This window comes from Gopherus flavomarginatus, chromosome 8 (assembly GCF_025201925.1).
Source record: "Gopherus flavomarginatus isolate rGopFla2 chromosome 8, rGopFla2.mat.asm, whole genome shotgun sequence".
Lineage (NCBI taxonomy): Eukaryota > Metazoa > Chordata > Testudines > Testudinidae > Gopherus > Gopherus flavomarginatus.
Genome location: NC_066624.1, coordinates 59,252,921 through 59,309,748, shown reverse-complemented (window position 1 = coordinate 59,309,748; position 56,828 = coordinate 59,252,921). Strand labels below are relative to the sequence as shown.

General features: G+C 45.3%; 2 protein-coding genes across 10 annotated transcripts; one reads left to right on the top strand and one right to left on the bottom strand.

The window, feature by feature from the left end:
- Positions 1–4,804: 4,804 nt before the first annotated feature.
- PIGX (phosphatidylinositol glycan anchor biosynthesis class X) lies at positions 4,805–17,909 on the bottom strand. The gene is given in 8 exon segments (XM_050965649.1): positions 4,805–6,258; positions 11,569–11,669; positions 13,053–13,266; positions 14,843–14,984; positions 15,532–15,595; positions 16,307–16,409; positions 17,771–17,879; positions 17,881–17,909. Coding segments are annotated over 8 exon segments (906 nt in total). The 5' UTR covers positions 17,895–17,909; the 3' UTR covers positions 4,805–6,099.
- A 48-nt stretch (positions 17,910–17,957) lies between these two features.
- On the top strand, positions 17,958–32,125 carry CEP19 (centrosomal protein 19). 9 transcript variants are annotated; one of them, XM_050965727.1, is made up of 6 exons: positions 17,958–18,022; positions 18,700–18,830; positions 26,273–26,367; positions 28,312–28,465; positions 30,354–30,552; positions 30,902–32,124. In XM_050965727.1, exons 5-6 carry the CDS (start codon positions 30,423–30,425, stop codon positions 31,261–31,263), a joined length of 492 nt encoding a protein of 163 aa, XP_050821684.1. In that variant the 5' UTR covers positions 17,958–18,022; positions 18,700–18,830; positions 26,273–26,367; positions 28,312–28,465; positions 30,354–30,422; the 3' UTR covers positions 31,264–32,124. The 9 variants fall into 9 exon arrangements, with proteins under 9 accessions (XP_050821684.1, XP_050821686.1, XP_050821685.1 ...); XM_050965728.1 differs by lacking the exon at positions 17,958–18,022 and adding an exon at positions 29,773–29,819 and having other exon boundaries at positions 18,579–18,830; positions 30,902–32,125; XM_050965725.1 differs by lacking the exon at positions 17,958–18,022 and adding an exon at positions 18,961–19,102 and having other exon boundaries at positions 18,580–18,830.
- Positions 32,126–56,828: the final 24,703 nt, after the last annotated feature.

Sequence of the window (56,828 nt, the reverse complement as noted above, 5' to 3'; positions counted from 1 at the left end):
GCATGGAGCAAACAGGAGACACTGGATCAGATTGCTGTATGGAGAGAAGAATCTGTGCTTCCCTCCTCTTCCACCCCACCCCACCCGGGCTACCTTATCAGTTATCTCCCTTTTTTTTAAATTAATAAAGAAAGAATGCATGGTTTCAAAACAATAGTGATTTTATTTATAGAGGAGAGGTAGCTCAGTGGTTTGAGCATTAGCCTGCTAAACCCAGGGTTGTAAGTTCAATCCTTGAGGGGCCACTTAGGGATCTGGGGCAAAATCAGTACTTGGTCCTGCTAATGAAGGCAGGGGGCTGGCCTCAATGACCTTTCAGGGTCCTTTCCAGCTCTATGAGATATATCTGTCTCCATATTTTTATTTATTTATTTCCTTTGCCAGCTGTGATCAAAGGTTGGCTTACAGGGAATTAAAATCAACAAAGGGGGCGGGGTTGCGTCAAGGAGAAACACACACAACTGTCACACCATAGCCTAGCCAGTCATGAAACTTGTTTTCAAAGCCTCTCTGACGTGCAGCACACCTACCTGTGCTTTTCTAATCACCCTAGTCTCTGGCTGTTATTGGCAGCCAGGCGATTTGCCTCAACCTCCCACCCCGCCATAAACTTCTCCCTCTTATTCTCATAGATATTATGGAGCACACAGCAAGCAGTAATAACAATGGGAATATTGGTTGCACTGAGGTCTAACCTAGTCAGAAAACAGTGCCAGTGAGCTTTTAAACATCCAAAGGCACATTCTACCACCATTCTGCACTTGCTCAGCCTATAGTTGAACTGCTCCTTACTCCTGTCCAGGGTGCCTGTGTATAGCTTCATGAGCCATGGGAGCAAGGGATAGGTTGGGTCTCTAAGGATAACTATTGGCATTTCAACATCCCCAACAGTAATTTTCTGGTCTGAGAAGTAAGTCCCTTCTTGCAGTTGCTCAAACAGCCCGGAGTTCCTAAATATGTGAGCGTCATGCACCTTTCCCAGCCAACCCAAGTTGATGTCGGTGAAATGGCCCTTGTGATCCACCAGTGTTTGCAGCACCATTGAGAAGTACCCCTTGTGGTTTATGTACTGTTTGACAAGGTGGTCCGGTGCCAAGATACGGATATGTGTTCCGTCTATCACCCCACCACAGTTAGGGAAACCCATTGCAGCAAAGCCATCCACTATGACCTGCACATTTCCCAGAGTCACTATCCTTGATAGCAGAATGTCAGGGATTGCACTGACTACTTGAATCACAGCAGTCCCCACAGTAGATTTGCCCACTCCAAATTGATTCTCGATTCAGGTAGCAGTCAGGAGTTGCAGGCTTCCAGAGGGCTATTGCCACTCGCTTCTCAACTGTCAGGGCAGCTCTCATCTTGATATTTCCGCACTTCAGGGCAGGAGAAAGCAACTCACAAGAGTTCCAGGAAAGTGGCCTTACGCACGTGAAAGTTTCACAGCCACTGGGAATCATCCCATGCCTGCAACACTATGCGGTCTCACCAGTGTGTGCTTGTTTGCCGGGCCCCGAATCGCCGTTCCACTCTATCAACCAGCCCCACTGCTGCCATGATGTCCCAACTGCCATATCACGTGCTTTCAGGAACGTCTGTGTCCATGTCCTCCTCACAATCGTCCTTGTGCTACCATCTCTTAGCCAAGATCTGCACATACTGCAGTATAATGCGCAAGATGTTTACAATGCTCGCAAGAGCAGCGGTGAGCTGAGCAGGCTCCATGCTTGCCATGCTATGGTGTCTGCATGGGTCACCCAGGAAAAAAGGCACGAAATGATTGTGTGCATCTACTTTCATGGAGAGAGGGAGGGGAGACTGATGACATGTACCCAAAACCACCTGCAACAATGTTTTTGCCCCACCAGGCATTGGGAGCTTAACCCAGAATTCCAATGGGCAGCGGAGACTGCAGGAACTGTGGGATAGCTTCCCACCGTGCACCGCTCCGTGAGTCAATGCTAGCCATGGTAGTGAGGACACACACTGCTGACTTAATTCACTTTGTGTATGTCCCCACTATCAACTGTATAAAATCGATTTCTAAAAATCGACATATAAAATTGACCTAATTTCGTAGTGTAGACATACAATGGAGTCACAGACTGTCCTCTTAGGGTAAGACTGGTATAGTGATCCAGGAGTTCACAGGCTTGGTGAAATCTAATTATAGAACATACCACCAGTTTGGGGTATCTGCCTATAATTTCTAACACTCTGCCCTGAGGTATGCACTCGCAGTTGGTGGGCCACTCCAGACAGTGCGATACCCTTCGTGATCTCTTCAGTGAGCAGCCTTGAAACAGAGATTTTAGGAACAGAAGACAAACCAGAAGAAACCCCCAGGGCTGCTGAGCTTCACCCCTTACAATTACAAACAACCCCACCATACAATCTCACTCAAATTTGTCAGGCTCTGTCTTAAAACTAATTAAGTTGTTTGCCCTCACAACTCTTATTGGGAGGCTATTCCAGACCGTCACCCCTCTGATGGTTAGAAATCTTCTAATTTCCAGCCTGATTTTGTTCACGACCAGTTTATACCCCTTTGATCATGTGCCATCATTGTCCTGTAGTTTCAATAGCTTTTCACCCTCCCTGCTGTATTCAGAGAGAGCAACTGTACTCTTAGCCTTCTTTTTGCTAAGTTCTTCCAGTCTCCTCTCATTAAATAAGCCCTTCATTCACCTGATCATCCTAGGAGCTCTTTTCTTCACCTTTTCCAGTTTGCATTAATCTTTTTTTGAACATGAGTGACCACAATTGTACACAATATTCCAAATGAGGTCTTACCAGTGCTTTGTACAATGGCATAATACTTCTCTATCTTTACTGGAAATGCCTTGCCTGATGCATTCTAGAATCACATTTGCCTTTTTTCACAGCTGCATCACACTGGTGACTCAGTCATCCTGTGACTGACCCACACACCCAGGTCTCTCTCCTCCTCTGTCACTTCCAGCTGATAAGCCCCAATTTATAGCAGAAATTCTTGTGTTTAGACCCTAACTGAATGACCTTGCACTTTGTACTATTGAATTTCATCCCATTTCTGTTACTCCAGTCTTCAAGATCATGCAGATCTTCCACGATAATATTCCGATCCTCCTCTGTATTTACAATGCCTCTCAGCTTTGCATCAAATTTCATTAGTATGCTCCTACTTGTGCCAAAGTCAATAATAAAAATATTAATAACAGTTCCAAGACGAATCCACTAGTAACCTCCCTCCAGTCTGCCTTTCAACACAAGCCACTGCTTTCTTCCGTTAGCCAGTTTCTTACTCACATTGTAATTATTATTATACTAATCTCCAACTTCTCTACTTTAACTACTAATTTTCCATGTGGTACTATGTCAAGTCAAATGCTTTACCAAGGTCCAAGAGTGTTAAATCTGTTTCGTTTACCTTATCTAAAAATTAGTTAGCTTCTCAAAAAAGGAAATCAGGTTAGTCTGGCACAATCTACCTCTGGTAAACTCATGTTGCATTACATCCCATTCTTCAATTACCTGCATTAATTGAATTATTCTTTCCTTCACAAGAATTCTCCTCACTTTACACATCCTTATCTTTAATTCAGAAATCAATGCTGCCCCACTGCCTCTCCATATTCACCACTGAGCCCAAGATATGACCGATACCTAGATATCACAGTGACTGGCACGTTAGACCTTTATGATGGCAGACACTGCATTCAGCAACAACAGGCAAGAACATTAGTGTGTCTGCAAAGGGAAAAAAAGGGAACATTTAACTTGGAGTCCAACTGCCACCATTATTAGTGTTGTCTTGGCCATTAAACTCAGTTAAAGCTTCTAAAGATTAAGCCTACTAGTCCCAAATTGCTAATTCTGTATTCACATTACTACTTCTATCAGAAATTCAGGAATAGATACCATTGCAATTTATCAGAGCAGATTTTTTCTCTCAAATTAACTTGAAATAATTAACATAAACATTAATGAAGATAAGTAAAATGCTAATTAATTTATCCTACCCTGTTCCACATTTGCACTACAATGACCAGGCACAAACAAAACTAATCTAGTACACTGATGCTATCCTCACTAGGACGCACCTAATTTTTAAAGCAAATTATTTGATTAGGAACAACAGCATGCTTGGTTCTGTGCAATTCATAAAGATACAGACCATTTCTCCTACTCCAATTTACCACAGTGGACTTTGTTTTCCATTTTTACAGTCACATCTGCACATTTCTCAGCCACTCACTCATTAAGTTTCACCACTAGCAGTATTTTCCTAATTTGTCCCATGGAAATTAAATTTTCTTTCTCTAGGCAATGATATCTGGTGGCCTAATCACTTTAAATACTTCACACTAAACTTTATCTAATTGTCCTCAACATTAATATAATCGTGAACAAGGGGAGGAACTTCAAAAGAGAACTATCTGCCAGAGCTGGGGGACATTTGTGATGGCACAGTACCAAGGGTCAGCCTGCAGTATAAAGCACGTGCTTGGACATAAGACAGCGAAAAAACAAACAAAACACACTTAAATTTGGAAATTAAAACAAACAAACAAAAAAACCCATCCAAGGACAAGTTAAACAACAGCTGTTCACAGCTGATCTCATCATGGCACAGCTGCTCAGACGTGTTAAATAAGTAACAAATAAAGTCTATCAGCAATTTTTTTAACCTCTCCCTTCCCCCAAACAGATGCAGAGGAGTCAGAAACTGAAGTAATGGATGAAGTACTGGTGCAGCCATCATCATTCAGCACTTGACAAGGGAAAACAAGAGACTAGAGTCAAATCACTTTCCAACCTGTGGTAGAAGTCACAAGACAAGCTCTTTACTGAGTTTCAGAAGGAGATGAACGATGCCCAGGAATTCCAGAAGGTACAGCTGTGGAGGAAGAGGAAAGGCCAATTCTGCTGACAGAGGAAGGACTAGGCTGCGCAACTACAGGCCACACAAGAAGGGTATAGGAATAGAATTTGAAAGACAGGACTTTTGCTTTTTATTGCATCTGTAATTTCATAAACAGAATCACCTATATTTAAAATCCTCTAGGTATATGGGAAATAAAAGTCTTCTGCACAAATCTGCCTTATGAGTTATCTTAAACTCATAATGCCCTCTACTGACAAACAACAGAAACACAAGATGCATTTGGATCAGCTCAATTTTTCCATTAATGAAGCAATTTCCTCTCTGTTTCCTTGTGTTTCTTAATAGCTCTGATTATCTCCAGTCTTCCAAGTATTCAATTCCAGCTTAGCATCATTTCATAGATTCCAAGGCCAGAAGGGACCACTGTGGTCATCTAGTCCGTCGTCCTGCATAACACATACTATACAGCTTCCTCAAAATAATTCCTGTTTGGATGAGGCTCTATTATTTCATAGGCTCTATTATCTTCTGAAAAATCAGAGTTATTAGTACAGCTTCTGATTTACTCAGTAAACACCTGAAAATTTCTTCCAAATTCTTAAGGCCTCTTTAAAGTCACATAAATCTGTATGCATCCTGCAGGTCAATGTTAATAAAACTGGGATCATTGTGTCTTTCCAATGTTTGGAAATACTTTCCAGATAAATATACAAAACAAATTAAAATACAACAAAGCTGAATTATGTAACAGTTTAAAATTCAAACATTTAATGACCAGGGAACTTGTTTCTCTGATAATAATCAAGCTACCAAGTCAGTTTGTTTAAAATCTTGGAAGATGAATATGTAACGAGGCATTGTGGTCCAGCACATAGGGCACACTAGATCAGGAGACCCAGCTCTGCCACAGAATTGGTGCTTGACCTTGGGAAGTCATCTCATCTCTCTGTCTCTTTGTTCTCCCTCCCATCCTCTGTCTGCTTTGTCTATTTAGAATGCACGTTCTTCAGTGCAGGGATGGTCTCTTACTAGGTGTTTGTACAGTGCCTGGCACAAGAGGGTCATGATCTCAGATGGGTCCTCTAGGCATTATCATAATACAGGTGATAGATAATAAACTGCATTCCATTTATGGAACCCTAAATGGAACAGACTAAGTTTGCATTCAGTTAAATTTAATGCATGGTACTCATTTTTTCATACTGACGCCAGCTATAAAGTCTTGCTCAGTTTCATTCTGAGCAGTGCACCAAGGAGAAGTGTCCATATTTACATACAGCTGCAAGAACCAAACTGGAGCACAGGACTGTGGTAAGAAGAGTCACTGCACATACCAAGGTACCATGTTGTTTGAGCCCCACTGGAACCTTCAGTATCACTTCCTTATTTACCTATGAGGAGAGAGTTGGATGTTAAACCTGAGTAAAAACATACTCTTGAGCTATTATTCCATATTCAATAGCTTTTGTTTCTCTTTTAGATACAGTAATTAAGCAAGATTCACACCACAATCTATTTAATGTTAGTGAACAGCCCTCAACATCATTTAACTGCTCTAGTTGTTCAGGCGCTCGCTATTCATTTACAAGATTTATCCTTTCATGCAGTATTGGAATTCAAAAGTCAAAGCTGAGGGAGAGACATTTCCATTTAGTCTGCCTGCCCATCTTGAGAGCTGGCTTCTTCTTGAACTTCTGGGGCATTTATCTGGTACACAATACCTGAGGCACTGTACTGTGCATTTATTTTCTCTACAGCTTTGCTCTTATATTAGCCTTGACATTAGAAACATTATGCAACTCCTGCACACTGGAGGAATAAGCTTATGGAATGAATGCTTGGATAAATAACTCTCACATAACAGTGACCTGCAAAGACAAAAAAAGGGCTTGTGTCTTTTTATGCTCCTTATCGTTCCTGAAGTCCTGAAAGATTTTTGTCACGATCAATAAACAAGAAGTCCTCCAGCAAAAGCAGGTGACCAGACATAATATTCTGGATATTTCCATGGGGGGGGGGGAGGGGAAGCAAAAAGACACACACACACACACACATATATATATATATATATATATATTTTTAAAAACCTGACCAAAAGCTTCCATGCCTTCTTTATATATAAACAAAAAAGGACACAAAAACCACCTTCTTTAAATACTTTGTAGGTCACCTTTAATGTTCTGTAGCCTCCAAAGATTTCCTAGAGGCAGGGTTGCTCAAATTACAGTGCCAGATCACTCTTATTTCAGATTCTCTGCACTACTGCAGCACTGTTGAGTTTCAAAGCCAAGTGCTGACTGTATCAAGGACTTGCATCAAAAACCAGCATAAATGAAATAAAAACACTTCATCGGAGACATAAGCCATAGGTTAAGCATTCAGACTGGCATGAAAGGCCTTTCCCCATATCATTCTTTACACTTTTCTCTGAAAATCATCCAACACAAAATGCATAAACCCAAGAACATTCACCTTCCTCTTTTTGTTCTTCAAATCAGGAGTAAAATCTTTATGCATAGGCTTGGAAGGATTAGATTTTTATTGTTAAATGTCAGTAAGCGCCTATTTCACTGTACACACACTGGATGAAAAAATATTTCCATCAGTGATAATAAAAATTTACAGACAAGCAAAGTAAGAAAAATGCTGCTTAAGAACTTATTAGAATAAGGATATTTACTTTGTATATTCTGACATGTGAGGTTGACAATTTATATTTCAGTGGTTATAATTGTTTAACTTTTTGAATCTCAACATCTACTATAATTAAATAATTATTGTCTGACCCTCAATTTCCCACAGCTGTGAAAATTTAAATGGGTAAAAACTGAAAAAATGCCAAGCCTAGTTATGAAGACCAATGCATAACATCAGTTATACCTCAGGGCTCCAGGTAAACCACTACAGGATGGGGAAAGGTCCAGAGACAGCACCAGTCATCAAGGAAAGGGACAGCACAGAATGAGCCATGAGCATAAGGGTACAGAAGGAGCAAAAGTGGAAACTAGGTCAAATTATGAAGGATGAATATTAAAAAACAACACATGGAGGAACAAAATTAGAAAGGCCAAGGCACAAAATGAGATTCAACTAGCTATGGACATAAAGGGTAACAAGACAACATTTTACAAATGCTTTAGAAGCAAGAGAAAGACCAAGGACAAGGTAAGTCCATTACTCAAGGAAGAGGGAAAGACAATAACAGAAAACGCAGCAATGGCAGAAGTGTCAAATGACTTTTTTGTTTCAGTTTTCATCAAAAAAAGTTAGCAGTTATTAGACAATGAACATAATAACATCAGTGCAAATGGGGTAAGATATGAGGCTCATATAGGAAAATAAGTTAAGAATAGACAAGTTAGATGTCTGGAAGTCGGCAAGGCCTGATAAAATACATTCTAGAATACTCAGGGAACTGGCTGAAGACACCTCTGAGCCATTAGCGATTATCTTTGAGAACTCATGGAACACAGGAGAGATCCCAGAGAACTGGAAAAGGGCAAATATAGTACCTGTGTATGAAAAGGGCAATAAGGACAACCCAGGGAATTATAGACCAGTCAGTTCTCGTAGGGGGGTATGCAAGAAAAATCCTTTAATGGAAGTAGAGCATGAGTTGCGTTCCACCATTTTTCCCACTCCCCACTGACCCCAGAACCAAATATGCTAGACATTGTTAGGAGTAGTTATGGGCAGATAAAATTAAAGAATAATCAAGTAACTATGTCTCATTTAAGCTGGGGGCTCATCAGTTGAAAACACAGAGGAGGAGAAAGACCTAGGTGCATTAGCTGACCACAGGGTGACTTAGTCACCTACATGATGTGGCCATAAAAAAAGGCAAATGCAATCCTAGGACGTATCAGGCAAGATATTTCAAGTAGACACTGGGAAGCATTAATGCTATTGTCCAAGGTACTGGTCAGACCTCACTGGGAATATGATGTACTGTTCTGGTCACCCATGTTCAAGAAACATGGATTCAAACTCAAACAGGAGCAGAAATGATTGGGGAATGTAAAGCCTATCTTACAAGAGGAGACTAAAAAAGCTTGGCTTATATAGCTCCGCAAAACAAAGTCTGACAGGGAATATGACTGCTCTCTATGAATACAACAGGTGGGTAAACACCAGGGAGGGAGAAGAGCTATATAAAGAAAAGGATAACATTGGCAAAAGAACAAATGGGGACAAACTGGTCAGGAACAAGTTTAGGCTGGAAATTAGAAGGTTTCTAACCATCAGAGGCATGAGGTTCTGGAACAGCCTCCCAATGTGGGGGGGAGGGGGAGACAACCTAACTAGTTTTTAAATGGAGCTTGACTCCATAATAGAGACTAAATTTAAATGCCAAAATTGTCACTATGGCTAAACACAAGGTAAAAGCAGCAGTGAGAGGGAAAGAGGCATCCTTTAAAAAGTAGAAGTTAAATTCTAGTGAGAAAAACAGAAAGAAGCATTAACTCTGGCAAATAAAGTGTAAAAATATAATTAGGAAGGCCAAAAAAGAATTTGAAGAACAGCTAGCCAAAGACTCAAAAAGTAATAGCAAAAAAATTTTGCCAAAAAGTACATCAGAAGCAGGAAGCCTGCTAAATAACCAGTGAGGCTAATGGACGATCAAGATGCTAAAGGAGCGCTCAAGGACGATAAGGCTATTGTGGAGAAACTAAATGAATTCTTTGCATTGGTCTTCACGGGTGAGGAAGTGAGAGAGATTCCCAAACTTGAGCCATTCTTTTTAGGTGACAAATTTGAGGAACTGTCCCAGATTGAGGAGACATTAAAGGTGGTTTTGGAACAAACTGATAAATTAAACAATAATAAGTCCCCAGGACCAGATGATATTCACCCAAGAGTTCTGAAGGAACTCAAATGTGAAATTGCAGAACTATTAACTGTGGTTTCAAGTATCAGAGGGGTAGCCGTGTTAGTCTGGATTTGTAAAAGCAGCAAAGAGTCCTGTGGCACCTTATAGACTAACAGATGTATTGGAGCATGAGCTTTCATGGGTGAATACCCACTTCGTCGGATGCATGACGGAAGATGCATGACGAAGGATGCAAACTGTGGTTTGTAATCTATCATTTAAAGCAGCTTCTGTACCAAATGACTGGAGGATAGCTAATGTGACACCAACTTTTAAAAAGGGCTCCAGAGGTGATCTCGGCAATTACAGACCAGCCTGACTTCAATACCAGGCAAACTGGTTGAAACTATAGTAAAGAACATAACTATCAGACACATAGATGAACATACTTTGTTGGGAAAGAGTCAACATGTTTTTTGTAAAGGGAAATCATGCCTCATCAATCTACTAGAATTCTTTGAGAGGGTTGGCAAGCATGTGGACAAGGGGGATCCAGTGTATTTAGATTTTCAAAAAGCAAGATCCCTCACCAAAGGCTCTTGGGCAAAGTGGGCTGTCATGGGATAGGAGGGAAGGTCCTCTCATGGATTGGTAACTGGTTAAAAGATCGGAAACAAAGGGTAGGAATAATAGTCAGTTTTCAGAACGGAGGGAGGTAAACAGTGGTGTCCCCCAGGGGTCTATACTGGGACCAGTCCTATTCAACATTTTCATAAATGATCTCAAAAACGGGGTAAAAAGTGCAGTGGCAAAATTTGCAGATGATGCAAAACTACTCAAGATAGTTGGATCCAGGGCAGACTGTGAGGAGCTGCAGAGGGATCTCATGGAACTGGGTGACTGGGCGGCAAGGTGGCAGATGAAATTCAATGTTGATAAATGCAGAATAATAGACATTGGAAAGAATGAGCCAAACTATACATATAAAATGATGGGATCTAAATTAGCTGTTAACACTCAAGAAAGAGATCTTGGAGTCCTTGTGGATAGTTCTCTGAAAACATCCACTCAATGTGCAAGGGCAGTCAAGGAAGGGAGCGGGATAGACAGTAGGACAGAAAGTGTCATATTGCCTCTATATAGATTCATGGTATGCCCACATCTTGAATACTGCGTACAGATGTGGTCGCCCCATCTCAAAAACGATATATTGGAAAAGGTTCAGAAAAGGGCAACAAATATGATTAGGGGAATAAAACAGCTTCCATATGAGGACAGATTAATGAGACTGGGACTTTTCAGCTTGGAAAAGAGATGACTAAGGAAGGATATGATAGGGTCTATAAAATCATAACTGGTGTGGAGAAAGTAAATAAGGAAGTGTTATTTACTCCTTCTCATAATACATGAGCTAGGATTCACCCAATGAAATTAATAAGCAACAGGTTTAAAACAAAGAAAAAGAAGTATTTCCTCACACAACGAAGTCAACCTGTGGAAATCCTTGCCACAGGATGTTGTGAAGGCCAAGACTACAACATGATTCAAAAAAGAACTAGATAAATTCATGGAGAATAGGTCCATCAATAGCTATTTGCCAGGATGGACAGGGATGGTGTCTCTAGCCACTGTTCGCCAGAAGCTGGGCATGGGAGACAGGGGATGGATCACTCAATGATTACCTGTTCTGTTCATTCCCTCTTGGGCACCTGGCATTGGCCACTGTCGGAAGACAGGATATTTGGCTAGTTGGACCTTTTGTCTAACCCTTATAGCTGTTCTTATGTTCTTACAAGTTTATGAATGGGATTTAATGACAGGGCTGTCTGTGATAGCAAGGGACTAGATTAAATGATCTAGGAGGCCCCTTCAGTCTGAAATAGGAACTTACACGTTTGTACTTCACATTGTTCCAATGACAGGTATGCCTGTTTCTCACTGAACATGGAGCTTCCACTTCAGAATACTTCCAACATTCAACTGATGGGAAACCTAGGAAAAGCAGAAATATGTTACATCAAGAATCAGACCAGGATGAGGCAATATATGGAATTCAAAATCCTTTCAAAGGGGATATCTGTCTATCATGCAGCTTAGCAGTTTCTACTCACTAAAAGCTAAGGAGTGAAATAACATCAACACTGGCAGAACTTTGCTGGGAAACCTGCACATTCAAACTAGCGCCACCAGTCCCTTTCATAAATCCTTAAACAACAAATTTTTGGATATATAAGAAAGTCTACACCAATAGTGAAATCCTAGCCCCACTGAATAGCAAATAGGGCTGAAATACAATTCAAATGGCACAAGGATTTCACTGTTGGTCTTTGGGCTGTCTCCAATTTCCAGCCTTGCTGCTCTGGCTCCTGCCTCCACCATACCCCATAATAAACTATTTTAACATTTTTCCTTATGGACTCCTGTTGTATCTCTGCAATGCTATTTTTTAAATTTAGTCTATTACTAAGAAATGTGGATCCCTACCATTAAAGTTTACTACAGGTGGCAGGGAGACAGGGGAAGGCAAAAATCCCATTATCAAAGTATATAGAACCCCCCTATAGTCCCAAAGATGTAAGAGTGAAAATAATCCATCAAATAATGCCTGAGTAAAAAGACATAAAGTGAGAAATGTATTCACATATCTGGTTTGGCGGTGAGCTAGGGAGAGTCTGTCTCTTGAAAAGAAACACTTTTGTAGTAGGAGTGGGGACTTGATTGTTTATAAGATTTTAAATTATAGAGATACTGGATTTTTCTTTTTTTTTTTTTAATAAAGAGTCTCAAGCTCCTACTATTCCGTCACTCAGAAAGTCAAGAGTCCCTACAAAGATTTTCTTACTTAAACTTTGTGAGGGCTGGAAAGCACCAGAATACTTTTGAGTGATACAGTTCAGCTTTCCTTCATATAGACTAAGCCACGAACTGCATCAATTGCAAGTTAGAATGCTGTGGAAACAAGTGAGCCATGCAAATCTTCATCAGTCCAGATTCTAAGGAGCAGGCCAACTGTCAACACTCCCATCTTAAATACCCATATTAGGGGATACAATCCTCCTTCCCTGGGATGGGGTGGGGGTTACCTAGAGGATAAAAAAAGTATAACTGGGATTTCCAAGAAGTTTATAACAATTAAACCTAAATTAGCCCTTTGTCAGGATAAAGTAGCATTGATCCAAATAGATGTAAAAAAAAAGAATTATTTGCCCTTCTTTTGCAGTCACTATTTTCCCCATTTTTAAATAACTATCCACATATCTCTCTCCACCAATGATTTTCCCCAAAGTCCGGATTTCACACTCTGTATGGTAATAGTTATTTCTCTAATCCCTCCCTCTTTCATAAAACAAAGTAGGAGTTATGTGTATTTCTCACTTTTATGGCAATGAATCAATATTTCTGGACTCTTCAGAACAGTAAATGCTTCCCCATCATCCTCTGTTGGCCGGTGATACCGGCAGTGCACAGGCAACATGGCTTTAAAACAGCTAGCACGTTGAGGGTCAGGTTTTGTGTAAACAACAATGGCAAGGTCTGTGGCTAAGTATTCAGGAGATTCCACATCAACAGTATCTGGAATCATCAGAGCCTGTGGAAAACAAAGACACAGTCAATAGTCTCCCTCTGCCTGTAGAGGGAGAAGGGCCTGGCTGCAGGGAGCTAGTACTAGGGGGTTGCAAGGTGCAGCCCAGGGGTAGGCCAAGGCAGCAGGTCCAAACCCTCCTAGCTTGAGGTCTTCAAACCACAATTTGAAGACTTCAATAACTCGGACATAGGTTAGGGGTTTGTTATAGAAGTGGATGGGTAGGGTTCTGTGGCCTGCTTTGTGCAGGAGGTCAGACTAGATGATCATATGGTCCCTTCTGACCCTAAAGTCTATGATTCTAATACAGATGACTGAATGTCAGGAAAAACACACTGATAAATGTCATGAAAAACACACTGATATTGTTATACAGGGAATACAGGATTAAAATGACTAAAATAGTCAGCCTGTCAAGGTAACCTACTACAATGTCATGAGGGAGACAACAGTTTAATTCCCAGACTAGAGACCTTTTCCTCAGGATGATTAAAATAAATGAGCCATGTTCATTCTGTGTCTGTTCTAATCATATAGTGTCCATCACTGTTATGCTACTGACTTTAGTGGTGTTACAGTAGTTACATGAGGACTACATTTGGGCCAATATTTTAAATTTGTATTACAGTACTGCCTAAAGGCTTCAACAGAGTTTGGAGTCCCATTGTGTTCAGCACCATATCTACACATAGTAAGAGACAGGTCTTACAACCTAAATAGACAAGATAGACAAAGGATGGGATAAAGAGATCATCATCTCCACTTTACAGAGGAAGAACTGAGGCATATAGATTAAGGGACTTGTCTGAGGTCACACAGATTGTTTGTGGCAGAGTCAGGAACCCGAAACAAGTCTCAGTATAGCACCTTAAACACAACACCTTCCTCACAAAATGACTTTCATTCCCAAGGATCCCAAAGTGCTCTAACAACTACTTCTCATGCATTTGCTGAAATTTCTTGTTTCCCAGCAGGTCTTGCATGAAGAACCTGGAGTATTTTGAAGAAATGCTTTAGCAGAGCCCCATAAACTTTTTCTAAACTAAATGGATAAATTTAGCTTCCAGGTCTCTTTTCTACAGTTCCCCAGGTCACTGGTGTCAGCATAAACCATAATACCACCATCCTCCCCTGTACTCTGTACAAGTCTATATTGCTCATGAGAGCCAATATATTCATACCCAATATTCTGAAAAACACACTACCTGTATAACTAGTAAGAGAATCCTATAAAAGAACCCTACATGTCTTCCAACTGTACTATAACCACTTCTTCTGGGGGAGTTCCTCAGAGCCTCAGGATCGTCTTCCTAAACAACTCCTGGACAGTTACTTCAATCTAATGCAAGTTGTTTTCCCTTCATTCTAGTTGCCATCCATGACTGTGCCCCTACATAGTAGAAAGCTCTGTCATGAGAGGGAAGGGTCACATCAGAATGGCAGGTGAAAGTTCATCTTCACGCTAATGTTGCAAATTATAGGCACTGGATATTTACTCACAAATATTCAAATCATTATATGTTTGTTTTTTCTTGTTTGAACCACTCCCAAACAAATCAACATGACCACTTGGACATCGTACCTCAGTTAGGTTGTGCTGTTGCAATGATGCCAACTCATAGGGATCCACATATAGTCCTGTTGGTAGGTGTTCTTTAATTGCCACAGTACAGCTTCCTATGGCTTCATCCCCTGCACCAAGTTCTACCTTTGTTAGCAAGTCTCTTAAAAATAACAGAAAATGTTAGCACAAATTTCAAATAACTATACAAAAATTTAAACAGTTCATCTCAAATATTAGATGTGGCTCTCTAATATTTGTAGTATGTTCGTTCTGAGAATATAGACAACAACATTTATCTATCTAGAATCTGACCTTTTCCTTTTAGGAAACACAATATTTTATCGTATTTCCATATCCGTGATAACCAACATGTCTCTTTTTTGTTAATTTCCCACTTATGCACCAGTATTACTGAAAGTACTCAGAAATACATTTTCGTGTTGGCTTCACGTTCTTGCCGTGATATAACTGATTGGTGGCCACTAAATATTTAAGCACTCATCCTGCCAATACCAACATATATGCTTACCTTTACTCATGAGTAATCCCACTGAATACAGTGCAGTGCATTTGTTCAATTATGCATGAGTTCAAAGGAGCTACTCACATGCATACAGTTTAATACATGCATGTTTGCAGAACAGGGGCCCTGAGTGGCACACTAGTAACTGATGCATTCCTCAAGTACATGGCGGTCATCAACTCACCTGTGAAATCCCTCTTTCAGAAGCTGTTGAGTCACAGTGATATCAGGACAAGTGGCCTGTGCAGCTGAAAACACCACAAAATAAACTTTTAATAAATAAAATAAACTTAATAAATTTATTATGACTGATGTTGTTTCATAAAACCCACAAAACTTTTCAGCGAGAAGGGTGGGAAATGTTCAGAACACCAGAAGAAAATGAATATTTACAAACAGAAAATTATTGCTTCTTTTTCAGATGATTTAGCATTTTGGAGGCTTTATTCCAGTGTAAAATTAAAAAACTGCAAATACACAGTACGTTTGTTTTGTGATACCTTCAAAAGCTATAATCTTAGAAATTTTATCTTTTCTTTCAATACTATACAATATATAAACAGCATTCTATGATTAGGTAGTAAAACCACAAGCATCTATGTATATCAAACTATAGATCAAATTCACTGCTAATACAAGCAGGAGTAACTCCAACAACTGTAATGAAGTTGCACCTGTTTACACCAACAATTATTTTGGTCCCACGTGTGTTCATACGTCACTGAAATAAAATGTTTGATTAGCACAGTATTACTTGAAACTAATCTCAGCAATTTATGGATATTCTGCAATGAAAAGTTTAATAACCGCTCCCACACTTATTTCACATCCCTTCTCATTTCATACTATGTGAGGAACTCACACATTATCTCTTAGCAGTTTCAATTATCAGTTGCTTAGAAAGTTTATTTGGCAGCTTGCTAAGTGAAAGCTTAAATATTTTAATTTGTTTAACTTACACAAATTTCCTGCTGTGCAAACAAGCAAGGATACTCTAAAGATGAGAATACTTCTCCAATGAAACATTCTCTCCATCCACTGCCACCGCATTTCCAAATCCAGCTGCAAAATATCACAGCTGCTATGAATACGGGATATTTCATCAACAGATTTTCAATTAAAATCAGATCTTCAAAAACCCTGTGTCTGTATCATAATTATGCACACCACATATGACACTTCCCATGTCACAAAGCCTATCAGTGTCCTTGTCTTTATCTGTCCCTGTGGGCTGGAATCAATGTCTGTGTTGGTATCTGTGTTAGCATCAAGACTTGTGTGTAGGCACATCTACACTGCAGCTGGGAGGCATTTGGGGCTCAGGTAGATGTATGCATGCTAGCTCTAATTGCTACTCTAAAAATAGCAATGTGGTCATGGTGGTGGCTCGGGCTACCCATCTAAGTATGTATTTAGTATTTCAGACAGTACTCACATGTCTAGCAAAAGCCATTGCCCATTACACCATGCACACTAGTATTTCTAGTGTACTAGCTCAATCAGAACTAGCACACCCTTCCAGCTGCAGTGTAGATGTGTCTCTGTCAAGTCCACTGATACACAGGCTATGATCTGGGGATAATAGTGGAGACAGAAAACATGTGTACACCACAAACACAAAAAATGGTGTGCTCTTAACATGGTTAGCTAACCTGGATTAGTTGATTTGATTAAAATTGCAGCAAAGACATATCAACTCAGCTTTTAACATGGGTTAATAGCTTTGAGTTCAGCCCTGACCTCTGCTACAGGCTCTGATCTGAGCTGCTAACCCAAGGCCCAGTGTCTTCAGTGGTACATTCACCAGAGCTACCTTAGAACCTACCTATTTTTGCAGTGTACACATACTTGGGGGGGGGGGTGCACGCATGCCTCAGGGTCACTGTCGGGATCACATACAAATAAGGACTGGTAGGACCCCATATGTGTCTCGGGGTCCCCATCTTTCCCAGGCATGGGTGCCAGAAGGACTGCCCATGTGTGGGGACCAAGTAACCTTAAAGGGTCCGGGAACACCCGATTTGGCCCAGCCACCAGATCTGTGGAGAGAAGTTTGGGGACCTGGTACCTCATGTTGGCTGAGGCCCCACTCCCTCCCAACTCACTTTATGTACACAGACATCACAGACACCTTGGGGGCTTCTGAGTTCGTCCCTCCGCCCCCGTCAGCGCTGCGGCCACCCCTCCGCCATGCCAACCCAGGGGAGGGGCAGGGGACTGGGCCCCACACCGAGCTCAGGCTCTGAGACGTGACGGGGGAGCAGGGCTCGCACACACACGGGCAAGGCGCCGCCACTCTCCGCACGAGTCTGCGCTCCGGTCCCGCACGCAGCCGGACCGCCACACGGCTGCAGGCGCTGGGTCCGGTCCGGTCCGGGCCATAGTGCAGGGGGAGGGGGGAGCAGCTCCCACACCACGCTCACCGCCGCGCCCGCCTGCGCCTCGCACTGTCCCCTGCACAGCGCCAGGCCCCTGCGGAAGCGACTGCCGCGCCTGCCTGATTTCGAAGGAACAGGCTCTGAGCCCCAGCGCGAGTCGCGGTTTCATTTTCTATGGTTCAGGCAACCTGTTGGGCAGCCCCAGTAGGGCCCTACAGCCGGTCCTGTCGCGGGAGGGGGTTGTCATGGTACCCAAGAGGCCAGGGACGCTTATTGGCCGCCGACGTCTACGCCAAGGTTAGAGTATGCGGGTTGTGGGTCAGGGCCCTGCATCCCCCGGGGCCGCCTGTAGCCAGGCCGCTGTCCCAGTCTGTCTAGAGGGAGCGATAGTGGGGGCAGTGCCGGGGACTGCCCAGGCGCTGGCTACTCCCCCTTCCGCCCTGGGGTTATAGCTACCTCCCCTCCCTCTGCCTGACCGACCCCCTGCGCTGGGGCTCTAGCTACCTCCCCCCCACACACACACACCCCTGGGGCTGTAGCTACCTCCCCTCCCTCTGCCTGACCGACCCCCTGCGCTGGGGCTCTAGCTACCTCCCCCACACACCCCTGGGGCTGTAGCTACCTCCCCTCCCTCTGCCTGACCGACCCCCCTCCCTGGGGCTCTAGCTACCTCCCCCACACACACACACCCCTGGGGCTGTAGCTACCTCCCCTCCCTCTGCCTGACCGACCCCCCTCCCTGGGGCTCTAGCTACCTCCCCCACAGCCCTCTGGGGCTATAGCTACCTCCCCTCCCCCTGCCTGACCCCTGGGGCTCTAGCTATCTCCCCTCCCTCTGCCTGCCTGTCGCCAGTGCCCTTGGGGCTATAACTACCCCCACACCCTGCCTACCTCTTAGGTGTTGGGACTAAGGGTGCTGGGGAGGGGTATGGCAGCACCAGCTCGTTTTAAGTGGTTTCCTTCATTTACAACAGTGGTGCTCAAACTCTGGTCTGTGGATAGTTCCCTCTGAGGGGCATGCCTGGGTGGCCACACACCTAATAGGAGCCCAGCAAGCTTGACTATACTAAATAGGTGCCTGTACCCTGGAAGAGACACATGTAAGGTGAGGTGGTGGCTTGGGGGGGGGGGAATAGGGTATAGGTGGGAGGAGGCAGTGGGGTGAAAAGAGGGGTGGGGGGGAATTTGGGACGTGCAGGGCTGTGTTGGCTAAAGAAAGAGGTGATTTTCCCCAGCTCCAGGGCTGCAGCTGCCTGGGAGAGACAGCCCTCCTTTCCAGCCTCAGCTCTGTGGTGAGGGAGAGACCCCCTCTTTCCCAGCCCCAGCTTGGGGGCTGCCACAGCAGGGGGGAGAGAGCACATCCATCGCATTAGAAAGGTAAGACTACTGATATTAAAATGAGTTGTGTGCTTTTATTTGTAGAACAAAAAAGTTAAGTCTTTTTTAATATAGCACTTTTATCCAAAGTGCTTTACAATAGTTAGCTAACAGTGTAAACAACATTTGGAAATATCATTAAGTGGTCTGCTGAGACCCTCAGCAATTTTGAAGTGGTCTGAAAAAAAAAGTTTGAGAACTACTGATTTATAGGGTTACAGTTTTGCTTAATGGCTTTCAGCGCCCTCACTATAAAAAATTGTTCCAGCACCTATGGCCTGTCCTCCACCTCACTGGGGTTATAGTTACCCCCACTCCCTGCTTTCCCCCTGCAACTCTACCTGCCCCGGCATGCCCCCATCTCACTGGGATCCATTGTTACCCCCACACACGCTGTACCCTAGGGTTGCCAACTCTAACTGAAGCTATTCCAGGAGATTCTCCTCCTCTCCCAACATGACATGTCATTTTCTTAAAATATCCTATTAAAATCTCCCAGATTGCTTTCAGTAGTCACCAGGAGTTCAATGCCAATTCTGGGAGACTCCAGGCCAATCCTGGAGGGTTGACATCCCTCCTGCACCCCCACACAAGCACTTGCTGCACACAGGTTCCCCTCAGGAGGATCAGTCCTGAAAACAATTAAAGATCTCCAATTTTAACAATGACCCCGAGGACAGCAACTCCCATCCTCTGGGTGGGTGGTGCTGTCCAACTCCACAGGGATACTCCAAGCTGGGCAATGCCATGCAACTCTTATTGAGAGGTTAAAGTAAGAGGGGCTGAAGGAGCAGACCCCTCTCCTGTTCCTGGCTCCCATACAGCTCCTCCTCCTTGGCTTTTGCAGAGAGTTCCTCTCCTATTTCAGGTTACTTTAACTGCCAAACCAGGAGCTGGCAATGGGGTACTAATGCTGCTTCCCACACTTGGCTACTGCTCTAGAGCAGAGGTGGGCAAACTATTGCCCGTGGCCAGCCTGGCCTGGCAAGCTAGCCCCCAGCCCCTCCCCTGCTGTTTCCCCTCCCCCGCAACCTCAGCTCACTGTGCAATGCTCTGGGCTGTGGAGCTGCAAGCTCCTGGGGCAGCGCAGCTGCAGAGCCCAGCCTGACCCAGTGCTCTGTGCTGTGCATGGCTGGCTCCTGCTGGGTGATGTGGCTGCCTGTCCTGCGGCTCTGGGCAGCACAGCTGTAGCGCTGCCAGCCACTGGTGCTCCAGGGAGCGGGGGGATGGTGGTGTATGGATAGAGGGTAAGGGAGTTTGGGATTGGCGGGGGTGTGGATATAGGGGGCAGGGAACAGGGTTGAATGGGGGTAGTCAGGAAGGAGGGATCAGTCTGTATACCTGCACCACCACCCTCTTATTTGGCCACTTACACTGGGTGCATACCACTATGGTGGTCTTAAAGGCATAGTGCATTACAAGAGCACTTGATTGCCTATTCACATCTCTCAGGCTTTTTATTTGCTTATGAAAAACTGGTTAAAAAGGTAGAATTTCACATTTTTTTATTTATTCTGTGTAATTCAGTTAACTTCACATTTCATGTAATAACTATGAAAATAATGCAAGGTTTAGCTATAGTTTTATATTGATGCCATCAACTTATAAATATTTACATATAGAAATCTTTTTACCTATTTTATAGTTACAATTACAAGAAAACCTAAAATGATTATAATTGAAAGAAAATAGAGAAAAGATTTGTCTATTTTTCAGCTGGTTTCTTTTTTAGAATCCAGTTGAGTGATCAGTTTCATTATCTTTCTATTTAGTCTCTGATTCTGCAGAAGAATGTTCATGGGTATATCTGATTGTAGGATTAGGACTATAATTAGGGAGCAATCTTGCAAACACTTATATATGTGCTTAACCGTAAGCATGTGATTAGTCCCATTTATTCAGTTGGAACTACTCAATGGTTAAAATTAAGCACATGCCTAAATGTTTGCAGGATTATATCCTTAGTCAATGTCCCCTGCTGTTGTTGTAGGTCTTTCATAAAGCAACAAGTTAGAAAAAAATTGAAATTGGAAAATGTTTGTAAAACCACAAAATGGCAGGAGGACTTAGAGACAGGTAGTAACTGAGACTACATTTGTTAAATTATACTTGATTTCAGGTTTACAATTCCCCTTTTAAGAATGGACAGAGCTTCTCTTTTAGTTCCAGTGGCAGAGGACTCTGTTTTTGAAATGGTAGGATCTGAGTCTTATCTCTGCTTTTACCTTGAAGATCAGAATGGCCATGGATTTGGTAAAATGTATTTCTCTGCCCTCTTAAAGACAGCCATACCTTCTGTTGGTGATTTCAGGTCTCCAAAAGCTTGTAATAGTCATTTATACTTTGAAAAAGAATTTCAGTTCACTTATAAGCAACAGACTGTGAAATAATGAAAAAAGTTTGTCCAAAGAAATGTGCTGACTTTAATTTTTCTGTCCAGCACAAAATAATTATTAAAAAATATGGCAGGTAATTCCTGTGGCAAATTTTGAAAATATTGCAGTAAGTTGGAAATCTTCCCATGTGGTTTTTGTTAGATGGCTTATTCCTTCAACCTCTCACTTCCCTGGTCCTTCTCGCATGAACAGAGAGCAGCAATACCCAAAGTCTGAAGTGCAAACAATTAAATGTTTATCGGGGTGAACTTTCAGCCATAGGTGCCAAGTTTCCCCGGTGCCGGTAGGTGCTCGCCCCGCCTGTGCCCTGCTGTTTTGTGGCGCAAGCGCAGGGAGCTAGCAGTAAAAGTGGGCATGCAGCACACTTAGGGGAGGAGGTGGAGGTGAGCTGGGGCAGGGTGGGGAGCTGCCCCCACCAATTTTTCCCAGCCCCGAAGCACCCATGGAGTTGGCGCCTATGCTTTCAGCAAGCAATGATTTCAATTTCCTTCCTCAGTGTTTACCTTTCCAGCTCTGATGCCACAGAACCTTGCCTGTGCCCATTCCCTGTTCCCATTACCCCTCCTTAGCAAAACGATTCAAATCCTCCCTTCCCCCCACTTCCTGATTGACTGCAGACTATATATAGTAAAACTTGAGTTGTGCTTACTTATACCTTAACCAATCATTTCATAACCTATTGTAACATGATTATCTAACCAATTATATCCCACCACCTTAATTGGTTTACACTCAACAAAATTAATTATACAGCAGACAGAAACAACCACAGAACCAGAGACCATACAGATAAACAATAGGAAAGTGGGGATTACAGTAATAGAACAACAAAGATGAGGATTTTACGCCCCAGCTATTGATAAGTGAGTTCTTGCCAGACAGGATGCTATCAAACTAAGATTTCTTTAAATCTTCTAGGCTTTTCCCTTTCTCTGGAGGTGATAGATTGGATCACCTTTTTAACAACCCCAAATTGCCTTATTTCAGTGTAACTGGTGAGGATGTTACCGCAGGCTTCCCAGTTTATGGCTGTCCTTGCTGTTTAGCCAAAGGCCTTAGCCTAAGAACAAGGCCTTAGACTATCATACTCTATTGGTATTTTTGAATCCACCTTGATTTTATTACATTTCTTGTGTTGACTTTCTGTAATCTATAGAGATGGCTAGGGAAGGAGGTAGGCTAGGGGACTGGCATCTTTTCACATTTTTAAAACTAAGGGCTGGCCTACACTACTGCGGTAAATCGATCTAAACAGTGGTTCTCAAACTGTGGTCCACGAGCTCCATTCAGGTGGTCCGCGGATAGTCCCCTCTAAGGTGCGTGCCTGGGCGGCCGCACATAAAAGAGTGAAGGGCCACCCATCAAATTAGTGGAGCTGCATAGGTGTGGCTCCACTAATTAGGTGCCTGGACCCTGGAGAAGATGCACATGTAAGGTGAGGTGGTGGCCTTGGAGGTAGAGATGAGGAGATAGTGGGATGAAAAGAGGGGATGGAGGGAATTTGGGATGTGCAGAGTTGTATCGGCCAGAGGTGACTTTCCCCAGCTCCAGGGCTGTGGCTGCCAGGGAGAGATGGCCCCCCTTCCCAGCCCCAGATCGGCGGCTGCCACAGCAGGGAGAGAGGGCACATCCATCGCATTAGAAAGGCAAGACTAGTGGTATTAAAATATGAGTTGTGTGCTTTTATTTATAGAACAATAAAAGTTTAATTATTATTACAGTATACTCTTTCATAAGCTGAATATTTTGGGTAAAAAAGAGAGGCATCAAAGAGCAGGGGTTGGCTTATAAACTGGTCTACACCAAAATTTGATGATTTAAAACCCTATGGAATAATTGAATTAAATATCTAATACATTGTTGTTTTGTTTACCTGGAGCGTCGGCAGACCTAGAGCCCCTCAGCTCCCTGTAGCTGCGGTTCGCTGTTCCCAGCCAATGGGAGCTGTGGGAAGTGGTGCCACTTCCCGCAGCTCCGATTGGTTGGGAACAGCAAACCACGGACACTGGGAGCTATGGGGCTCTGTGCCTGCAGATGCTCCAAGTAAACAAAACATCCTGACCTGCCAGCGGCTTACTCTGGTGGGCTGGGAGACGAAGTTTTCCACCCCCTGAAATATAGGGTCAGCTTGTGAAAGGGTAATACAGTTTTTTTTTCTATTTTTATAGAGTATAAACAAATGGGCTAATGAACGAGTATATTCGGTAATTTTTTTTTAATGTAGCGCTTTTATCCAAATTGCTTTACATTAAAAGAACAGGAGTACTTGTGGCACCTTAGAGACTAACATTTATTTCAGCATAAGCTTTCATGGGCTACAGCTCACTTCTTCAGATGCATAGAATGGAACACACAGATAGGAGATATTTATACATACAGAGAACATGAAAAGGTGGAAGTATGCATACCAACAGGAAGAGTCTAATAATTGAGATGAGCTATCATCAGCAGGAGGAAAAAAAGTTTTTGAAGTGAAAATTAAGATGACCCGTAGAAGGTGTGAGGAGAACTTAACATGGGGAAATAGATTCCCCTAACACCTCTACTCTACTTGCGCTACATTGATGACATCTTCAACTGGACCCATGGAAAAGAAGCCCTCGAGGAATTCCACTGTGATTTTAATAATTTCCATCCCACCATCAACCTCAGCCTAGACTAATCCACACAAGCTGTCCATTCCTAGACACTTCTGTGCTAATAAGCGATGGTCACAACCACCACCTTATACCGGAAACCCACCGACCGCTATACTTACCTGCATGCCTCCAGTTTCCATCCAGGACACACCACACGATCCATTGTCTACAGCCAAGCTCTAAGATACAACTGTATTTGCTCCAATCCCTCAGACAGAGATAAACACCTACAAGATCTCTGTCAAGCATTCTTAAAACTACAATACCCACCTTCTGAAGTAAAAAAACAGATTGACAGAACCAGAAGAGTACCCAGAAGCCACCTACTACAGGACAGGCCCAACAAAGAAAATAACAGAACGCCACTAGCCATCACCTACAGCCCCCAACTAAAACCTCTCCAGCGCATCATCAAAGATCTGCAACCTATCCTTAAAGATGATCCCTCACTCTCACAGATCTTGGGAGACAGGCCAGTCCTCGCTTACAGACAGCCTCCTAACCTGAAGCAAATACTCACCAGCAACTGCGCACCATACAACATAAACACTAACCCAGGAACCTATCCTTGCAACAAAGCCCGATGCCAGCTCTGTCCACATATCTATTCAAGTGACAGCATCATAGGACCTAATCACATCAGCCACACCATCAGGGGCTCGTTCACCTGCACATCTACCAACGTGATATGCCATCATGTGCCAGCAATGCCCCTCTGCCATTTACATTGGCCAAACCGGACAGTCTCTACACAAAAGAATAAATGGACACAAATCTGACATCAGGAACAACATTCAGAAGCCAGTGGGAGAGCACTTCAACCTCTCTAACCACTCAGTGACAGACTTGAAGGTGGCAATTTTGCAACAACAAAACTTCAAAAACAGACTCCAAAGAGACTGCTGAACTTGAATTAATATGCAAATTAGATACAATTAACTTGGGTTTAAACAGACTGGGAATGGTTGGGTCATTACACTAATTGAATCAAGTACTCTGTTCTTTTTGCAGATACAGACTAACACGGCTGCTACTCTGAAACCTGCCTTACAGTAGTTAGCTAACGGTACAAACAACATTTGGAAAGATTAAGTGGTCTGCCAAGACCCTCAGCAATTTAAGTGGTCCATGGAAAAAAAAATTTGAGAACCACTGACCTAACTTATGCAACTTCAGTTACGTGAATAATGTAATTTGAAGTAGATGTAGTTAGATCCACTTACCGCGGTGGCTATACTGCACTGTATCGAAGGGAAGTTGACGGGAGACACTCTCCCATATACTTCTTGGGGAAGTGGAGTAAAAAAATCAATGGAAAAGTGCTCTCCCATTGATTTAGCATGTCATCACCAGACCTGCTAAATTGACATTCGCTACATTGATTGCAGCAGTGCTGATCTACCAGTAAGTGTAGACAAGCCCTCAAAGGGAAGTAGGATCTGTGTCCACTATGTTGTATTCTATGATGGGAGTGGTGATCTGCAGCAAAGGTGTTCTTGATCTTTGAGCCTCCATTGGTATTCTGGTCTACTCAATAGAAGTGGGAATTGTGAACATAGTTATTCTTCCAAATACTTTCCCATGCCTGGGTATCATCAGCCTATAAGGCAGTTAGTTTAGGGACAGAGGAATTGCCATATCTGACTGACAAACCATCTAGTCTGATAATCTGCCTTTGAGAATAGCCAATAGCAAATGCTTCAGAGGAGAAACAAGAAATGCTGTGTATTTCAGAGCACTTTACAAAGAAGGTCAGTTTCATTATTCCCATTTTACAGATGGGAAAATTGAACAGAGAGGCAAAGTGACTTAAAAAGAAATGTTTCTTCCTAACCTCACTCAGTGACTGTTTTATGCCATGAAGCATGAGAGTTTATATCCCTTCTGACTTGAAAAGAAAAATCCCATCCAATGTAAATGTGGATGTTCTTGTTTTGTCTACTAATTTTTAAGTCCTACTAAGATGTTGGCCTTGATGAATATCTTGTGGCAGTACACTCCAAAGAAGCATTTCCATCTTCTACTTTTAAATTTCCTACTATTCAATTAAATTGAGAGTATCATTGTTCTTGTATTATGAGAGGAAGTAAATAAGTGGGCCCAATTTATTTTCTCTATTTTTATACTTCAATCAGTGTGCAGGAGGCACTGGTAGGGAGAGAGAGGAGATGATCAGCAGGGCTGCTGGCGGGCAGGAGGTGCTGAAGGGAGGAGAACTTGGCTGCCGGTGGTGAGTTGGTGTCTATGCCAGTCTTTTCAGTCTCTTCTCATATGGAATCTTTTGGTGCCTCTGTTTAATTTTTGTCCCTCATCTGACTCTTCCTCTCCTCTATGAGTTAACAATCTGCTATATAGATATGATTTGCAAAATGTTGGCAGGTTTCTTGAGGAGGAGGAAATTAGGGCTGTCGATTAATCACTTTTTTAAAATGGCAATTTGAATTAATCACGTGAGTCAACTGCGATTAAACTGTTTTAATTGTACAGCTAAGGAATAGAATATCCATTGAAATTAAATATTTTGGATGTTTTTCTACATTTTCAAAGTGATTTCAATTACAACACAGAATACAAAGTGTACAGAGCTCACTTTATATTTATTACAAATATTTGCACTCTAAAAATGATAGTATTTTTCAGTTCACCTCATACAAGTACTGTAGTACAATCTCTATCGTGAAAGTGCAACTTACAAATGTAAATTTTTGTTATATAACTGCACTCAAAACAGTATAAAACGTTAGCACCATCAAGTCCACTCAGTCCTACTTCTTGTTCAGCAAATTGTGAAGATAAACAAGTTTGTTTAAATTTACGGGACATAATGCTGCCCACTTCTTACTTACAGTGTCACCTGAAAGTGAGAACATGTTCACATGGCACTTTTGTAGCCAGCATTGCAAGGTATTTGCGTCAAATATGCTAAACATTTGTATTCCCTTTTATGCTTTGGCCACCATTCCAGGGGACATGCTTCAATGCTGATGTCACTCGTTTAAAAGAATAATGCATTAATTAAATATGTAACTGAACTCATTGGGGGGAAAACTGTATGTCTCCTGCTCTGTTTTACCCACATGCTGCCATATATTTCATGTTATAGCAGTCTCTGATGATGACCCAGCACGTGTAGTTTGTTTTAAGAACACTTTCACTGCAGATTTCACAAAATGCAAAGAAGGTACCACTATGAGATTTCTAAAGATAGCTATGGCACTCGAACCAAGATTTAAGAATCTGAAGTGCCTTCCAAAATCTTAGAGGGACAAGATGTGGAGCATGCTTTCAGAAGTATTAAAAGAGCAACACTCCGGTGTAGAAACTACAGAAACTGAACCACCAAAAAGAAAAAAAAAAAAAAAATCACTTTTGTTGGTGATATTTGACTCAGATAATGAAAATGAACATACATCAGTCCACTCTGCTTTAGATTGTTATCAAGCAGAATTTGTCATCAGGTGTTGGTCCTGTTTTGAGCAGGGGATTTGACTAGATGACCTTCTGAGGTCTCTTCCCACCCTAATAGCCTATGATCAGCATGGACACATCCCCTCTGGAATGGTGGTTTTAGCATGAAGAGACATATGAATCTTTAGGGCATTTGGCACGTAAATATTTTGTGATGCCAGCTACAACAGTACCATGCAAATACCTGTTCTCACTTTCAAGTGACATTAAAAATAAGCAGGCAGCATTATCTCCGGTAATGTAGACAAACGTGTTTGTCTGGGGGACTGGCTGATCAAGAAATAGGACTGAGTGGACTTGGAGTCTCTAAAGTTTTACATTGTTTTATTTTTGAATGCAGTTTTTCACCACGAAAGCTCATGCTCCAATACATCTGTTAGTCTATAAGGTGCCACAGGACTGTTTGCAGTTTTGTTTTTTTTTTACATAATTCTACATTTGTAAACTCAACTTCCATGATAGAGATTGCACTACAGTACTTGTATTAGGGTGAATTGAATACTATGTTTTTTATAGTGCAAATATTTGTCATAAAATATAAACTGAGCACTGTACACTTTGTATTGTGTTGTAATTGAAATCAATTTGAAAGTGTAGAAAAAATCCCAAATATTTAAATTGTGCAGTTAAACAATCGAATACCGCTTAATTGCACAATTTTTTTTAATTGTGTGATTAATCACGATTTTTTTAATTCACTTGACAGCCCTACTGGAAATACAAAACGAAAACCCCTGGGATCTCAATTTCATACATGTTGCAGTTATGTTCAAAACGCTCTCTAAATAGGTGGAGTAGAGAATACTGGTGTCTGAGTTTGGGCCAGAAAGGAAGACAAAAGAATTGATTGAACTACTAAGGTAATCAGAGCTATGTTTATCAGTTAATTTTTTTTCACAACAAAATATACCTTTTAAAATCTCCTTTGGTTGGTTGGTTGATTTTACATATACATGTTCATGTTGCAGGAATTGTTTCATTGTAATTTCACAGTTTTCTGCATGTTAGTTCTACATTTTATTTTCCACAGATTTTCAAATCTGCCCAAATAAACCTAGAGCAAAAATTATAATTTAGTCCCTATGCAGATGGAACCCTTCTGCCAGGTGGATCCAGCAGCAACAGGCCGAGTTCAGTATCTAGGGGTTCCTTTTCAACAATACAACACAAAACTGGCTCGAGCCCCCACCCAGTGCCCTGTGATAATTACACACCACCCCCTGGGTGCCTCTAAGAGGCAATGTTTCCCCTATCCAAGCTCAGAGTCTGAGTGTAGCAAAACTTTTAATAAAAGGAGGGAATTAACTCAGCATTAATTTGGGAAGACACTGCAACTAGGGTTCATAAACACAAACCATGAGCAAAAGACTCACCCCTCCAAGTAAGTTGAGCAGTTTCCTTTTCCCCTCGGCTCTTAAGTCCAGCAACCCAAGAGTCCCCTTAATGTGCCCGTCCCGTCTCTGTGCCCCACTCACAGTTGCTGTCCTTGGCGGGTGCAGCCTCAGAGTTCAGAGATTCATCCACAGAGTTCACCTCCCATCTTGTGTGGAAGGTGGGTGGGGAGGGGAGATAAGGAGGCAGCTTACATGCTGCACTGCTCGTCACCCCAGTGGCCAGTTGCCACACATCTGCAGGGCTTTGCCCTCTCCACCAGCTTCTCTGCTGACTGTTTGCCATGCCTCTCCACCAGCTGCCCCACTGGCCACTAAGATATCTTCAGGGACCTCCCACACTTAACACAGCTCTCAGTAATTTCAGCTGTTAGTAAGGAGCCTCACTGCTAGTGCATGCTAGGTAGTCTCTTGCAATAGAGACATTGTCCCAATGTCGGTCTAATACTTTAGACCTAGGTATCTGACTTTAGCGCTGTAGTGTGCAATAAAACTCTTAACTCTTGTTATACCATGACAAGAGGCAGGGTCAAATGGTGTCCCCTGCCTAGTGAGTGCCATTCAAGTGAGGGTGAATCCTTCCATTGGGGTATGCCATGTACAGTTCTGCTGCCCTCGGTTCACAAAACAAGGATAACAACCCTATATTACTCCTGCCCCAAAAAAAGGAGACTGGGAATCCAGCACCAGCTGCAGTTGGTCTTTTGGGTAAGCAGTCCCATCATGCTGAGTGCTTAAGTGCAAATGAGATCAGTATCTGAAGTCTTTTTCCACAGCTCACTACTAGATGTCAGGGGAGAGCTCATTCAGACTGTTTACACAGGCAAGTTGTCTCCTCTCTTTAATTCAAACCTTGTGTCTTGGTTTTAATCCAACCCGTCATAAATAACAAGAAATCAAAATAGTTGGTGGGGAAAAAGGGTTTTTAAATGGTTAAATAACTGAGCTTTTCCAGATCAGTGGCTGTAATTTGCAGTAGAGTATTGTTAATGAAAAAGTCTCTAATGCACTGATGCATTGTATGATATTTTCCATTTTTTTAATAAAAATCTCTTTGGGCCTCCATTTGGCTATGTGGTACCCTCATCGAGCCCAGGGCACACAAATTATGACATGTTTGCATCAACCAAACAACCCAGACTCAGATGTAGAGTTGAGAAATCTGGAAATCAACAGCTGGGTATTACTGTACCCCCCTCCTGGACTCTAACTGAGCAAAGGATTTAAGCACGTATTCAAACTTAACCCTCTGTATAAGTGCTTTTCTGAGTCAGGACTCCTATAACCCTGATCAAAAACCACCCTTTAATTAAACTGATGCTGCTCCTTATTTTATGTTTTCCTTTTTCTTTTGCAGTGAACATTGAAGCACACACCTCGTAGAGCTCTAAGATTTCATTTTGTTCCGCCAGTAGCATGAGCTGGGATGACTTACGTTGCAAAGAAGTGTGGCATTCGCTTTCAGCCTCCATCCGTTATCCTGATCTATGAAGATAAAAACAAGGATAGAGCACGCCAGCGCATCATGCCTATCCGAAACTTCTCCAAGTTCTCAGGTACGGTATATTTAATTTTGGCATCTCACAGCCTCCTTCTGTAAAACAGCAAAGGGGCAGGAAGGGGGAGAAATGGCAACTGGGCACCTCTTCAGGGACTGGTAAGTTTCTTCTCACCAGCTCTGCGTGGGAAGTTGTGTAGTAGGACTACTCTGGAGGTGAAATACCCAGTGTTCTCCAGGCTTGGAGATCAAGCCAGGAAGCTTCCCAATCTGAGCTGTCTAGTTTAAAAATTATTATTGGCAGTCCTAGGGCAGCAGAGAATCTTTGGGTAAAGAGCATTTATTTAAGAATTGTGTGCTCAAGGCAGTAATTCTTGGGAGAGTGGGTTTTTTTTCCACCCCCGCAGATTGCAGCAGGGCTGCAGAACAGCTGAAGAATAACCCTCGGCACAAGGCTTACCTACAAGGGGTCTCACTGCAGCAGCTGCGGAAATTATACAGTTTGCTAAGAGGTCACTTGCAGGGAAAGAGTTTGGCCCAGAGCTTGGAGCAGATTCAGCAAGAAGAGACCATTGACCCAGAGGAGGACCTGAACAAACTAGATGACAAGGAACTGGCAAAAAGGAAGAGTATCATGGATGAGCTGTTTGAAAAGAACAGGAAGAAGAAGGATGACCCAGACTTCACCTACAATGTTGAGGTTGAGTTCCCACAAGATGAGCAGCTGGAATCCTGTGGCTGGGATGCAGAGTTGGACAATGAGTTCTGATAATGGACAAGGCCTCCCAGATAATCAGTATGGAGAGAGAGAGAAAAAACCCATATTCTCATTACACAAAGCACAGTTACTGTGTCCATCATATTGCATCAGTCTACAGAGCTTGACTGACACTGTTTACAAGTCATACAACTGATGCATTTTACATTGGTAAATAAGATCAGTGCCTATGGTGTTTTAGCAGTTTGGGGAATAGATAAACAATTTTTAAAAAGTCTTACATGAAGCCTGATAAAAAGGGACATGGGGATATTGAAAATTTTTAAATGGTTAGATTTGTAGCTGTTATGTAACTGAAATTTTAAATCTGTCTTTCAGCATTTATTTGTATTTTAAGGACTAAAATAGAATTGAATAGAAACAAAAACAGAAATGTAAACAGTGTTAAAGTTGCAAATCTTTACATCTAACTCCGAAGAAGAAACATTCAGATTCTTATTAGTTAGGCTTTAAGTGTTAATCTATACTCTGTACACAAATCAATATTGCAGAGAAAATCTTACCTTTAGATTTCTTGAGTTTTTAAATCCAGTCAGTGTTCCATGAATGTACATTTTTTTATTTAAGAAATAAAATATATTTAGAAAACAGATTAACCTTGGAGATATCATTGACATTTGCGGGGGGACGCGGGGGGGAGGGATAGCTCAGTGGCTTGAGCACTCACTCATGCCCGTCACCCCAGTTGGGGTCTGGGCCGCCAACAACAGTTCTCCAGAGTCCTCTATCCTGGGCCATTCGTTCTAACTGGTTCCAGGTATAGCCCATTTTTTTGCTATCAGCCTGAAGGTCACGTCGCCAGGTGTTTCTTGGACGGCCTCTTTTCCGCTTGCCTTGGGGGTTCCACCGCAGTGCCTGTCTGGTGACGTTAGTTGGCTGCTTGCGTAGCGTATGTCCTATCCAACCCCACCTTCTCCTTCTAATTTCTTCCTCTGCTGGGAGTTGACAGGTCCTCTTTAAGGAGGTGGATGTTACTGATGGTGTCTGGCCAGCGGATCTGGAGAATCCTTCTGAAGCAGCTTTTTATGAAGGTCTGGATCTTCCTGATGGTTGTTTTGGTTGTCCTCCAGGTTTCATCTCCATACAGTAGGACTGATTTCACATTGGAGTTGAACAGTCAAATTTTTATTGCCAAAGACAGCTCTCTAGAGCTCCAAGAAGGCTGCCCTTGCCTTACCAATCCTTACTTTGATGTCTGCGTCTGTGCCACCCTGCTGGTCCATGATGCTACCTAGGTAGGTGAAGGACTGCACTTCTTCCAGGGGGCTTCCATTCAGTGTGACTGGGTCATTGCTAGTAGAGTTAATCCTAAGGATCTTGGTCTTGTCCTTGTGAATGTTGAGGCCAACCTGTGATGGCGTGGCTGCCACTACATTGGTCTTCTCTTGCATCTGCTGTTTACTGTGCGAAAGGAGTGCAAGGTCGTCAGCAAAGTCCAGGTCATCAAGCTGGGTCCACAACGTCCACTGGATTCCATTCCTACGCTCGTAGGTGGATGTCTTCATAATCCAATCGATGACGAGAAGAAAGAAGTGATAACAAGCATCCTTGCCTGACTCCAGTTTGCACCTGGAAGCTGTTAGTAAGCTGCCCTCCATGGATCACTCTACGGTGTATACCGTCATATGAGTTCTTGATCAGGTTGACCATCTTTACTGGGATGCCGTAGTGCCGAAGGAGCTTCCAAAGGGTCTCTCGATCCACGCTATCGAATGCTTTCTCATAGTCAACAAAATTGATGTACAATGAGGAGTTCCACTCTATAGACTGCTCAACTATGATGCGAAGCGTTGCTGTCTGGTCCGTGCATGATCTGTTCTGCCGGAAACCTGCCTGTTCATCTCGTAGCTGTGGATCGACGGCATCCTTCATTCTCTCTAAGAGGACTCAGTTGAAGACCTTCCCTGGCACCGACAGAAGTGTGATTCCTCTATAAATTAGCACAGTTGCTAAGGTCTCCTTTCTTGGGGATTTTGATGAGATATCCCTCTTTCCAGTCTACCGGAATCACTACTTCTTCCCATATCTTAAAGAGGGGGTACAGCATTTCCACTGAAGCATCCAGGTCTGCTTTCAGGGCCTCTGCTGGGATGTCATCAGGTCTTGCAGCCTTCCTATTCTTCTTCATGGTGATGGCTTTTCTGATCTCGTCTCTGGTTGGTTTATTGCAATTAATTGGGAGGTCCTCGTTAGCTGAGTTATCTATTTGGTAGTGCTGGTCTGTTCAGGAGTTCCTCAAAGTGCTCCGCCCATCTGTTCATCTGTTGTTCTATTCCTGTTATAGACTTTCCCTGCTTGTCTTTAAAGGGACATTCTGGCTTGCTGAACTTTCCAGACAGTCGCTTGGTAGTATCATACAGCTGTTTCATATTACTGCTGTATGCTGCCTGCTCCGCTTCTGCTTCCAGTTCATCCACATACTTTCTCTTGTCCTTCCTGATTATTCCTCTTCACTGCTCTGTGGGCTTCAGCACACTCTTTTTGAGCTTTGGCCTTTGCTGCTCTAGTCCTGCTGTTGTTGTCTGCTGCCTTCTTCTTCTCGTCTTCTATCTTGATCAAGGTCTCTGCTGTGATCCACTCTTTTTGCTGATGTTTCTTAATTCCAAGCACTTCCTGGCATAGTGACCTAAGTGTGTGTCTCACTTTCTGCCATCTGTTTAGTACACTGTCTTCCCTCTTCCTCAGACCGATCCTGTAATACTGAAAAAAACTTATTCTTCAGCCTCAGTCCAAAATCTTCCTTGGTCTTATGGTCCTTCAGAAGGCTGACTTTGTACTTCACTCTTCTGTCTGACGTGTCTATCCAGTTCTTTTTCAGCTTCAGCTTCAATCTGGCCACCACTAAGTGATGGTCGGACGCCGCATCTGCTCCTCTTCTAACTCTAACGTCCTGCAAGGATCTTCTAAACTTCTTGCTAATGCAGACATGCATGATCTGATTTTCTGTTGTGCCTGCTGGTGATACCCAGGTACTCTTGTGGATCCGCTTGTGAGGAAAGATGCTACCTCCTATGACCAGGTTGTTAAGTGCACACACATCCACAAATCTCTCTCCATTCTCACTCATCTGTCCCAGAGCATGGGTCCCCTTGACTTGTTCGTATCCTGTGTTGTCAGGTCCAATTTTGGCATTAAAGTCTCCCATAAGGATGGTGTTGTCTTTGTCTGGGAGAATCTCTAATATTTTCTGGAGTCTGTTGTAAAAATAATCTTTGTCCTCCTCTTCGCTGTCATTAGTTGGAGCATAGCACTGAACAACATTCATCTTAATCCTCTTCATTTTAGTTCTGAAGGATGCTGTGATGATCCTGGGACCATGTGCCTCCCAACCAATCAGTGCTCTCTGTGCCTGCTTGGACAACATGAAGCCTACTCCCTGTGTGTGGGATGCGTCGCTCTTCATGTCCTGAATACAGCAACAGCTCTCCTGTCAAGTCATCTCTGTCCCGCTTGTATCCACCCTGTCTTGCTAATGCCTAATAGGCTTGCTCCTCATCTCTGCTGCAACCTGCGCCGTCTTTCCTGACTTGTACATGGTCCTCACGTTCCATGTGCCTAGGGTAATCGGCTTAGTGGCTTCCTCACGGCTTTTACCACCCAGCATCATGCATCTTCGAATTGAAGACCCTTCTTCTTCCAGGGTAAAAGTCTGTCTCTATTGTTGGCGTTTCTGTAGCAGGTTGATTTTTTACAGAGTGGAGTTGCTAGCCCCACGCCCAACCTTCTTCCAGTGGCTTGAGTATTGGCCTGCAAAACCCACAGTTGTGAGTTCAATCCTTGAGGAGGCCATTTAGGGATCTCGGGCAAAATCTGTCTGGGGGTCAGTCCTGCTTCGAGCAGGGGGTTGGGCTAGATGACCTTCTGAGGTCCCGTCCAACCCTGATATTCTATGATTGTAACAATTCAGTGACTTGGAATTCATAAGACGAGAGATTTATCTCCCTAACCTGTCCAATGCTGTACTCTAGGTAAATGGTCAGATTTGGGGAAGTTTGCTTTAAAATGACTGAGCAACAATTTGGGAGAAAGTCACAAGAGTGATATTTTTGGAGTAAAACAAGTTCTTTAACTGTGCTGCCTTATCAGACTACTCCTCCAAAATTGTTCTGAGCACTGCTAGATGGCAGCAGCTCCTTGCAATAAGCTTTTATGTGAAGCCATGGCATCTAAGATTCTCCAAACAGTAATTTGTTCTCAGAAGAGGGCTAAAAGGCCTCCTTTATGCCTCCCCCCCCCCCCTCAGCCACTAAGTGTAAAGATGGTAAAAAAAATAGTGAAGGAACAGGCCAGTGATTATAAATCACCTTATTAATTCTCAGTCTTAAGCTTCCAGACCTGATTTAAATGGTACTGGAACATCCCCTCACATCTCACACACAAAATGTAGTGCAACAGGGACCTATCCTGAATCAAAATCTAGTGTTGGCTAGCCAATCAGCTGAGAAGAAACAATTGCAGTCACTCATTCTAAGGCAATAAACATCCTCCTAACAAATTGGAGAAAATTCACAAATGCTGTCTATGTTCCACTTGAAGTTTCAGTGTTGCTGTTACAAGAGACACACATCAAGGCAAAGTCAGCTGAAGCTAAAGACATTCTAGTGTTTTTACAAGATGGCCTAATTCTACTAGTGAGCTCAGCATCAAGGTTTACATTGCTGATAACAGTAGAGCCAAGTTAGCCAAATTGGTCAACAGCATCCAGACAAATGCCATCTAAGTTTGAACTGGTTCTGAAGAGCCTCACTGCATGATAAGTCTTCTTCAGGCTTATTGCTAGTCAGTGATTTTGCATGAATCAGAGTACTTGGTAATAAGATGTTGTAGAGCATCAACACTGAGCCACAAGGGCTGCATCATCTGCAAACAGGTCCCTTATGGTGATCTTCACTTTCATCTTAGCTCTTAACTCTTACCAGTCTTCTGGCAATATGCAGATTCCTGTCATGACCTTGATCTGATATCTGCAAATGCTAATAAAACCACCTTTCAGCTTCACATTTGGTAGATCTCTTCCTCTTTTCAAAAGCGGAAAAGTATTTTGCCAACTTGCCACCTTTTTGTCCAAGGGGATTTCAGAGTTTAGTATGCTCTCAGTGTCATCTCAATTACACATTTATCACAAATGGTAGTTCTGTGAACTAACCAGCCTTCACTCCTAAGGTCACTACGCTCTTCCTCATATAATAAGAAGATTCTCCTTCTGGATGAATCCAAAACATCTTAAGGAAGTAAAATGTATAAGTTGGTGTGGTGCGGCACCACTGCAGTTTGTCCCTCAGTGAGGCTGTGAGATATCTCACCGCCTCGCTACCAGTAGTCTCCCGCCCAGTCCTCAGGCGGGACAGAACAACCGATGTTGAGTCCAAACTCTCAGGCCCTCGGGCAAGGCTGAGCAGCAATAGTCATAAGCCCAGCCCTGGGTCAGGGCGGGGCAACAAATACTGTGTCTGTATGCTCAAGCTCTCAGGTAGGGCTGAGCAACAATAGTAGGTTTGGGCCTCCTCAGGCCAGGGAAAAGGGGGAGTCTGCCACCCCCGGAAGGGTGGCAGGGGGGATGCAGGCCCTCCCACTCCACTGCGTCCCAGCCCAGGGCCCTAGCAGCGGTAGAAACTCACTGCTGTCAGTGGGGATCCTGGCCGCAACACACTGACATTGGTTCTGGCAGTGCTGCAGCCAGACTGGGGTCAGCTGCCCCCGGGCTACTTCCACTCTCCCCCTCATCGGGTACCTGAGGCGTTGAGGCATCACCAGCGGTCTCAAATACCATCGGTTCCTCGAGGTAAGTGGCGAACGGCAAGCTCAGCTCCTCCTCGGGGTAGCGGGCAAACGGCAGGCTCGGCCAGTCTTCCTCGGGGTAGCGGGCAAGCGGCAGGCTCGGCCGGCCTGGTGCGACGTCAGGCTGACCGCGACCTTCTGCTGTCTCCCCAGCGGGAGCTCGGTCGCAGACATCTGGCCTCTCTGGCGGCTGGGCCTCCACTGAGCTCCGCTGGTGAGCCTTTATATTTCCGGGTCTGCGCCGTGACCTCAGGGGTGGGCGCAGGACCCAGTGGCTCCACCCATGCTGGTGCTAGGGGAGGTTTGTCCCTCAGCAAGGCTGTGGGATATCCCACCGCCTTGCTACAGTTGGATATGGACAGAGCCTTCAGGGACAAAGGTACACAGCAGAACCATCATAGCTTCAGGTGCAACTCCTCATTACTATGCATTCTGTGAAAAGAGCAGTGATTTTTGTGGACAGACAGATCACATACATCTTATGAGGAGATCCGTAGGCTACTTATAGGGCTTTCCATCCACACTTTCTCAAGTACTATAGAGTCAACATCCTGCTGATGCAGCATTTCGTTAGAAGGATGTTATGGAACAGGGTCTCCCAGTAACCCATGAGTTCCTTTTCAATTCTGCCCGGGCAAGTAGAATCACCTCAACCTCTAGAGATAATTTACTGCTTTCTACATCTCACTGACAAGAGTGTCTGACATGGAGGGACCTTAGAAAGGGAAAATTCTGCTGAGACTAATCACTCATTCTCTTGATAACCCCTTCTAAGTGTTCTGTGAGTGTAGTTCTCAGTATTTTTATAACTCACTGCTCAGTGGAGTCCTTTGAAGGGAGAGCAGTGCATCTTGTGATTGGATAGGCCAGTGATTACAGGCAGCTAAGTCAGAAAGGCTCAGTCACACATAGGGTGACCAGAGAGCAAGTGTGAAAAATCAGGATGGGGGTTGTGGGGGTAATAGCCTATATAAGAAAAAGGCCCAAAAATCGGGACTGTCCCTGTAAAATCAGGACATCTAGTAACCCTAGTCACACATTCCAGTTGTGTGTGGGGTGCAGGCTTGAAAAAGCAAACAGCCACCAGCAGCCTGTGAAGACAGATGGCTGGTGAGGCAAAGGCAGCTGGGAAATTAAGGGAGTTAGCCAGCCAAAGGAGGCAGGGACGTAGGGTTGTGTGTGTGTTTTTTTTTTTTTGTTTCCTTCACTTGCAGGTACTGTACATCATGGAAGGAAAACAGCATGTCTCCAATGCCAATGCCAGTTCTTCCTCCACCTATCATGTCCCCCACCGGACAGGCATACTGACTCTAGAAGCTTCCACTCCAGTGCTGGTCTTGACTTGCTGAAAATGTGGCTTGCATATCCCCACCAACAAAAGCCAGCCAGGAGAAACCACCAGGTGTGAGGTGTCTGTTGATGGAGTCCCTCAGAAAGCAGGTAAGAGCTGCAGGAGGTGGCTTGTCTACATAGCCTCTGGGAGCACAAGGACTGCATCGACAGGACGCACATGAAGACATCTGGGATGGAGCATGCTAGTTGACTACAGATGACTGCAGTAGCACCAGAGGAGGAAGGAGAACTGGTTGATCTGCAAGAAGGAAATTGGCTACTGGCCATATCGGCCAGCAGACAGTGCTCCACCCAGGTCTCTTCTCCATCAGGATTGTCGTAGTATCTTTCCCCAATCTGAACCTTAGAGTCCAAAAGTTGGGGTACCAGCATGAATTCCTCTAAGCTTAATTACCTGCTTAGATCTGATAAGCTGCCACCAATCAGGAATTCCAGTGCCTGATACTCTGGTCCCCCCAAAAACCTTCCCTGGGGACCCCCAAGACCCAGACCCCCTGGATCTTAACACAAGTAAACCCCTTTCCTCACCGTTGCCTCTCCTAGGCTTTCCCTCCCTGGGTTACCCTGGAAGATCACTGTGATTCAAACTCCTTGAATCACAACACAGAGAAATTAGGTTTGTTCCCCTACCTTCTCCTCCCCTCCAGCTGTTCCCTCCCTGGGCTCCTAGAGAGATAAACAGATTCAAGCTCCATGAATCTAAAACAAAGGGATTCCACCCTTCTCCCCTCCCTTCCCCATTAAGTACAGACTCAGTTCCCTTGAGCCTCAACAAGGGGAAAAATCAGATAGGTCTTAAAAGCAAAACTTTTAATAAATAGAAAAAAAAGTAAAAAAGTTCTCTGCAATTTAGATGGTAAAAGTTACAGGGTCTGTCAGCTTATAGAAACTGGAGAAAAAGCCTCCTCCAGCAGAAATACAATTTAAAATACTTCCAGCCAAATACACATTTGCAAATACAGAAAACAATCAAAAGACTATAACTGCCTTTCTTACTAAATACTCACTATTCTGAATATATAAAAGACTGTAGCAGGGAGATTGGCAAGAAACCTGGTTGCACGTCTAGTCCCTTTCAGGACCCAGAGAGAACAAAGCCAAACCCAAAAACACAAACAAAGGCTTCCCTCCACCGAGATTTCAAAGTATCTTGTTTCCTGATTGGTCTTCTGGTCAGGTGTTTGGTTCCCTGTTTGTTAACCCTTTACAGGTAAAAGACATTAACCCTTAACTATCTGTTTATGACAACGATGAAGAACTGGCATGTTATACTGGCAACTGGAGGTGAGGAGCCAGACCCCAATAGCTGAGAGGGAAGAGCTATTTGCTTCCAAGGTTGGGAGGCTCACAGCCACTGCAGGAGGAGAGGCAGAGTGCTGGTGATTGGGGACTCTCTTCTGAGGGAAATAGAGGCATCCATCTGCCAGCCTAATATAATGCCCCAAGAGGGGTGCTGCCTGCCTGGAGCCCATCTCAGACACTACAGAAAGGCTGCTGGGGCTCATGCATGCCTCTGGTCACTACCCATCCACATGGTCATCAATGATACTGCTAAGTCTGACCCTGAGCAGATCAGCAGTGACAACAGGGCTCTGGGAGCTAGGGTGAAGGGGTCAGGAGTAGGAAGGTGAACCAGAACGCAACTTGCAGTTGAGGGTAAGGGCCCAAGCAGGGACATGCACATCCTGGAAATGAATGCATGGCTGTGCAGATGAGGTCAATGGGAGGGCTTTGGCTTCCTAAATTATTGGATGCTGTTCTGGGAAAACGATCTGCTGAGAAAAGAGTTTCCACCTGACCAAGAAGGAGAAGAGCATCTTCTTGCACCAACTTGCCACCTAGTGAGGATGGCTTTCAGCGAGGTTCAAAGGGGGCAGGTGACAAAAGTCCACAGCTAAATATAAAAAAAAACTTACAGAGGGTTAGATGTTGGAGGGGACGTGGAAAATTAAAATAGGGTCATAACAACAACAAAAGGGAAATCAGTGGGGGAATCTACTCAACATCTTAGATGTCAATACCCAAATGCAAGGAATATGGGGAATAAACAGGAAGAACTAGATGTATTAGTACATAAGGTAAATTATGACTTAATTGGCATCACAGAGACTTGGGGCAGGGTGGGGGTAAGTGTCTTGATGCAAAGGAAAGATAGGAAGAACAACAAGAGGCCAATATGGCTCCATCAGGAGCTCTTTATTAATTACCTGAAAATCAAAAAGTAATCCTACAAAAAGTGGAAACATGGATGAATCACTAAGGAGGAGTAGAAAAGAATAACACAAGCATGTAGGAACAAAAAAATCAGAAAGGCTAAGGCACAGAATGAGTTACACCTAGCAAGGGACATAAAAGGCAAGAAGAGGAGGTTCTTTCAATACATTAGGAGCAACAAAAAGATGAAGGAAACTTGATCCTCTATGGGCAAGGAGAGTTAATAACTGATATCAAGAAAGCTGAGATGTTAATGACTTTTTTGCTTCAGGTCTTCCCAAAAAAAGTTAAAGGTGACCAGATATTCAACACAATTATTAACAACAATAAGGAAGAATGAACACAGGCCAAAATAGGGACAGAACAGGTTAAAGAATATATAGATAAGGTAGATGTATTCAAGTCAGCGGGACTGAAATTCATCCTAGGTTACTTAAAGAACTAGCTGAAGCAATCTCATAACTGTTAGCAATTATCTTTGAGAACTCCTGGAGGACAGCTGAGGTCCTAGAGGACTGGAGAAGGGAAAACATAGTACCTAGCTTTAAAAAGGGGAACAAAGAGGATTCAGGGAATTATAGACCAGTTAGCCTAAACTCTAATACCTAGAAAGATACTGGAACAAAATTATTAAACAATCAGTTTGCAAGCTCCTAGAGAATAATAGGGTTATAAGGAATAGCCAGCATGGATTTGTCAATAACAAAACAGGCCAAACCAACCTAATTTCCCTCTTTTAATAGATTACTGACCTAGTGAATGGAGGGAAGTAGAAGATCTCTCTTGATTTTAGTAGAGGTTTTGACACAGGTCCACATGGCATTCTCATAAGCAAACTAAGGATCTGTGCTTTAGATGAAATTACTATAAGGTGGGTGCACAACTGGTTGAAAGACCATGCTTAAAGATTAATCACAGATTCACTGTCATATTGGAAACATGTATCTACTAGAGTCCCTCAGGGATCAATCCTGGGTCTGGTACTATTCAACATTTTCATTAATGACTTGGATAATAGAGTGGAAAGTATACTTATAAAATTTGGAAATGATACCAAGCTTGGAGGTGTTGCAAGCACTTTGGAGGATAGGATTAGAATTCAAAATGACCATGGCAAATTGGGAAATTAGTCAGAATTCAACAAGATGAAATTCAATAAAAACCAAGTACAAAGTACTTCACAAATGTACAACTACAAAATGGGGAATAACTGGCTAGGTGGTAGTACTGCTCAAAGAGATCTGGGGGTTAAATGGATCACAAATTGAATATGAGGCAACAATGTGTTGCAGTTGCGAAAAAGGTAAATATATCATTCATGGGTGTATTAACAGGAGTGTTGTATATAAGACACAGGACCATTTTGGAAAAGATTTGGACAAACAGGAGAGAGTCCAGAGGACAGCAACAAAATGATAAAAGGTTTAGACTTGACCTGACCTATGAGGAAAGGTTAAAAAACCTGGACATGTTCAATCTTGAGAAAACAAGACTCTGTGGAGACCTGATAGTCTTCGAAGATGTTTAGGACTGTTATAAAGAAGATTGTGATCAATTTTTCTGTGTCCACTGAAGGTAGGACAAGTAATGGACTTAATATGCAGCAAGGAAGATTTAGGTTAGATATTAGGGGAAAAAAAATTTCTAACTGTAAGGCTCTGGAATAGGCTTACAAGGGAGGTTGTGGAATGCCCAGCATTAGATGTTTTTAAGAACAGGTTGGATAAACACCTGTTAGGAATGGTCTAGATTTACTTGGTTCTGCCACAGTACAGGGGGCTGGACACGATGACTTCTGGAGGTCCCTTACAGCCCTAAAGAGTTAGAGAGACCAGCTGGGCTGCAGCAGAATTGTCTGATTGGCCATCCCTGCCAATTGGCTGAAAGGAGCCAACAGATCTACATTTAAGTTCAGCCGCAGCAGTACTGTGTTGCTGACGGCTCAATGCTTCCACCCGCAGCTGTGATCACTCCTGTTTCAGCCTGGCTCCAGTCTGCTGCAGTTCCCAACTCTGCTCCCTTGCCTGGCCTCTGATTCCAGTTCTGAGCCTTGGCTCCAGTTATTGACTCCTGGCTCTGGAGTGACTAATTCTGGAAAGAATTGTGCCCATAGTAGAGCAGGATCTGGAAGACCTGTCAGGCTTTATGCCTAATAGGAGCACTTGTGACCAAGTTCTTGCTCTTACCAATTATATAGAAAGTGGTTTCCAACAGATGGAGGAGACAGCAGCATATAATACACTGGCCTGCTGGGTAAGATGTCAAAGATGTTACCTTGATGGTTGTTATGGCTACAGAAATGATGCTTTGAAACAGAGAGTTCCAAGCGATGCTAGACAAAAACTGCAAGGAATCCTGTGGCGCCTTATAGGCTAACAGACGTTTTGGAGCATGAGCTTTCATGGGTGAATACCCACGTCATCGGATGCTTGTAATGGAAATTTCCAGGGGCAGGCATATATATATGCAAGCAAGCTAGAGATAACGAGGTTAGTTCAATCAGGGAGGATGAGGCCCTGTTGTAGCAGTGGAGGTGTGAAAACCAAGGGAGGAGAAACTGGTTTTGTAATTGGCAAGCCGTTCACAGTCTTTGTTTAATCCTGAGCTGATGGTGTCAAATTTGCAGATGAACTGAAGCTCAGCAGTTTCTTTTTGAAGTCTGGTCCTGAAGTTTTTTTGCTGCAGGATGGCCATCTTAAGGTCTGTTATTGCGTGGCCAGAGAGGTTGAAGTGTTCTCCTACAGGTTTTTATATATTGCCGTTCTTAATATCTGATGTGTCCATTTATCCTTTTCCGTAGAGACTGTCCAGTTTGGCCGATGTACATAGCAGAGGGGCATTGCTGGCATATGATGGCGTATATTACATTGGTGAACGTGCAGGTGTATGAGCCGGTGATGGTGTGGCTGATCTGGTTTGGTCCTGTGATGGTGTCACTGGTGTAGGTAAGTGGGCAGAGTTGGCATCAAGGTTTGTTGCATGGATTGGTTCCTGAGCTAGACTTACTATGGTGCGGTGTGCAGTTAATGATGAGAATGTTTCAGGTTGGCAGTTTGTCTGTGGGCGAGGACTGGCCTGCCACCCAAGGCCTGTGAAAGTGTGGGATCATTGTCCAGGATGGGTTGTAGATCCCTGATGATGCATTGGAGGGGTTTTAGCTGGGGACTGTATGTGATGGCCAGTGGAGTCCTGTTTTCTTTCTTGGGTTTGTCTTGCAGTAGGAGGCTTCTGGGTACACGTCTGGCTCTGTTGATCTGTTCCCTTATTTCCTCGTGCGGGTAATGTAGGTTGGAGAATGCTTGGTGGAGATTTTGTAGGTGTTGGTCTCTGTCTGAGGGGTTAGAGCAGATGCGGTTGTAACGCATCATCAGGGATCTACAACCCATCCTGGACAATGATCCCACACTTTCACAGGCCTTGGGTGGCAGGCCAGTCCTCGCTCACAGACAACCTGCAACATTCTCACCAGTAACTGCACACCACACCATAGTAAGTCTAGCTCAGGAACCAATCCATGCAACAAACCTCGATGCCAACTCTGCCCACTTATCTACACCAGTGACACCATCACAGGACCTAACCAGATCAGCCACACAATCACCGGTTCATACACCTGCACGTCCACCAATGTAATATACGCCATCATATGCCAGCAATGCCCCTCTGCTATGTACATCGGCCAAACTGGACAGTCTCTACGGAAAATGATAAATGGACACAAATCAGATATTAGGAACGGCAATATACAAAAACCTGTGGAAGAACACTTCAACCTCCCTGGCCATGCAATAGCAGACCTTAAGGTGGCCATCCTGCAGCAAAAAAACTTCAGGACCAAACTTCAAAGAGAAACTGCTGAGCTTCAGTTCATCTGCAAATTTGACACCATCAGCTCAGGATTAAACAAAGACTGTGAACGGCTTGCCAACTACAAAACCAGTTTCTCCTCCCTTGGTTTTCACACCTCCACTGCTACAACAGGGCCTCATCCTCTCTGATTGAACTAACCTCATTATCTCTAGCTTGCTTGCATATATATGCCTGCCCCTCGAAATTTCCACTACATGCATCCGATGAAGTGGGTATTCACCCACGAAAGCTCATGCTCCAAAACGTCTGTTAGTCTATAAGGTGCCACAGGATTCTTTGCTGCCTTTACAGATCCAGACTAACATGGCTAACCCTCTGATACTAGACAAAAACTGTGCACATGGAGGATCCAGAAGAATGGACTCCTCTCCGGGATGTACTCCAACTTTTTTCCGCATATTTACAAATAACTTCTGTCAATTTCAAGGCCATTTAAGTATACTATTGACATTTGCCTAGCTTCAAGAGACAGAGACTTCAAAAAGATTGAGGACAACAGGAACCAAGACATGTCAGCCATTAGTGGTGATTGTACAAAGTGGAGACCATGCCTGGCCAGTAGGATCTGGGGCAGGGGGGTGTGCCTGCAGCTGAGGGCAGTGCGTGGAGTCCTCTGCCCACCCACCTCCCCCAGAGGCCGCAGGGACATGGTGCCAGCCACTTCTGGGAGCGGTGTGGGGCCAGGGCAGGCAGGAAGCCTGCCGTAGCCCTCCAGCACCATGGGGATGGCAATCCTGCAGGCCAGATCCGGCCCATGGGCCGTAGTTTGCCCACCCCTGATCTAGGAGTAACTCTAGCTCACACCTTTACCTACAAGGATCACCTCATCAAAACAGCTCACAAGGATAAGAGCAGAAATGGCCTCCTAAATTGCTTGTGGGCTCAACATAGAGAGTTAATGTGCAAACATTGCACAGCTCAGCACTAGCTCTCTGTTACTCAGTTGGATAATACTGTGTTCCTGTGTGATTCAATTCTACCCACACAAACCCACTTGATGTATGACAAACATAGGATGAAAATAACAACAGGGTCTTTGAGACCAATGACCACTGAGTGGCTACCAGTTCTCTGGTATATCCCATCTCTTAACAAAGAATCTCACAAGATGCCACAATATCACTTTTCAAGGCTATTTGGGAGGTGCCTTGCCGCCAACTCATCAGCAGAAAATCAGCCTGAACTATGTTACCAACCAGATCCACAGTGGATGCTGCTGTGTTGTGGCAAGCAGAATGGGGACAAGCTGCTCCTTTTGTAAGAAACTCCTCCCTCATCACTCAGCCTGAGGGGATACTGCCTGGCTTCAAGCTGCCATGCTATCTCTGATGCAAATACAGCCATTCCAGAGGAGGGGTGTGGGAAATGACCACCCTTGGGGACTCAAACAACCCTTTGTTGAGGATGCTGCATACCTACTGGATGGCTGCTCATCTCACGATGTTCTAACGAGGGCTTTGAAGACTCCACATTGTTGACCCCGAGACTGAGGAATGGGTAAAATGTGGGATGCCTCCCTAAGCCCTTTTTGACACTTCTGACATTTTAAACTTATTCTGTGTTTATTGTACCATTTGTGCTCCCACTAATAATAGTGTCTTGTGAAATGAAACCTCTGCTGTATGTCCAAGTCTTGTGTCAAACACACTTGGCTAACTGTGAGTGGTAAGAGTCACTGTGCTCATCAGCCTCGAGGCTGAAGCGGAAAATGCTCCTGCCTTTTCTATCAATGTGATAATCTTCTAGCATGGCATTTGTAAAGAATAGTTTGTCTGTAGTAACAATAGTTGTAGCCACAATCAAACATGACTATTGTGTTGATCACAATCAAAAAGTTGTCAGTGATGAGCCCTATGTACATCGCTGCAGGATCTCGGTATTCTGCTGCCCGTGTGCTTATATGGGTTTGCCCAGTCCTCCATTGGTCCCAGATGCAGACAGCTGAACCCTGCTGCTGTAACAGAGAAGGCTCTGAAGTCACCCTTTGCTATTAATATTTGAGTGCTGTCTAAGCGCCGGATGAGACAAACTCAGTAGAGCTGGCCCCTTCCTCAGATCCTTCACAGTTTAATGGTTTGGTGTACAGGTATTTCTGTATGTTGGAAGATGGAGTATGTTGAAAGATGGAATCCTACCAGAGAGGGACACAATAAAGGGACCAAGGACAGAGCCTGGAGGACCCAGAGGAAGAGCCACCTACGGGGGAAACGCTGGAGGAGAAATCAGAATCAGAGGAGGAGACCCAAGCACAAAATAGTCATGAAAGCCCCACCAAGGAGAGATTGACTATGTCAAAGGCAGTGGAAATATGAAGGAAAAGGAGAAGAGGGCCTCAGTCTTGGCCGGCAGTAATCCTGACTGGTAGTAATAATTAAAATAAATACTAAGTTAGCTCTTGTACAGCACTTCTCATCCCTGGATCTCAGAGCGCTTTACAAGGAGGATGAGAATCATGAGCTCTTAGTTGAGAAGCAACCCTAACAAGACTACTCACAATAGACATTCATCCCAGCACCAGAATTTGAGGTTCTAGAGAAGGTATAACGTATTCTCTGCCCCACGGAGAAAATAAAGTCAGAATTAAGTTTACTGTTCTAGTCTAGTTACCTGTCTCATGCACGGCTACTGTATTAACGTAGACACAAACTCTTCCACATAAAGGATTTGTGAGGAGCAACAGCATCTAGACTCTTTGCCACTCATTCCTGTAGGGGTCACCAAAGCAGCGTCAGAACCTCAGGCAGGCTGCCTACAATGCCAGGAGAAGCCAGGCAGCCACAGCAGGAATCAGGCGTCATGCTTAGGAAAATTTTGCCCTAGAGCTGTCTGGCTGTTGAGCAGCTAGTCCCTGTCCCCCTACCCAAGGGTGCTGATGCTGTTGAGGCACCATGTCCTGTGTCAGGAAATTTTCAACTATACATTTTTTCAATCAGAAAATGCAGGTTTGTTGAAACTGGAAAGTTCATGGGAACGGGTTGGTGTTCATGATTTTTTTTTTCTACTCAAATTGTTTTTTGGAGAAAGTTTAAAAATTGTAATGTTTTGTTCTGGCAATTTCTAAATAAAAAAAATTCTGGGTCTCTGGTTCAACTCAACTTTTGGTTTAGAAATGTAAGCGAATAATAATTTAAAACAATAAGTAAAATAAATTTTAAAAATGGTTGAATTGAAAATGAAACATTTAGATTGACCCAAACAAAAATTATTTTGGATTTTGTTTGTGAAAATTTTCTGAACTTTGACTTTTTGTCCCATTATGGGATAAGAAAACCAATTGCCACCCAGCTCCAGTCCTGGAGGCAGCAGAGGCACTGGAGTCCCTTCTGGAGACATGCCAATTGCTCCCTCTAGTTTTAACGCACACAGAGGATACCCTCTCTTCCTATACATGCACTAGTGTGTCCCTCTCTTGCTCCTCCCATGTTCAGACCCCCTCAACCAACCTTTTGTCCCAAGGGTTTCCAGGTGAACCTTAAAAAAGAAAAGAAGAGCTCAGCTCAAAGCCCAAATTTCCTTAACTACAGCATAGCTCAGCAGTGACCTCCCTAGCAAGCAGTGACTCCACCTCTTATTTACATGGATGCAGAGAAACAGAGATCATGAAGTCTCCTGTTCGGTCAGGCCTGCAGGGTTGGGACCTGCAAGTTAAAGAATAAGAACAAACAAAACCAAAATAGAACTTTCCAAATGCCAAATAGGAGGAAAGGCTCAAACCAGTTGGCAAAGGTTGTCCATGCAAACATTTATTGGATGACCTCAAGCAATAAACCAACCCCAAGATTGGCCTAAGGATGAAACCTGACTTCAAGGTGAGGGGTCAAAATCTATGATGTGCAGCCCATTGTGATTCTAGGGGTGGGTGCAGATGGCACTGTTTACTCAAAAGCCTCATCTACACTACAGCACAACGTATAGCAGTGCAAGTTGCAGTGGTGTACAGTATCCATGCTAGCCATCCTGTGCCCTACTGGCCCACTCCCACTCCTTGCAATTGTTGCCTGGCCTGTATAGTATTGCACGTCTCCCACTTTACCTGGTACAGCTCTCTGGAGCTTCCCTGCAGAAAATGGATAATGTCAGTGATACAGAATGTAAAGCTGCCATTGCACCGTTTATGTTTGTGGCTTATTCCATTGCCTGCACCAGGTGCACATGAGATATGGGGCAAGAGCTACTGTTCCACTGCCAGAGTGGATTCTAAGGCTGAGAGTCACCAGCTAGCTCCTTGATCCAGACGCGCTCTGGGTTTGAAACTGTGTGCACTGCTGCCTTTGGAAGTAGCCCAGGTCCAGGTCTGGTACGATTGAATGGGATACTACTCAGTGTCTATAGGTGTAATGGGCCTGTCTTGTCTCATGTAGCACTGCAACTGGGTTCTGCTACTGTCTATTCTGTGGATGAACCAGGGTCCCATTTCACCAACATTCAGTGACATTTTGCAGTGTTGGTTAGAAGTGATCAGAAGCCAAAGCACCAGCTGAGTCACTCATAGCTTCAGAAAGACTGATGAAGGCCTAAAGTCATTAGTGCCGAGGTGATTATTTCCCAGGCACACCTACCAGATACAATTCCATTAATTGGGTTGATTCTTATGTTGATCCCTCACTCTCCTAGGTTGATAATTCACAAGGGGAGAAAAGCTAACAACTGGTGTTGTTCTGGCGGGCATAGGAGGGACAAAGTGAGATGAGCCAAAGTGAATTACTTCAGCCCTCTGTCATGTACCAGTGAGCTGCATGGGAGAGTGTCTGGGCACTATCCCAGGGTCTGCAGGCACACAAAGCAACAGAGCATTTTGCAGGTGAGATCTTGGCTATCTTTGCAGAGTGCTGGACACACTGTAGGAGAAGCTCCAGCCATGATGTTTGATCAAGGACTATGCAAGCAGCACGAAACACTGGAGTTTCAGCCTACCATATGCAGCAGGTCAGCAGTTTAAAGGTAAACAGGATTAAGGTCCAAGATGCATGCACTATGGGAACAGTAACTAACTTATGGTTGCCAACCCTCCAGGACTGGCCTGGAGTCTCCAGGAATTAAAGATAAGAACGGCTGTACCGGGTCAGACCAAAGGTCCATCTAGCCCAGTATCTGTCTACTGACAGTGGCCAATGCCAGATGCCCCAGAGGGAGTGAAGCTAACAGGTAATGATCAAGTGATCTCTCTCCTGCCATCCATCTCCATCCTCTGACGAACAGAGGCTAGGGACACCATTCTTTACCCTTCCTGGCTAATAGCCATTTATGGCCTTAGCCACCATGAATTTATCCAGTTCCCTTTTAAACATTGTTACAGTCCCAGCCTTCACAACTCCTCAGGTAAGGAGTTCCACAAGTTGACTGTGCACTGCATGAAGAAGAACTTAATTAAAGATTCTGTCGTGTGATTAAATCTCCAGGAACACAGCCAACCAAAATTGGCAATCCTAAACTAACCATCTATCTAAGGGGTGCACAGTGGGACTGACAGCAGGCACCTTGATCTGGGAACAAAAGGTATGTCTATACTGCAGTCAGACACCTGTGGCTGGCCTGGACCAGCAGACTCAGGCTCATGGGGCTCAGATTAAGGAGCTGTTTAATTGCAGAGTAGATGTTCAGGGCTTGGGCTGCTGCCCCAGCTCTGGAACTCTCCCACCCTCAGGGTCCTACAGCAACAAGTGTCAGGCTTAAAGGAAGAGGTTAAAAAGGGAAAGTCCAGCCAGCTGGGAAGCAAGGAAGAAAAGCAAACCTCCCACTCTTTATGAGAGAGGTCTGGCTGGGGCCAGAAACAGCTTGACAGACTGTTGCCTGTCAGAGCCTCCCAGAGGGAAAGTCAGCCTGGGGTGGACTACTGTCAAGATTTGCTACCAATGTTTTGTTTGTTGTGGGCGAAACTGATAGAGGTGAAGAGTGAAATGCTACCTGAAAATGGGCTGACTGGAATGGGGCAGCAGGGTGGGGAGAGGAAATCAAGGCACTATTGGGAAACAAGGACAAACACTGCCAGTCATTGCTTCTGCTAACACAGCGAACCCTGTCCCTCTATTAAAAGGCAAAGAGTAGCCCAGGAACCATCACAGACTCAGAGGAGACAGACTGAGTGAAGCTCCTGCAACACCTGTCTGCTGAGCCCAGGAGAGAAGGATGAAGTTAGTTCTCCATGCCATGCTGTGCTTGGGGATATTGGGTGAGTGCCTGCAGAGCAGCAGTTTCAAGGCAGGGGCATCACCGACATTCTCAGCAGCCCCCACGCTAGCCAGAGACTGTGAGAAGGGAGCCAGTTTAATTGGAGTGCACAGTAAATGCCAATAGTCACTGAACTGTGCAGGACACAAACCAAAGGGAAAATAGCTGCTAGGTGCTGGACTGTGTCATCCATTTGCCAGGGATCTCACTGCCTGGGGATGGCAATTTTAAGTAATTACAGCAACTTTACCACAGTTCCTGTCTTTGCTAAAGGCCTGATCCAAAGCCCAGTGACATCCATGAGAGTTTCTCCATTTACTTCAATGGGTCTAGATCAGGCCTAAAACTGAAGGAAAAGGCTGTGGTTTCAGGTCTGCCCTTCACAGGTTGCTCCAGCTGCAAGTGCCAATGGAGAAAGGGCCACTGTGCTCCTAGCTTTAGTAACAGTGGGAGAAAGGAAAAATAGCCTCCCTATGGCATACTGGTGTAGGAAGAACTCAGTTGTGATTCACTGAAGGACAGAGACACATTACAAGACAGCTTTCCCTGCAGAGGACGCACGTGTGTTTAGAGAAGCTGGTTAAACTATAGTAACTCCTTGCTTAATGTTGTAGTTATGTTCCTGAAAAATGCTACTTTAACAAAACAATGTTAAGCAAATCCAATTTCCCCATAAGAATTAATGTAAAGTGGGGGGTTAGGTTCCAGGGAAATTTTTTTTGCCAGACAAAAGACACACACACATTATATATATATATATATAAGCAGAGCTCTAACCTTGTCCCCATGGATCCCATGCTTCCAGGTGGTTTATACTAGCCTCAGAGGCTCACTGTGACCCTCCACATAGCCCTTCTCTCTCTAGGGCCAAGGTTACAGTCTACTGAGCCCTTTTCATCATAAGCCAGCAAGGAGGTTGGTGAGAGAACTCCCACAGTCTCTGTTATCCCTACGGGCTCATTCCAGAAAAGTTTAGGCTCCTGTCCTGACAGGGACCTATCTTCCCCTCCCAGGAAGTGTTTCTGTAGTGGTGGGGTGGGGGGAAACTCAGACCCACCCTCTACTCTGGGTTCCAGCCCAGGGACCTTAGTGGCAGTAGCTATTGGCAGCTGACCTTTCACCACTAGAGCTGCTGCACTTCCCTGGGCCATTCCCCACAGCTCTCCCATTTCTTTCTCTTGCCTTCTTCACCTTACCTTAGGGCACCCTTCCAGGGGCTTGAGAGTGTTTTCATTACCTAGCCCTTCCACCACACTTCCTTTCCTCTAACCCCCTTTTCCTTCCCCTGGCCTGATCAGAGTGAGCTCTTCTACAGTATCAGAGGGACCTTAATTACCATCAGATGTTCACATTAACTTAATGGCCTCACCTGGCTAATTGGAGTCATCTGTCCACCCTAGCCTGGAGCAGCCCCTGCTTTGGTCACTCAGGGAACAGAAAACTGCTTCTCCAGTGGCCAGTAGTATACCTGCCTTTGACTCCTGTGCTGTAGAGGGAAGGAGGGAGAGGGCTACTGCTGTTCCTGCTGAGTACTGGGCCCTTGCTGCTGCTTTTCCTCCTCCCCGACTGAGCTAGACACCACGGCCACTCATCCCCTTTCTCTACTACCTGCTTACTGGCTGGCTAGTGGACCCCCGCCCCCCACACACATCCTCTGTTGCTGCTGTTACTCCAACTACAGCCCCTTGGAGGGGGGTGGCTGCTGACCTGCTCCCTAGAGGAGGGGAGTGAGGGACCCCAGCTCCAGCCCTTGTTGCTGAGGACACCACCACCATCTGAGCAGGGTTCCTCCTACCTGGCACCAGACCGCCACCTGGAGCTGCTAGAACTCCGAGGAGAAGAAGGCCTCTATGCGTTCCCCCAGCCTGCTGCTGGGGGAACGCATAGAGGCTCTGAAGACCACCGTGGAGGAGGCATTTAAGGACTGAGTAATTTTTGAATAGTGCTCTTGTGGTGGGGGTCTGGACTGTGTTTGTGGGGATAGCGGGGGTGTGGTGTGGAGCCTGTCCCATCTGTGTCCCCCTTCACCCTTCCCACCAGAACTACCAGTGCTGCCCCCTCCACCACCTCCACTGGCTGTTTACCATCTGCCTCCAGCTCCTGCCTCTGGGACTGAGCTGCTCGCCTGGCTAGCCATGCCTGTTTCCACCAATTGGGGCTGCAGCAGCAGCCAGCCAAACATTGACTCTTTTGTGCAAGCGCGTGTGGGGGCACCCCTCCCCCTTGCACTAACGCCCTTCCCTTTTGCAATAGATCCCCCAGTTTTACCCCTTGCTGCCTACCCCATTTACCCCTGCAGCCTTTGGCCCTCCCTAGCCTCCGCTTCAGTTTGTTTGCCCTGCCCATTTTCCTCTGCTACCTTGATTGTCCCACCCCGGCTCTGAAGCTAGCCCCTTGGTCCCTCTGCCCCACTTCTACCCCAGCTGTTTCCCCTACCTCCGTGGTCCACCAGTCCTAATTAGCCCCTCCTCTTGTGCACCCATGCCCCCTCCCATGCACTTATACCCCTCCCCTGTTTGAGTTTGCCCTTGTTCACTGCACCTCCGCCAATGTTGTTGTATCCCCTGATCCTCTAGTGCAGCTAAAGGAGTCAGATTTCCACCTTGAGTCAGTGACTGACACCCCTCAAAGTCCTCAATAGCCCCCCTGGCCCATTTAGACTTCCCCTTCTGGTGCCCTGCTCCCCTGCATGCAGCCTAGCAGGGAAGAGTGGTTGCCTCCCTTCATTACCTCCCCCTTCACTGTTTGGCCCACTCTCATTATGGCAGGGGACACAGCAGGAGAGACCCCTCAAACAGACCCTGCCGCCTCTCCTCCACCTGCCCCCCCATCCACCTTCCTAGGCCCTACCTCAACCGCTGCTGCCGAACCACCTGCCACCACCCCGCTGGGGCACTGGCAGTGGCGAGTACCGAGGAGACCTCCACTGCTGCCATGTCGCTCGCCCCTTCCGATTCTGGTGGAGTCCCCCCAGCTGGCAGGAAAGGTCAGGAAAAGAAGAAGGGTATGAGCCCCGCTAAAAAGACCGGGTCCTCCATGGCAGGGGCTGCCCCCCCTGCTGAGGCCCCACCACCAGCCGTAGTGTTCCTCCTCGCTGCTCCTTCCACCAGCTCTGCGGGTGCCCCTTCCCTGGACCCCAGGGCATACGCCCAAGTGGCAGCAGCCTTCCCGCCTGCTGCAACGTCATATCCCCCGACCACCACCTCCGCTACCATCTATAGAGGCTGGGGCCTCTTTCCTACCTTGATCAGGAAGCACGGTGTCCGTTGCCTCCTGGTGCCCCCTCGCCCCACGTGGAGACCTACATGCGGGCATTGGTGAGGGTAGTGGGGTCCACGACCATCGTGGCGGCCTCCAAAATGTACAGAAAGGTCATCATCTTCCTAGCTTCAGAGGCCACCACTCAGGAGGCAGTGGAGAAGGGCCTGGCAGTAGGGGGCGTGTTCATCCCCCTGGAGTCCTTAGAAGACCTGGATGTCCGGTTGGTCCTGACCTCCGTCTCTCCCTTTCTGCCCAGTGCCACCCTGCTGCCCGCCCTCTCTTCCTTGGGGCAACCAATCTCTGTCATCAGCCCTCTCCCACTGGGCTGCAAAGACCCCGCCCTCCGTCATGTCCTCTCGTTCCACTGGAAAGAGCAGCTTCAACTGCCGCTGTCAGTGCATGACAGTGAGGTGCTCAAATGGTCTTTCCTGGTTCCCTACCAGGGAGCCCACTACCAGGTACATTATTCCACGGGGTAGGCCCGGTGCTACCTCTGCCGGGCGATGGGACACGTCCGGAGGGACTGCCCCTTGGCCTGGCACGAAGGAGCGTCCGGGACCCCCAAACCCTGGCAGGGCACCAGCCCCATCATCACCGGTGCCCCTGGCTGCCCAGCGCCCAGAGCTGCCCCATCTCCTTCCCAGTCCACCACTGCTCCCACTTGGGTCCAAGGGGTACTGCCCCCAGCACGCCTAGATGAGCGTGAGAGCCTCGCCTCCACTGTCTGCGATCTGGCGGGGCCTGTGGAGGAGAGTGCGGCGGGGATAGCACCGGACGTGGGAGAGGGCCCGCCCCAGGGAGAATCCTCCCTTCCTCATGCTGCCCCACCATTGCCTCCCCGAGCCATCGCTCTTGCTCCCTGACCTAACTCCTGTTAACCAGCCCCCTGACGATGCCATGGAGGGCTGGACCTTAGTACAGGGGAAGCAAGGCAAGCAGAAGGCTCGAGCTCCGCTCCTTTCCACCGATGCAGAAGCCCCCCAGAAGACCAGGAAGTGGGGCACCAATGCTGAGCCTTCCACCTTGCCCACGGGTGGATTTTGTCCACCGATGCCAGCTAGGGAAGACGTGGCAGCAATAGAGGGTAGTACAGTCCCTCCTCTGGAGTTCCTTCCCTCAGAGGCCACTGATGGAGCCCCTCCTGCCCCCTTGCCACCTAAGGCCCCAGTAAGCCCCAAAGCAAGAATCGCTTCGGGTGCAGGCAGGGAGAACCCTGGGGTGGTGGAAGGTGACCTTCCCTCCATTTATGAGGAGATCGAGGCTCTGGGTCTGACCCCGGTCACCCAGGGGGAGGACGACCGTTGGCCAGCAGGCCTCGATCTAAGCGACCTCACCCCGGCTCCCCTTTCCCCATGCTCCCTCCCCCTGACCGCTGCTTCTGCTCCCGCCTCTGAGGGTCCCCTGAGCTCTTCCATCTGCCCAGTCGCAGGTAGCACCCCGCTGACAGCTGCCGAGCCTACTGAGGCGACAGCTGGTGCCACGCAGCCAGGACCCAATTTCCATGGGGTATCCCTCTTAGGTGTGGGGCAACTGGCTTCCTTCCCGGGTGGGGACCCCACTGAAGACTGTCCATCTCCCGATGCCGTGGCTGCCACACCTCGTCCTTATCCCCTCCACCTCCCATGATACCATTGTCACCCCTGGGGCTGACTCCTTCCATATCCCAGATAATGACCCCCAGGGAGTGGCCTTTGTATTTCCCTGTCCTGACCCACCAGGGGCTGCTATCTTCCCTGCCCCCTATTGAGCCAGGGTTTGAGGTGGACCTCATGGCACCAGCCCATCAGGTGCCATGTCGGCTGTCTGCCCCTTGCCTGCCCTTCTCAGTGGGCTATGGGGCTGTGTCAGAGGCCCCTCTGAAGGATAGCCGGGGGTCAGTGACCCCAGCCCTTCATAGGCTGCGAGAAGAGCTGTGGGAGTTCCTTGAAGACGTCCATGGCTCCCACAACAAGATACAGCTCGCGCTCCAGCAATGAGGGGATTTTCATCAAATCCTCCAGGCCGCGAGGGCCCTCTTCGGGGAGGGTAAAAGGACCAGGAAGCAGGCCGCTGCGGCCTACCAGCGGGTCCACCTCTTCCATGACTCCTTGCTCACCTACTGGGTAGGTCATGGATTGCTGTGCGGCCCGACGGAGGCTGTGGGCGAGTCTGCCAGCAAAGATCCCCCTCAGCCCTCCTCATGGCACCTTTCATCTTTGCAACATTGAAAACCCAAGGCTGTAGGATGGGTCTCTGCAGGAGCCAGGTGCTCTCCTTCCTTCTGGAGCAGGGGTACTCTGTGGTTTTCCTGTAGGAGACCCATACGGATCTGGCCACTGATGCTAGCTGGTGGCTGGAATGGGGGGGACAGGGTCTACTTTAGCCACCTCACAGTTCATACGGCTGAAGTGGTGACCCTGTTCTCCCCCGACCTATGGCCCAAGGTGTTGGGGGTTGCTGAGTCTGTGCTGGGCCACCTGCTGCACCTCCAGGTCCGCATGGAGGGGCTTGTGGTGAATCTCATCAACATTTACTCCTGACATCGGGCCTGGAATGGTTGCATTTCTATCAACAGGCATCTGTCTTCCTCGGCTCTTTGGATCCTTGCGAGTGCCTGGTGCTGGGTGCGCACTTTAACACCACCCTCAAGGAGCAGGACCGCTCGGGGACCAAGCAGTGCCTGGCTGCCACGGACATCCTCTGGGAGATTGTCGAATATCACTCTCTGGTGGACGTCTGGCGCGACCACCACCCGGACAACATCTTGAAGTTCACTTTTGTCCGGGTGGAGGCCCATCGGTCATGCCACTCCTGGTTGGACTGTATTTACTTGTCATGTTTCCACCTTTCACGGTCCCACACTTCCGGCATTTGGCCGACCCTGTTTTCAGACCATCATCTTGCCACCGAGACGGCCTCTCTCTGTGCAGAGA

Bases quoted from the DNA above. Each gene is read 5' to 3' on its own strand.
- CEP19 (XM_050965733.1), top strand. From the start codon at position 30,423: ATGACTTACGTTGCAAAGAAGTGTGGCATTCGCTTTCAGCCTCCATCC. The intron at 30,553-30,901 runs GTACGGTATATT...CCACCCCCGCAG, and splicing joins AAACTTCTCCAAGTTCTCAG to ATTGCAGCAGGGCTGCAGAA.